The sequence below is a fragment of the Chelonoidis abingdonii genome, chromosome 9, assembly GCF_003597395.2.
Source record: "Chelonoidis abingdonii isolate Lonesome George chromosome 9, CheloAbing_2.0, whole genome shotgun sequence".
NCBI classification, from domain to species: Eukaryota; Metazoa; Chordata; order Testudines; family Testudinidae; genus Chelonoidis; species Chelonoidis abingdonii.
In genome coordinates, this window is record NC_133777.1 from 66,875,451 (window position 1) to 66,947,539 (window position 72,089).

The window sequence follows — 72,089 nt, forward strand, 5'->3', positions numbered from 1 at the left end:
CTCCCTGTCCTAGTCTCCTCCTCAGTCCAGGATGAGGTGTCTGTTCTCCAGTTCACCTCCTCAGAATAGTTGGCTTGTCAGTGATTCCCATCTGCTCCAAAGTCTTGTGGAAACTGAGACTTTCTCCTTAGGGGATGGCGATCCTAGGGCCACAAATCCCCAGCAAAGCTGTATAAGGAATCCTTGCTGATTCCTGAGGCTGCCACTCCATGTGTTCTTGTGGGCCAGACTGGAGATCCTCAAGGGTATGAAAGAAGACACTCCCGCTTAAGCCTCTGATTCCTCCTGCATCCTTCCTTCCGCGTTTTGTTGTAAGAAATCAGATCTCTGCACTGAGGAGCAATCTTTTCCCTTCCTTTAGTTCTCATCTCCCCATCCACACCCTTCAGGTTATTTTTAAATTTGCCTAGGTGAAGTAGGTTGGCCACAAACTAGATGTAAAGGACCTCATTCTTTTGCTCCTTTGTACCTTGTATGCTCACATCTATACAAAATTCTGACTTGATGGTATTTTATACTCATTTTTCACAAGTGTGAGGAATAACACAATGCATAAGGGAGAAGAGGATCAGGCCCTATGTATATAACAGTGCCACAGTCCTAATATTATAGATTTCTTCAAATGAATCAGAGGCAGGGGCGGCTCCAGGCCCCAGCACGCAAAGCGCGGGACCAGCGGACCCTCCGAAGGCAGCCTGTCTGCCATGCTTGGGGCGGCAAAATGCCTAGAGCCGCTCTTGATGAGAGGTAGCTGTTTTGAATAGTTTCTATGTTTTATACTATGAGTGTAAGAACTAGATATTGTGGGGAGTAAAGCACAAGTATCGTTGCATATAAAGTCTAATATGGCAGGTTATAAAATATCCAGACTCCAATACTATTTTCTTTTTCAAAGTATTATCAGATACCTCGTATAAGCATTTAATACCACTTGCATAGTGCTATACTGTGTTTTTAATGAGGTCAGCATATCCTATCGTAGGATAATCTCTAAAACAGGAACTGGCTTCCCTTTTATAGTAATTACTGTACTACTGCTGCAGGTCAATGACTGGACCTCGGAGAATATAGTAATTGGTTAAGTTTAGTGTCCATTCCATGGAAATGGAGACAAACTATTTTAGAAAACACTAGATATTCTTCATACTTAAATCAATGTTTTTGATTTATCGGTATAGTAAAAGTTCCTTGTCTATCGTTGCGAAGCCTGAGGGCAGGGATGACAGGGATTCTTAATTTAAGAAATATATTTTATACAAGTTATTAATTATAGTGATTCTGGAAAAGTAGATTTTTATTATTATTATTATTATTATTTATTATTTAACTGATTATAATACCTGACTGTTTTGGGTTGTCTTTGGACATTACTTTGATATCAGTCTTGTGGAATTATCATGAAAATTTAGCAGTCCAAGATCAAATATTAATTATCTGTGCTTCATAATGATTGCTGTTGGAGGTAAGATTCGGGTGTGGGGAGGAATAGAGGGAGGATATGGTGCTATTTTACTCTGCTGTCAAAGCTTTCTTTCCTTTGGGCTGTATTTTGCAAGGTTTCCAGGTATCCTGCACTGACAAAATTATTGTTTTATACAGCTGCACTAGATTATTGGCTCTTTGAAGGATTAAACATCAGAGTACTTGCTTTGAGAGGGGTTTCAGCTCCTGTACTTTGCGATGTCATCCTCTTTTTCAAAAGATCACATTGTTTAAAAGACTGATGGAACTCCCTTCTAACTCTTCAACATGTTCCACTAGTCCATAATTGTAGCCTATAATTTTTGAAAGTAGATTCCTTTAGCCCTAGACAGTATAGGAGAAAGGACTCCAGCATTAAAGAGTTAATGTCAGAGGAGTGGGGTCCTGACATAAAAGCTGGTTGGCTCATTAGATTGCAAATCAGCTTTAGGGCAGGAAACAGAGTAGCCATAAATGCAGTGGAATGTTTTTAGAGAACAGAGCTGTTTCCGATAATACTTTTTAAATTAATGCTGCAACTGTTGTTATTTAACCTTTTAGGTTACCTATGCTGTAGAAAGACTCATGCTATCTACCATCAGGGTGGGATTAATGTGTAGGCATTACAGACCTGCACCTAGCTTCATGAAATTGTCTGATTACATCAGAATCTTAGCTTTCATTATAGCAGCACGCCAGCACTGCTATAGTTAAAGCTATATCAAGATATCTGTTAAAAGGTTGACTATTCTAAATCCTCTGAAAATGGACATGCTCAGTTGAATCTGTTTGAAATGTAGTGGAAAAATCTGAGAGTGGGGTTCTGGAGATATGAACTGTGAAAAAATAACCATTTAAAAAAAAAAACTTCTATGTGGGTTGGTTGGTTTGGTTGTTTTTACCCAGTCATAGAGATCAAACTATTTGTTATTAGTGGATCAAAATGGTAATCCTAAGGTAGTGCATGAATCCCACTAAATTTTTGGGAGACCCAAAGTGAGAAGAATATTTAAGAAAAAGTACATTTTTACACTGTATGTGCCAATACAGAAAAGCAGCTAGAATGTTTCCATTCCCACCATTTAGTATGCTTTGAAACTCAACTCTTGGAAATGCTCTAAAACTCAAACCATTAATCAGATTGCTTTGAAGTTTGCCTCATAGGGTAACAGTGTAGCATTAGTAACCCAGATTTGGGGTTATTTAACCAAGGGGCTCCTTAGTTACAGACCCATCACCACAACTTGTATGCTTCTATTGCTCTGTATTGTTAAACTGATAGGTATTAATGACTGAATGAATCACAGACCTTGAGATGGCTATGAACTTACCTTGCCATAACATAGCTAGGGATAAATTAATCACCAGTCCTACCTATGACAAAGAGAGATTTGGACTGAATGGGTGGAGGTTGCTGTAATTTGTGAATTTTGAGTGGTAATTTCATTTTGGGGGGAATGTAATCAAAGTATTGTGGGGGGATTAGATGTGAATTTGTCCTGCAGGTGGAGAGGCATTAGGGGGCAGAGGAGTTGGGGGAGGGGGAAGGAAAAGAGCAGCTTGGGGATGCAGTGAAGGGAGAGGGGATGAATGGTAAGGGAGGTGAGAGAGGTTGAGGGCTCAGATGAAAGAGGCATAATGCTCCCAGCTTTGCCAGTGTACTACAACCCCCTTGCAGCCCCAGCTTTGCCAGAGCATCCTAAATATCCTGAAGCCCCAGCTCTGTCAGTATACCTCACCCCCTGCAGACCTAGCCCTGCCAGTGAATCTGTGACCCTGTATTCCAATCCCCTTGCACCCCACAGCTGTGCCAGTGCACTTCAACCTCCAGGCATGCCAACCCCACCCCCCGTGCCCTTCAGCTACGCTAGGTGAATTGTGGGTGGGCAGAGTACAGGTGTGTGTGTTAAAGGGGCATATTAGTGCATTGTTGAATGAGGGTACAGTTAAGGTTGCATGAGCAATCTTACCTCTCCATTTATGGGTTTTCAGAAGTTTGGGTTTTACTCAGTGCAATGTTCTGGAAGGGGACAATTTACCATAAAGCAACTTTACCCTCCATTAGCATAGTTTCCAGCTATTTAATTGATTTCAAAACAAACAAAATCTAATCCGAATGTAACTGATGCAGTGATATCTACCTAAGTCTGCAGAGAACCTGAAGTGATGCCTCTGTGAAGTATGAATTGCCCCACGCATCTCAATGTGGTATTAATTCCAAGTCCTATTGCACTTGGGGCCCTCTGCCAGTACTGGTCTAGCAAGGGACAAGGTGTGCAGTGGGCTAGACTGACTCATCCAAGAAGAGTTGGAAGTGTAAAATAGTGGGAGGTGTATCCATGTTACCTGGCCTCTCTGGGGGACAGAAAGTTCCCAGCTACTCTCAAGGTGGGGCGGGAGGGACACCTACTGCTTCCCAGGGATGTGTGGCCTAGACCGCAGCCCCTCACTCTCTGGGAAGCAATGGGGGGACCTATTGCTATTGCCACTCCCTTGTCAGGGTGGGACCACAGCTCAGAGACAGGGCTACATGGATAGAATCATGAGGGGCCTCATGTCATGGTGTGCCTTGTGTCCTGGATTACCTTAATCTATCCCTGAAGACATTAATGAATACTGTAACATCTGGCCCTGAATTATTAATACAGTAATTCCTCACTTAAAGTCGTCCTGATAAATGTTTTGTTGCTGATCAATTAGGGAACATGCTTGTTTAAGGTTGTGTAATGCTCCCTTCTAACATCATTTGGCAGCTGTCTGTCTACTGTTTGCAGGAAGAGCAGCTGATTGCAGCTAGCTGGTGACGGCTTGGAACCAGTGTGGACTGGCAGCCCCCTATCAACTCCCTGCTCCCCTAAGTTGCCTATGCAGCAGCTGCCTGCAGTTCAGCTGTGTCCCTCCCCGCATTGCCATGTGCTGCTCCTGCCCTCTGCCTTGGAGCTGCTCCCTGAGATTCCTGCTTGCTGTGAGGGGGGGAGGGAAGGAAGAGGGGGGATAATGTCAAGGTGTCTCCCTCCTCCCTGCTCCTACACCCCACTTACCCTATCTTCCATAGAGCAGGGGGGACAGACCAGGACTCGGGAGGAGGGAGCTTGCAGTAGCTGTGTCTCAGCAAGCTGATCTAATTAACAAAGCAGTGTACTTAAGGGAAATGCACATATCTCCCTCCATTCCTGCTGCCTTATGTAGAGAGAGAGTTAACCCTTGAGGGCTCAGCCAAGTGCTAGTTCATCATTTAGCAGTAAGGGAAATATCCCACCCTCTGACTCCTCCACCTCAACCAAGCTTCACAATCATCATCACTGTGTACCAGTATTAAATTGTTTGTTTAAAACTTACTGTGCATGTGTAATTCCTTTTGTGTGGTGAAAAAAATTTCCCTGGAACCTAACCCCTCCCTTTACATTAATTCTTATGGGGAAATTGGATTCGCTTAACATTGTTTTGCTTAAAGTCGCATTTTTCAGGAACATAACTACAAGGTTAAGTGAGACGTTACTGTATTATTTATTGGAATTACCACAGTACCTACGTCATGGCTGTTGTTCATGTTATACACCATGGCCACTGAAAACAAGTGACCAAATGGCTGTAAGTCTGCTCCAAAAGTGTTGGTCCTTTCTACTTCAGCTAAGGCAGAATCTCCTGTAGCTGTTAGTGTGACTAGCTCCAGTTCTGCAACCTTGGTTGCCCTCATAATGCTTTGCTGTTGTAACTTCCAACTTGGGTCACTCATAATCAGGCTGTCGGCATGCAGTTCGTACCCATGCAGGTGACACTCTGAGCCATAGTCTTGGTCCAGCAGCTCTGACCCCAGCAGCATGTCAGCAAATACCAGCCACACTCTGGCTTCCAGCAGCCTTTGTTACTATTTGAAGGGTGACCCCAACATATTCTCACTCCTGAATTTTCCCCAAAAAACATGTTTTGCACTGTCCAGCCTTCTCCTGAACAGTCCAGATATACTAAGTCTATTGTCTCTCTAAGGGGACCAATACTCAACAGCTTTCCACTTTAAATGAAGTTACCAAAACAATTCACAACACTGGATTACTTCTGATTAAAGAACAAAATAAGTTTATTTAATAACAAAGAGATTTTAAGTGAGGTATTGAAGTCAGAAATGGTTACAAGAAAAATAAAGAGAATGTTTTCTAAACTTAAACTGAACTTTGCCCAAATCTGTTCCACCTTGTATTTAGCTGTACCAGTCTGATTAAGTTTCCCAGACTTGAAAGAGTCAAAAGCTTCTCTCTCACCAACAGAAATTAGTCCAATAAAATATATTTGCCCACCTTGTAGCTCAACTTCTGTCTGGTAGAAGGAAGCAGGCTATGTACGGAGGGGCCAGCTCTGTGTTCCTAGTCACCTATCTGAAATGTCACAGTAAATGCAGGCTTCAAACCTGTATTCCAAATATTCTAATTACTAAAGGGTTTGGCTATTGTATTTTAAAATACTTTTCATGAAAATGTAAGCAAGAAGCTTTTCTAGATTTTTTTTTTACATTGACTAATATTAAATTCATCTATTATACTTCTATATAAAACTATACTGGACAGGCAAGAAGGTTATGTGGGTAGATAATTACTAAAGGCCCACTCATTATTCAAGCAAAGCTCCCATTGAAGTTATGCCCTGTAATGCTAATTTCCACATAAGATGTTAAAATAACATACTTTCCTCTAAGTGAAGTAATGCTGGAATGTCTTCATTTACATACATAATCAATAGTTTATTAAGAATATGTGTGCTCGACTTTAATTCTGGGATTGCTTTTCTGTATCTATCCAGGTGGCTGACCTAAAAAATATTAACCTACTGCCACTGCCAGCACAAAGGGGATCATCTTTCTACTTATCTAGAGAGAGGACAGAGATTCTGATCTGTTACAGTTGTGTGAATGGGAATAGCCATACGGATTTAAAATGAAATTAGTAGGGTGACTCTGGGTTTACACTGCTGTAGCTAAGGCCAGAACCTGATCTGAAATGTACTCATAATTATCAGGAGTGGGTTTTGGTACCTGAAAATATCTCCCTTGTTAAAGCTGACATTTGTAGGAAACTCAGCACTACACCACACCAGCAAAAATATGTGAATGGAAACCACCCAGATTCTTCAACAAAATAAATTCATAGATTCCAATGCCAGAAGGTTCCATTGTGATCAGCTAGTCTGACTTCCTGTATAAGACACGCCCTAGAACTTCCCCAAAATAATTCCTACAGTATACCTTTTAGAAACACATGATCTTTAGAAAACCCAGTTTGAACCATATTTTTCCAGAGGGAATGATTTCAAAGGCGGATAATGGAGGAAGTTCATTACCCTCTCTACTACAGAAGCTACATATAATGCCACACCACCACCTGCACAATTGAATTTTTAATACAAAGTACCCCAACAGTATTAACCTCAATTCAGTACAGTTTATTTTAATTCCATAAGGTTTGTTCAGGATATTGTCAGTCTGTCACAGTGTCTCATTACTTTTCACTGTTTAAGCATGCTAAAATGGGAGACTGGACTGCTTACAGTCTATCTGTTGCTGACACAGGAACAAAGTTCTGAATGTTACTGAGAAAAAATGCTTGTTTGGCATAGTCAAAATAAAAAGAACTTCTGCAGATCAAAATAGTAATTATTTACAGAATTACATTTCAAGATTATTCAAATTCCTAGGGCCAAAATGTGATTTACTGTAAACTTGCAACAATAGGGTGGGGAATTGCCTCTCGATGCTACATTTTTATTTCTATTTGGTTTTTAAATCCACCATATGCAATGAGGGGGAAACCACATGCACACAAGCCCTCTTCCCTCTCCCCTTACCCCCATAAAACAACATGACCATTGTTTGTTCCTGAATACAGTAGTTTTATAATTTTGTTAAGTTTGTTCCCCAGTTACTTCACCTTATTGAAACCAATATACAAGCTGATAATATCAGTGGTTTTCCCTGTTTTTTTTCAGTGTTGTTGCTATAAAAGAAATCTCTGCCTTCATCATTTCCATTACCATATGATGAATCACATTTGAAAAGGGTTTAATGAAGAGTTATATATGCTCAACAGGAATGGTTGCAGGGATCTTGGACCTGATGCTGAGAAGTGCTAAGTGTCCTTGACTCACACTTTGGCAGGTGCTGAGCATCCTGCAGGATTGGGCTTTTTGTTTTCAGTTTTGATTAGGTCCATACAACTATAGTGGTTTATAAAGAATAAATAAGAGTTTCACAGCAGTTCTATTAAAAATGAGTAACAGATAGGCTACTAGTTTATTATCCAGAAATTGTCAGGTGACACAAAGGAAAGGCAGCACACATTGAGCTATGCATCAGGGGCTTGATGGCTTGGAATATTGGTAATAGAGTGTGTCATTTTTAGGTCACTATTTCATATGCAGTTGGAGTTGGAAACTAGTGTTCCTCTGGAACCATCGCAACCCTGATCCAAAGCTCTGTGTAAACAGTTGGTGGGCTTGCTCCAGTGGCTAGTGTAAAAGCAATTTTCATCAAAGAGCCAAAGGACTGATTGATTTCATACCAAGTGCTCTACCCTTGCAACTCTAGCTATTCTCCCCCCCCCCCCAGCTGTTCTGAGTGTAATTTAATACCCTTTTTAATTTTTTGTCTGTTGTTTCACTATTTTCCCTCCCCTTTTTCCAAAGGTGCTGGAATTAGGGGTACTCCTGCACCCCTGGCTTGAAGTAGTTTCCATTATATATGGGATTTAGTTTGGTTCAATGGCTCTCAGCATCCCCACTATACAAATTGTTCGAGAACCCTGCCTCTTTCACAGCCCCTGTGAGTTTTGGTGGGATTCTACAGCAACACTTGCTGACCAAGCCTTTGAAAAGAGTTTCTCTTTCCCTTTCTGCTCTGTCCTTGGCAGGAAAAGGAGTAAACACAGAGATCAGTCTCCCACGAAGAAACCACTGGAGTATGCCATTGTCCTCGTAGGGATATAGAGTTACAAACTTTAAAAATTAAAGCTGAGAATGTCATGTTCTTACTTGAGTGCTGGGACTAAAGAAAAGCATCAAACAGGGAGAGACTGTGTGTGTGGAGTGCTGTTTCCCTAATTACAGGAGGAGAGTGTAGAGACAGCAGTAAAGGAAGGAGCCTCCAGAAGGGAGCAAAATGTGGAAAGTAGTACAGAAAGCCCAGCCTGAGCGTATATGTGTTTGAGGGGGCAGTGAAGGCCACCTGCAAGCTCAGCAAGAGGCAGGGGTCCTATGTCTGGCAACAGAAACTGAAGCCATCACACGAACCCTTTGCATGCGCCACAGGCTCTTTGTTTAATGTTGCAGCAGCAACACTCCAGAGAGATGCTGCAGTTGTCAGAAGGGAGTAGGGTGACCAAACAGCAAGTGTGAATAATTGGGACGGGAAGGTAATAGGAGCCTATATAAGAAAGCGACCCAAAAACTGGGACATTTGGTCACCTAGAAGGGGTAAACACTCAATTGGGGTAAGGGCCCATTTTGTGGCCGAGCTAAGGACCACCTTGGAAGCAGCATGCAGGATGGGGGGGACGGCTTGTCTTGTCCAGGGCCTTACGAATACAAAGCAGCAGCCAAACCCTTTGCTGGAGGTCAATAGGAATAACAGTCCTGCCCGTCTTCCCTGGTTCACCAAAGACCACCCCATCTCATTCCCCACCCTCGTCACCTAAAGGGTTATCCAGGGTTGGGGGAGCGGGGGACAGCAGCGCTAGGACTGTTTGGGGCCTTGCTCCCCTGCTGCGTAAGACATGGTCTAGCAGGACTGCCCGGGATGGGGGAAAGTGGGGCAATTTGCCCCAAGCCCTGCAGGGGCCCCCAGGAGGACATAGTACTCTACAGTATTGCAACTTTTTTTGTATGGAACAGGCCCCTGAAATTGCTTTGCCCCAGGCCCCCTGAATCCTCTGGGCCACCGGTGCTCAGGGGAGCCCGACGCTACTGGGATGGGCGCGCTGGACATGCAGAGAGGGGGGACAAAGGTTGGCTGCAGGACAGAACCTGCCCAGCAGCAGGAGGCGGAGGCGGCCGCCCAGTGCTCCCGGAGGCGGGGGAAGGGCTGTCACATGTCCGCGCTGGCAGCGGCAGCCCCCTCCTACCCGCCGGCTGAAGAGGAAGTGCCGCGCGCTCGGGGCGAGCTCAGCTGGCAGCGCTGTGCAGGCTCCGTGTGCGGGCGGCGGCGGGTACGGGAAGGCCGCTGGTGGAGGGCGAACCGGGGCCAGCTGCTGCCCCGGCGGGCGGAGGAGGATGAGCAGAATGAGGCGCGCCTGGCTGCTGTGGGCCGCTTTCTGGGCCCTGCTGCTCCCGTGGGTAAGCGGCTACCGTGCGGGCGACGCCGGGCCCGGTGATCGCGGGGAGGGCCGTCGGCGGGGCCAGCCGGGTCCTAGGAGGTGCGCCGGCCTGGAGGCTGTGGGGCGGGGGCCGCTGTGGGAGAGAGCTGGCGCTGCAGTGGGAGGCGAGGGCCGATGTAGTGGCAGGGAGGGCTGGGGCTGGGGGGGAAGGGCTGGCAGGGGATGTGGGAAAGGAGGGGCGAGAGTCGGCAGGGGGCTGTGGGGTGAGGACTCTGGGAGAGAGCTGGAGTTGTGGGCGGGTGAGGGCTGGCAGGGGGTTGTGGAGCGAAGCTGGCGGCGGGGGGGAGGGCTGACGGGGCTGTGGGAAGAGCGGAGGGGGGTGCGAGGGCTGTGGGGGAGAACTGGAGCTGTGGGGAGGTAGATACAGTGTGGGAGTGGAGGGGGTGATAGACCTGGGGGAGGGGTGTGGCATGATGTCATGTTGAGGAGAGGTTGGTTGGCATCATGTGGAGTGTGGTTGAGTTCAAGGTCCTGGACTGTGCAGTGTGAGCTGATGGTTGCAATTGCAAGACTGTGGAGTAGGGTGATGAGGTGGTAGTGGACATGGGTCCTAGTCACGTGGGCTGGTGTGAATGGGTTTGGGTGTAGGACTGCTTGTGTGAGCTAATGTGACTCTGTGTCAATTCTGCTGTGTGCAAAAGGTGTCTTTCTGTCCCAGCTGATGAACTGGTTGTGATGAGAACCAGTCACTTTCTCCCCTGTTGGGAACTCTGCTCACTTTCAGAACCAAACTAAGTCATAGCTGTTGAAGATCTGAAATGTCTGTCTGCTAAAGATGGATTGGCTCTTTTGGGTTTTCCAGTTTCTATCCAGGATCAGAAGTAAAACTGCTTCAAGCATTATGACAGGCCATCCTGGTAGTATTTCTAGCTGGGCCTGGATTGTCAGGGTATTTCCAGTCCAACTCTGCAGACTAAAGGTCAGAAAAATGTCAGATAAATATATAAACTTTCAGATGCTTCCTAACCTCACACCCGCTCTTTTGAGGTCCATTCTATTGATAGGTCAGTGCTGATTGGCCTCTGCCCACAGGAGGAAACTTTTTATAAACATACCTATTGTTACAACTTATCAGCTCCACAGCGACAGGTTAGTATAGCTGTTGTTTTAAGTACAGTGTTGTGTTGACATGCTCTTAGTAGGATTATGCAACATGCGTAAAACACTGGCTGTCATCTAGAGCCTGTATACATTAACAATGAAACTATGACTACTGCTAATGGAAGTTAAATGGTGATAGCAATGTTGGGACCGTTTTGCAAAACAATGTAGTAGTGTAGTGTTGAAGAAGAAGTGATCACTTGTTTAGAAAAAAGATTACTACTTATGAAAAATTAGCGCTGCGCTTTCATAACACCATATTTATTTATACCTCTCTCATTCATACACAAGAAAGTTCTGATAATGGAAGGGGCTAATGTGAACGCCTCTAGTTCTTGCTGCTCAGACTCGCTCCTGTCTCCATTTGAAGTAAGATGATGAATATCATGACTTTTAATTGCCAGCAGTTTGTATTTTTAGATGAATGGGCTTAGTTTAAGAGGTAAAGATTGGCATTTCTTTTGCTTATTATAAATCATTAAATAACTCTTCAAAATGTAACTTTATCTAGTAACTGAAGGACTGTACATTTAAAGTACTAACAAGCTCTGACTATTTTCACACTTTGCTTTGTGAGCAGATGTTCACTCTTGGAGCCTGATAAAATGAGTTGCTCTTAAGAATTTTTGCCATTCAAACCAGACAGACCTAGAACTCTGAAACAACTACACAGGAGCACCTCTTGATTTTTTCTCCTTTTATCTGAAGGTCTCATTTGCTATAGGAGATGGTTAATAACACAGAGAAGTACAAACTATTAGTGAACTTCCTATATATATGGCACGCATAAAATTCCAAGCCTCTTTTTTTTTTTCTACTTCTCTCTTGCTTATTAATATGGCTTAAGTCTATGCCTGTCAGATAACAAAAAGAAATCTACAACAGGGCTCACCGATTCCTTTTGTTCTATTAATTCATTCCTGATGTTAAGGTAAGTGCCTCTTTTAAGAAGAGTCAAGATGACCAGTTTGAAATTATGGCTTAATTTTCCATAGTTCCCAGTCAATTACTTTCTTCTGGCAACACCTAACAAGAAATGACACCTTTCATTAGTCACCTTCTAGATATAATTTTTTTAAATTATAGATCTTTATCTGGAACATGGAAAAGAAATGTTACATATTTCCTTTATTGTGGACAAATTCATATAGTGCCTGACTATTTGATGAGTCTGCATTTGTTTTATATTTAATCAAGTGTGTATTAAACTGGGAAATTAAGAATTTACCTTAAAAACAAAAAAAAGGCTTTTAAGTATTTATAATAAATATAGTTTCAGAATCCATCCTCTAATGTGCCCCTCCAACAATCTTGCCAAAAGACTGTTGGCAAGAATTGTGAATAATATATTAATTTTTAAAAAACATAATTATAGGAATTGCCATGCAATAACCTTGTCTCTGTCAGTTAGTGGCCAGCTTTGAGAAATACAGGTTGAAGAGTGCTATATCAGAAAATTATTATGAAATTTGTTTATTGAGCACTTTCAGAAATCAGTTTTCAGACTTTAGCATCTTCATTTTTCTTTAATTCTGTGCCTACACACACGCAAAAGGTATAAATTATAAAATCCTGTCTTAAAAATCCTTTAAAATCAGAGTGGATAAAAATCAATGATTTTGAAAAAATCTTGTTTTTTTCCTTTAAATCAGATTTTTTTGATAAAATGCTTTTTTCCTCAAAAAGTATATCTAAAGATAGTTTTAATTAAGATACAGTATAGCTCACAGATCTCTCATTATTGAATAGGGATTATAAGTTCTAATTTTATAGTATGAGACAATATATTCATGTAATGTTTAAGAAAAGTTTTGTAAATGAGTTCCAATAGTTCATGGATTAGGGACCCAATCTTATGGGGCTCCAGGGGCTTCTGTATAGATTATTTAGGTTAATGTTTCTGTTTACCCAATGGGACTCAGTGCTCAGTCTAGAAGAGGGGTGGGCAAACTTTTTTGGCCTGAGGGCCACATCTGGGAATAGAAATTGTATGGTGGACCATGAATGCTCAGAGAATTGGGGTTGGGGTGTGGGAGGGGGTGAGGGCGAGGGCTCTGGTTGGGGGTGTGGGCTCTGGGGTGGGGCTAGGAATGAGGAGTTCAGGGTGCAGGAGGGGGCTTCAGGCTGGGACAGGGGAGTGAGGTGCGGGAAGGGATGCAGGCTCTGGCTGGGGGTGCAGGCTCTGGGTTAGGGCTGGGGATCGAGTTTGGGGTTCAGAAGGGTTGTCTGGGCTGGGATCGAGGGGTTCAGAGGGTAGGAGGGGGATCAGGGCTAGGGCAGGGGGTTGGGGCATGGGGAGAGGTTCAGAGGTGCAGGCTCCAGGTGGTGCTTACCTCAAGAAGTTCTCAGAAGCAGCAGGATGTCCCTTCTCTGGCTCCTACATGGAGGCACAGCCAGGTGACTCTGCACGCTGCCCCGTCCGCAGGCACTGCCCCTGCAGCTCCCAGTGGCGTGTCGGAGGGGGAGCCATGCCATAGCTTTCAGGAGTCGCATGGAGCAGCCCCTGACCCTGCTCCCTGGCTAGAACATCGAAGAGGGGGGTCATGCTGCGGCTTTCGGGAGCTGCATAGAGAAGCCCCCAACCCTGTGTCCCAGCTGGAGTGCCTGAGTGGGGCCATGTGGCTGTTTCTGGGAGCTGTGTGGAGTGGCTGCCAACACTGCTCCCTGGCTGGAGTGCTGGAGCAGGGCAAGCCCCAGATCCCACTCCCCAGCGAGAGCTCAAGGGCCGGTTTAGCACCACTGACGGGCTGAATCCATCCCATGGGCCATAGTTTGCCTACCCTGGTCAAGAAGATACTGTCAAAGATACTTAGTTTTGCAGTTCTCAAACTGTGGATTTGTGTCTCCAGAGATAACATGCTTGTTATCAGCAAAATTGTTTTTAAATAAATAAATAAATAATATATAGCGGTGAGAAATAACAGACCTCAACCCTATGGTTCCTCTGCAAATTTGTGTACACAGAGTCAATCCCTTATCTCTCTCTAAAAGTGCAAAGTTTCAAAAAGTTTCAAAAGCTTGAATGTTTAACTAAATTCAAAAATTCATATGCTGGTTTTGTTAAAATATATGTTTGCTGTTGAAGGAGAAAATTCCAGAAATACGTAACATTGTTGTCTTAGTTAAATAAAACAATTTAAATGCCTGTCTAGTGGTGATCTCCTCCTAATACAGCATGGCAAGAAAATCCTCCAAATATTGATTAACCTGTTGAATTAGAGATAGTTTACCTTCCAATGACTTCATAAATATCTGCTTTAATTACCTTTGGTAAATGAAATAACCAAACAATCATTCATTTTCTGATACAGCTGTAAAACTCCTCTGAAAAGTTTTCAAAATAAATCAATCACTTAAAAAATGTATAGTGTGTACCTTCTAAAAATGAAACCTACATCTATCTCTGAGTTGTGAAGAATATATATTAAGGTTATAACAACCAACAAGAATGCACTTTTATGTAGAAATCCATGATTATATAGAGTCTTCCTGACTGTATAAAATATAGCTATTTTGATTTACAGGTGCCCAAAATAATCTGCAACCAAGTATTCCCACAATTTAGAATTAAGTCTAAAATTTAAATCAAATGTGGGGGTGCTGTTTATATCCTCCCTTTTCTCCCATCCCACAAAAAAACACTCCCAAACCAACTAGCAAACCAAAACTTCCAGGCCAAGACTGAATCTTTAGAATTGCTATAACTCTAGGAAAAACATAAGGCTTAATCATACATCTACTGCTCACAAAAGTAAATTTATATGAGCATTCCCAGTGAGGACTAAGCACGTGAGAGAAGGTATTTAAGATGGGGCCCATGACTTGTAATGTAGATTTGTACACCACATCCTCTATGCTGGCTATATCAGTTGTGTTTTTAATAACCTTTTTTCCAGTTTAAAGGGAATGTTAAATCTTATGTGTAGAATCTAAGAAAGCTTGCTTGAAGGTTTCTGTCACTTTAGGTTGGTCTTCACTGTGTGTGTGTGTGAGAGAGAGAGAGAGAGAGAGAGATGAATATGCTGCATTTGAAAGGTACTTGAGCATCACTGTTTCCTTGCTATGGTTAGCCATGCAAACTCTGATCAGTTTTCCACTTTTTTATCTGCATTACAGAATCAAAGCCAAGTTGTCAAGGTTAAGTTGTTACCTATTCCATTTCTTTTTTTGGATATTGAAAGTTTTAAGTTGTCCTATTCTTATTTAGAAGAATATTATTTTTCCACTGATAGTGTAAACTGTTTTGTCTAATGCAGAAACTTCATATTATAGGTAAATGCACAGGAGGGAATCCTGCATGCTTCTGGAAATGGGATACCCCCATTAACAAAGGATTACTGCATACGTTACAATCCTTCGTGGGTATCTCTTCCAAATACCCTGGATAACATTGTAAGTCATTATGTAGCTATACTGTCTAAGAATTATAAAACCAAGAACAGTTTTGGATCAAGTGGAATTTCTAGGAGAAAGTACTGAGTAAAATCAATGCTATGTTAAATGTATACCCCAAATTAAAAAACATAGAAGACCAAAAAAGTGCCACCATGGCTAAACTACTAAGAAGCAGTTAGAGGCAAAAACGCATCCTTTAAAAATTGGAAGTTGAATCCTATTGAGGAAAACATAAAGGAGCATAAACTTTGGCAAGTCAAGTTTAAAGGTATAATTAGGAAGGCCAAAAAAGGATTTGAAAAGCAACTAGCCAACGACTCAAAAACTAACATCAAAAAATTTAAGTACATCAGAAGCAGGAAGCTTGCTAAACATTCAGTGGGGTCACTGGACGATTGAGTTGTTAAAGGAGCACTCAAGGAAGACAGAATCATTGCAGAGAAACTAAATATGCTTTGCATCAGTCTTCACTGCAGAGGATGTGAGGAAGATTCCCACACCTGAGCCATTCTTTTTAGGTGACAAATCTGAGGAACTGTCCCAGACTAAGATGTCATTAGAGGAGGTTTTGGAACAAATTGATACAGTTAACAGTAATAAATCACCAGGACCAGATGATATTCACTCATAGTTCTGAAGGAACTCAAATATGAAATTGCAGAATTACTGTGGTATGTAACCTCTCATATAAATCAGTTTCTGTCCCAGATGCCTGGAGAATAGCTAACGTGACCACTAATTTTTGAAAAAGGTTCCAGAGGCGATCCCAGCAATTACAGGCTGGTGAGCCTAACTTCAGTACCAGGCAAACTGGTTGAAACTGTAGTAAAGAACAGAATTATCAGACACATAGATGAACACAATTTGCTGGGCAAAAGTCAATATGTCTTTTGTAAAGGGAAATCATGCCTCATCCATCTATTAGAATTCTTTGAGGGAGTCAACAAACGTGAACAAGGGTGATCCAGTGGGATATAGTGTACATAGACTTTCAGAAAGCCTTTGGCAGTGTCCCTCACCAAAGGCTATTAAGCAAATTAAGCAGTCCTGGGATAAGAGGGAAAGTCTTCTCATGGATCAGTAACTGATTAAAAGATAGGAAACCAAGGATAGGAATAAATGGTCAGTTTTCATAACAGAGAGCGGTAAATAGTGGTATCCCCCAGGGGTGTGTACTGGGACCAATGTTGTTCAACATATTCATAAATTATCTGAAAAGGGGGTAAACAATGAGATGGCAAAATTTGCAGATGATACAAAATTACTCAAGATAGTTAAGTCCAAAGTAGACTGCAAGGAGTTACAAAGGGATCTCAAAACTGGGTAACTAGGCAGCAAAATGGCAGATAAAATTCAATATTGATAAATGCAAAGTAATGCACCTTGGAAAACAATCTGAACTAGACGTACAAAATGATGGGGTCTAAATTAGCTGTTACCACTCAAGAAACAGATCTTGGAGTCATGGATTGTTCTCTGAAAACATCTGTTCAATGTGCAGTGGCAGTCAAAAAAGCTGATAGAATATTAGGAACCATTAGGAAAGGGACAGATAATACAGAAAATATCATAATGCCTCTATATAAATTAATGGTATACACACATCTTGAATACTGCATGCAAATCTGGTTGCCTCATCTCAAGAAAGATATATTAGAATTGGAAAAGGAACAGAGAAGGGCAACTAAAATGATTAGGGGTATGTAACAGCTTCTGTATGAGGAGAGATTAAAAAGACTAGGACTTCAGCTTGGAGAAGAAAAAAGAACTAGATAAGTTCCTGGAGGATAGATCCATCAATAGCTATTAGCCATTGGGCAGGGCTGCAATGCCATACTCAGAGTGTCCCTAACTTCTGTTCGCCAGGAGCTGGGAATGGGCGACGGAATAGATCACTTGATGATTACATGTTCTGTTCTTTCCCTCTGGGGCACCTGTCACTGGCAACTGTCGGAAGATAGGATACTGGGCTAGGTGGACCATTGGTCTGACCCAATATGGCCGTTCTTATGTTCTATGTTCTCATTAGGATAACTTTTTAATGGGTGCCACTGCTTATCTGCTGTCAAAAATAATCATAAAAAAGAATTTCTTAAATTTAGTGCTGTGAATGTATATTTAAGAGTAAGCCAAACATCCACAGTACCCCAAATGATACTGTCATGCTGTTTAGACACCAAATTTTTAAAAAACCTTTCAAAGCCTAATATTGAAATGCATTAATAAAAGTTGCTGATTTTTTATTTCTCTCAAAGTTTCATGCTTAGATTTAAATACTCAGCTACTCCTCAAGTGTTCGTAACTCTGATTTTTGAGTATCAAGTCAGTTCTTGGCAAAAAAAAAAAAAAAAAATGTTAAAATATTTATAAATTAAAGTGAAATTGACTTTTGTTGTTTTCCAGACTGAATGAATCTCAAAAGTCAAAATGGAGAAAAATGAACTAGATTTTAAAAATATTTCAGTTAAGTGTTCTCGGAGACACTTTGAGTTGAAGTGATTTTGTATGGAATACACCTTATTTTAGAACTTGATCTGTGTATAACAAGAATTGCCAATATTGATCAGTGTGTGCATTTGGGTAAAATACTAAAATGTGTATGTTAAAATATATTTAATTGCAAATGGGTTTTCAGGTGTTAGTATTTTAATGATTATTTGGAATTTATGTCACCATGCCTTAGTCTTGATCAAAACTTATCCTTGAGCCAAGATTAGAAAAATCCCACATATACATGTTAAAGCTGTTTTTTTTTCCCCTTTCCTTTTGCTACCCTTGATGTGGTTGGTAAATGCTGTAGGTTTGGAAATGAGAGAAATATTTTTTCCCTTGATACATAAACAAGGCTGACTCTGTACAAAACTAGAGGAAGTGTAACAGCCATCTTTCTGTCAAGGACCTACTGTGGCCAAACATAACTTGACTAGCCAAAGAAAACAGCTTGTTTTTTTACACAGGACTTAGTAAATGTTTTTAAAACTAAAATTAAATATACGGAAAGAATATTTAAACTACTACTACTTTGTTTTAGGGCTAGGCTACTGTCTTGGTGTGAGTGCTGCAAGAGAAACAGAGTTTGGATGTGTATCTGAGTCGCTGCTGCTTTGGCTGGTGAAACTCGTGTTATGACATAGTTGGATTCTCTAGAGCGTTGCTGTCTACTGCTCAGCATAAACATATTCTGAAGACTAGTTTACAGAGTAGCATTGGCCTTGGAATAGGCTTTAAAATGGTTAAGACTGGTTCAGAAATCTCAAATATACTTAGTTGCTTATTTCTATACTTTTAAATTGTTTTTGTGATCTTAGTATTGCAATGAACTCACATGAACATGTCCCAGAAAGTTTATTCCTCTCCCCCTGCTGATTTCCTATTTTGAATCCAACATGCTGAGTCAACTATTCCATTATATTTCTTAATAGGTCTATTTACTCCCTGTAAATAAATGTTATAAATAAATGGGAGAAACCATACTGGAAACTAATCTTTGATTTTTAATTTTAACTTTTATACAACTTTTGATTTTTGTAGGCTTCCAGTAGTTTGGAGAACTTGACCTCCAAAGTGTTCTGCAGTAATTCTGAAGTTCCTTCTACTCTTGTAATAAGGGACAAGGCAGTTGTAGTGATGAGGGGAAACTGCTCATTTGTGGATAAAGCCAGAACTGCTCAAAGTCATGGTGCTAAAATACTGCTGATTGCCAGTAAAAGTGGTCTAGTAAGTTCTAACATTCTATAGATTAATCTTTGTTAAAGTGACATTGTCTTAGTTGCATTTATTGTATTTTGACCTCTGTGGTTGTCTATTCTTTATACTCAAAACTACTAAATGAAAAGGCTTATCTTTGTTTTCCACTAATTTTAGTTGCATAATCCTTCAAGTGAAAATTTTATATTTTATTAAGCATTAATATAATCCAGTACCTGTACACAATCATTGCTACAGAAAAGAAAATCGCTAAAAATATCAACTAATACAGAAGAAAAGGAGAGAAATTGACAGTAACAACTGCAAGATAAGAACAGTCCTTTTAGGTCATGTTTTATCACTTTGCCAGACATGAATGTCCTTTTTTTCTTGCTCTTTTAAAATATTGGATATCTATTTATGTACATTATACTTGTATTTGCATTTGCGCAAATACATTTATATACAGCAAAATACAATATTGATAGTATAGCATCATTGATAATTGTCAGTTTAAAAAAACTGAGTTGAACTTGTTTTAAAAAGTGGGTTATCAGAGTCAGACTATTGAGTTTTGATTATCTACATAAAAGCATAAGACATTTACCAGAACATCTCTGGGTCTATAATGTCAGCCTTTTGGTGTCTGTAACATAGTTTTCCTTAAAATGTCTGAGAGTTTTTCTCTGTAGCTTTGAATCGTGTCTGCTGATTTTTGTTTGTGAACATAAATACTGGCATTCAGAGGATAATCTGCATATAGAGTTGTGTTCTGCAAATATGCTATCAAGTCCTCTCATATAGGGTTTTATGTTTTAGTCTTCTCCTTCAGGTAACAAGACTGATGTACAAAATGTAACCATTCCAGTTGCTCTTATAAGATATTATGATATAATGGATATGCAGCAGGTAAGTGACAGATAAAATACTGTAATCATTTATGATTTGTATAATTTTTTTCATAATTACATTTATGATCTATCATTATATGATGATCTGCCCCAATATTTTTATCAGGTAGTGGCCAGTTAGGCATGCATACTGTGTTTTTTCCTTGGTTCAAGTGTTTAGACAATATCTGTCTTCTTTCTTTTTCAGAGAAAGGGGATTGAGATTTCAGTCATGAAAGCATTAACTCGCTCTTTGACTCTTTCAGGCTAATCTGTAAGAGTGTTCCCTCAACTTATAGAGCAGACTTTATTTCAGTTGTCCACTTGTTCATGCACTGTAATCTGTTTTTACACTTTATTGAAATGTACAGATTAGAAAAAGACAAACGCTGAATTAGAAGAGAATACAGAACTGAAAATGTCATGACCAATAGCTAGCAACTCTTCCTTTTGACATATGGGATACTGTATAGGACAAAACAAAGATTACACGTGAATTACTTTTATTATAGTGTGACAATGCAATATATAATACTAATGTTCCAATAACAGATAGCAATTGAATTTTTTTTCATATTTTATACAACTTTGATTATCTGAAGCTCAGTAATTCAGAACAAGGTAATTTTTCCTAAGTTCTATTAACTGTATCAAAAGTTACTTCAAATTCCAAATGCATTCAATGCCCCTGTGATGTTCAGATAATTGAGATTATATTTTTCTGAAATTTGTGATATTTCTTGAATAGAAAGTAAAATAATCACTAGGTTGCTAGCACACTCCATTCGTTCACTATTGAATCCTCCCTTCCTCATCTCTGCTGGCAACTCCACTGTACAGTAACTCCTCACTTAGTCATCCTGGTTAATGTTGTTTCGTTGTTACGTTCCTGATCAATTAGAGAATATGCTCGTTTAAAGTTGCACAATGCTCCCTTACAATGTCTGGCAGCCACCTGCTTTGTCCACTGCTTGCAGGAAGAGCAGCCAGTTGGAGCTAGCTGGTGGGGGCTTGGAACCAGGGTGGACTGGCAGCCCCCCATCAGCTCCCTGTTTCCCTAAGTTCCCTGTGTGGCAACCACCCAGCAGGCTATCAATTGCTGGCTGTTCAGCTGTCCTTCCCCTCACTACCTTGTGCTGCTCCTACCCTCTGCCTTGGAGCTGCTCTCCGGAGCCGCCTGCTTTCTGGAGGGGGGTGGGGGCGGAGGGAGGAGGAAGAGGGGCTAGTGTCAGGGTGTTCCCCCTCCCCCCTGCTCCTGCACCCCGCTTACCCCAGTTCCAAAGAGCAGGGGGAAGCATGACAGGGCTCAGGACGGAGGGAGCTTGCTGGCAGGAGCTGCTGTCTCAACTTGTTGATCTGTTTAAAAAGGCAGTGTACTTGGAATGGGGTCAGTGTACTTAAAGGGGCAATGTGCATCTCTCTCTCTGACACACTGTGTGTGTTACTGTCTCCCCTCCCTCCATTCATGCTGCCTTGTAGAATGTGAGGCTGCATTAAAAACAATGTGTTAAGCCTTGAGGACTCAGCTGATTGCTAGTTCATCATTTAGCAGTAAGGCAGAATATCCCACCCTCTGACTTCACCACCTCAGCCAAGCTTCACAATCGTCATCGCTGTGTACCAGTATTAAATTGTTTGTTTAAAACTTTTTGTGTATAAATTTCCCTGGAACCTAACCCCTTCTGTTTACATTAATTCGTTTGGGGAAATTGGATTCGCTTAGCATTGTTTCACTTCAAGTTGCATTTTTCAGGAATGTAACTACAATGTTAAGTGAGGAGTTACTGTATCCTGTACTGTATTCCCTTGTCATGTTTGGTTCCTCTCTTGTTCTTCTCCCACATCCAGGCTATTCACAAATCTGTTAGCTCTTCCTCTGCATCATCTCTGATATCTGTCTTTCCTTCTGTGTTCCCACTGCAGAATTTCTTTTCCATGCCATGGTTATGTTTTACCTTGACTACTGCAGCTTCCTCCTTCTGTGTCTGCTTGTTTTTGTACAGTGTAGATTACTCTGACAGCACTAAATATATTATAGCGGACTAACAGGTACATGGGCCAGGTGCACAATTTCTCAAGTTGTTTTAGGAGTATCATTCCTCCTTGGAGTGCCTAGTGTACTCCCACAGCATGAATTATAAGGTTGCTTCCAGGTCTATGTCTCCAGCGTCGCAGTGGGAAATGCTGTTATCCTGCTATATCAATTCATTATAAGTATATAGCGTTACAGTTTCAGGGTAACAGCACCTCAGACCCATGCTGTGGTCTGCTCTGTGGTTGCCCCCTTAGGTCTCAGACTTCTGTCACCTCTCTGGGCAGGGACCTGTGCCCTATCCCCTCAGATCTGAAATTTAGGCTGCAGTTCCCCTGTAATTCACTGTATCCCAGCAGGTCTGACCTAGCTCAGCACCTGCAGTTCACCCTTTCTTTAGGAGCAGTGACAGTGGCCAGACAGTTTTCACAGAGCACAGTACACTTAAAGGACAAAACCATTACACAGAAAACCTATAACAAAACAATAAACAGTCTAAACGCATATTGCGTTTACCAGATGTTACCCAACTTCCATGTGGGGATGTAGTAGGTCAAAGTCCTTCAAACGCTTTGAGTAGAGTTTGCCCCCTTGGTTAAAGGTTTATGTCCATTTGTTGGATCAGAATCAGGGCTGCTTAGTCAGTTCAGGCTGATGCTTTACATCAGTATTTCCGAAACTTGGAAAGCCCCCGGTGGGCCGGGCCGGTTTGTGTATCTGCCGCGTCCGCAGGTCCGGCCGATCGCGGCTCCCACTGGTCGCAGTTCACTGCTCCAGGCCAGTGGGAGCTGCGGGAAGCGGCACGGGCTGAGGGACGTTCTGGCCGCTGCTTCCAGCAGCTCCCATTGGGCCGGAGCAGCGAACCGTAGCCTGTGGGAGCTGCGATCGGCCAGACCTGTGGATGCAGCAGGTACACAAACCGGCCCCGCCCGCCAGGGGCTTTCTCTACACAAGCGGAGTCCCAAACTTGGGAAACGCTGCGTTACATGATTTTGGGGCCTTTGTTTCCCAGGCCTCCTGAAACAGGTAAAACTAGTCAGCGCCCCTTTCCTTAGGTGGCAAAGCTTCAGGAACTGGGTATCTGCATAACAGCATTGGGATTTTGCATTAATCACCCCCTAGTAATTCCAGATTCCACAATGTGACACTTCCTGGGTTACCCAAGGTTGTGAGGCACCTTGCTACCACCTGCCCTTAGTGTGAGGAAACCGTGTACGTGTCTGCCAGGGATCAGCTGCGTGACCCTCACAGCTACAGCAACACAAGCGTTCTCAACCCATGTGGGTTCCGCCATCTGTCATGCACACCAACACGCTACAGGTACACTCCAACCCCTGAGTCCTTCAAGCATCTCCCTATGGTGTTCAGCCCTGTATCCTGGACACTCACAGAATTACCAGGCCTGCTGTTCCCAAGGGAACAGTACAGCTTACTAGTTGCACCTTAGAACAAAGCTCTGCTCAATATACGGCACTTAGACTTGTTTATAAATAAAGAAAATTACAAGTTTTTTTTAACAAAGAGCAGAGGTTCATATGGTAGCAAACACAAGAATATTTGGAGTATTTCTTTGGAAAGAGTTCCATATAAGATGCCTTCTTGTCTAATAAGATACTGCTTAACCTAAAGTCCTTCTCACAGTGTGACCAGGATGGCTGAGACCCTTCTTTCATGAGGCCAAGCACACTGGCAGCCTGCCTCCCCCAGTGAAGGATAATGGGCTTGATCTGCTCTCCCCACATGTAGTTCCAAAAAATCGTTGTCTTTAATCCTAAATGGGGTAACCCTTGCTGTTTTTGTTTTTTACTGCAGTGGCTGCAGTCTGTTGACTAGCATTTTGCTCAGTCTATAAATGGACGTCCATTGTGAACCATACAATACTCAGTTTGCACATGACTAGCTAGAGAGAGAGAGAGGCTTTCCTCTCTTTCCAGCTGCCTGATGGTGACCTGCATTAACTCACAGACTTAGAGTATAATTGTTAGTATATGTACATAACTCCTCACATATTTGCTGAACATAGATCTCACAATGATTATGATGACCAGTATTACACAGGCTTTCGCTGGAGACCTTACATGACGTTATATGGTGAACTAGTATGTAGATCTCAGACGCCATAACCTTTATGCTCTCCCATGTTCTCAGCCAATTGGCACAAAGCGGTCCCTGAGTCTTATATGGGAAGCTCAACCAGGAACATATCACACTTATTGATACAAAAGTTTTTAACGTATTCATAGACCTATGTCATTTGGAACATCTCAGTATAATAGTTTTTGAAATTTTAATGCTTCCAGGTCTGGCTCTCAAAAAATGTAGGTAATATTTTTAAAGTTGAAAAAATAGTCTCAAAGTTATGCCTATGCTGGGGGAGATGGGACAGATATGACCATAGAGAAGGATTGCTAGGGTGCCCGACCAACATCTTAGCGGGACACACAGGCGTATTTCCTGGATAGTATGTCTGCCATTACCTCTTACAATTTCATGTTTCACCTGCTTATATAATAAACATTCTCACAACAAGCAGGCATGCATGATTCACAGATCTGTTTGGCACCATTTGATGACCATCCCATGTATTTTCTCTCTTTAGAACCTATGGGATGGATCTGCAAGGGGAGCTTTCATGCACTCCTGCTTGCCCTGGTCACCCCAAAACCTTTGGGTGAGAACTTGAGACTTGGTCCTTGCACTTCCAGCTCCCATGAAGCTTTCAGGGAGTGAAGATGCTAACCCTTTGTTCCTCAAAGTGTCAGCTGCTCCCATGGTGGGTTGGGAATTCCCCACCCACACCTTCTTGGCATAGCCTAGGAAGCAATTCTTTGGAGGGAAGGGGGAACTAGTTTAATTCTGGCTCCCTGTGAGGTGGCTGTTAACCACATGCCGCTTTTGACAGCCAAGGGATCCCAAGTCGTGGGCAAGGGTATCTTCAATCCTCCCCGTAGCCAAATTCATTTATCTGCCTCACAACCTCAGGCATCAGGACAGGAGACTCCTGTAGTATAACCTCATTCTCTGGGGGTGGAGGAGGAAGGGTATTGAGCTTGATCCCTCACTCCACTGGGTTGGCCTTTTGTTCCTACACTGAGATGAGGTGAGCAGTGCTTTTCTCCTCCACCTTGCTCAGAGCACTTACATTTTCACAGATCATTGGGCTGTTACAGACTCTGGAAAGAAAATTCCCCTTCCTAGGTCCTGGCTGTATAACCTCTGCAATATCCCAGGCAGCTGTTTTACACTTTACTTGAGTGGGTGACATAGTTTTGGCAGTGCTCTTTAGCTGCCTCAGTGTCCCCACTTTCAGCTGAGCACTCTTCTGTCTCGGGGTCCCTGGTATGGATGGGAAGAGAATGATCCCCCTCGCCTGTGCTCCAGGTCTCAGAGAATTTACCTTTGCTGTCTCTTTTCCCCACCTCCTAGTATCAGGTATTTGGCTGTGCTAGGAAGGTGACTTGAGATTAACGTTACAGTTAATTGACACACCCCCCCCCTCAGCCCCTCCACTTGCATAGTCACTGACACCCTTACCTGCATGATTACGTATAGCTGTCAGCATCTGATACAGGCCTGTAGCTTTTACAAGGAGGAGTGGAGTGGGCTTTGTTTGAAAGTTAGTGTCATTTCCAAGAAGCAGACCAAAAATAGTATCCTTTCATACACCTACAGCAAGCACTCCTGACCCTTCCTGGGGCTGCACAGAAATCTGTGCTGCCGGTAGAGTGAAGGCTTTTATACCAGGAACTTTAAACCAGATTTCACAGCCTTTCAGCATTTCAGGGGGTTTTTCTACTGGGGTTTTAATTATGGTCCCGGTGGTCTCAGAATGTCTTTCCATTAATTTTCACCTTCCTTTCCCCCTGGGAACTGTATGGATCTGCACCAAGGAGGGTCAGCAGGACATGAGTGGCGTGATTTTGAGGTGTATCCACGTCAGCATGCACATCATATGGAACAAGTGAACTGTTCCACTTAACTCGCTTCCTCTGGAGATTGCTACCCAGTTAATTGTAAGGTTGGAGTGCAGGATGGCTCTGCAGGACTGCACTGGGTCTCAGTAGTTGATTAGGAAATCCCTTGCAGTTTATCACAGATGAAGTTGCTTTTCCGCATCTGCCCCAGGATTTCCTCTGAGGTGGCCTCTCTGCCTTGGAGCAGATCCTCCCCTTTGAGCATGGGTCTCTGCTTGGGCCCAGTCCAGCCTCTGGGATCCAGTTCCATCCCTAATAAGTTTTTTATCACTCTCAGGCTAACTATGGGCTAATGGTCTGCCATTTTCCCTGCTAAACACAATTTTCTAGGGCTTCTATCTACTAACCATGATTTTAGGCCAGGGAGGTCAGTTTAAACTTTCACAATTAGGCTTTTTTAGGTAGTTTATAATCTTTATAGTCCTCTCTGTCTGTATGGGTGAAAGCATCTAAGGAGGTAGTGGGCAACCTGCGGCCCATCAGGATAATCTGTTTATCCACTTTCTGGATTCTTCTAGGGATACTCCCTTAGGTCTTAAGCCTCTAGCCATTACTTCTCTCAGGACAGTTCCATCATCTGTCTCCCATCAGAACAGATGTAGGCTCCAGTCTTCCTGAAATTCACTGTGATTATCTCAGAAGGTCTGATGTAGCTCAGCACCTGCAGTTGACTCTCTCCAGGAACAATGACAGAGTTATCAGGTATCAGACAGGTTTCACAAAGAACGGTACACTTATTTTAGGACAGAAACGTTACACAGAAAATACATAGGGTGTGCAGCTGGGTATCTGTATAACAGCACTGCATTAACCACCTCAAGTGATTTTTGCATTAACCATTCTCTAGTGATTCCATATTTCACAGGAAATCCAATCACAGAGCCAGGAACACACACATACACGTAACTTACTGATTCAAAGGTCTATAAATATTCTATGGACCCCATATTTAGTGTGTCTTAATAAAAAGTCTTTGACGTTTTTGTGGTTCTGAGGTCTAACTCACAAAGATGCAGATAACGTTTATAAAGTTGCTACAATAGTCCCCAAGTTATATCTGTGTTTGTCATATCTGTCACTTATAAGTACATCTTCGTATATAGTAGGTAAAATTGACACATTCTGACCCAGTTTGCAGCAGAAGGTGAAGATAACATCTGATTTAAAAAACAGGATAAGCACTGCATATTCTGCCTGTCATAAAGAGCCTGTGCTGTTATATGTAACTGATACATTTATCATTTTTCAGGCCCTTGGAGCAAGGATTAATGTGACACTCTATTCACCATCTTTGCCAGAGTTTGACTACAGTATGGTTGTCATCTTTCTAATTGCTGTGCTCACTGTGACACTGGGAGGCTACTGGAGTGGAGTATCAGAGCTGTAAGTTCTATTAAACCATCTAATCTATTAAGCAATGTAAAATGCAGATCTAAATATCTAGCGGTAGTGGTAATGGATATGAGGGGGCATCTTTAAAAACAAGATTGGATGCTTTCCTAAAAGGATATGCTCTAGTTCAAATAGGAATTAGTTTAGGGAAGTTCTGTGGCGTGTGTTATGCAGGAGGTGAGAGTAGATGATCACGGTGGTCCCTTCTGGTTTTACAATCTATGAATGTGTGTTTACTTCATGCTGAAAATAAACATATTGTGCCCATCTATAAAAAGGGAAATAAAAACAACCAGGAAACTACACACCAGTTAGTTTAACTTCTGTTACAGGGAAGATAATGGAGCAAGTAATTAAAGAATTCATCTGCAAACACTTGGAAGGTGGTAAGGTGATAGGGAATAGCCAGCATGTGTCATTAGCTACTGGAGTGGTGCTCTGCTCTTGTTCGATGATAACAGTCGACTGCGTGCATGTTCCCTCTGTGTGCTGCCCTAGCTCTGCGCAGATAGCTGACACAGCAAACCCCGAGAGAACCCCCAAAGACCACAGACTCTAGTAAGGTACGAAGGAACCTGAGCCAGGTTTATTGTCAAATGAAGCACAGTAATAGTTTCCCGTACATTCTACAAGACATACTACGAATTTGTCCTCCCTGGCAATAGACCGACTCAGTCAGTGGTGGGACTTTCCACTGCCCCTTAGCTAGATAAAGATGTGCACTCTGGGACCTCATTTTATAGTTATAGGACAGATTACTTATCCCTACTGACATATTGAAGTACAGCCCCTTGGCTCATTAGGATGCTGTCTCCTCCTTTGATCATGTTCTTTCAAACAGATCTATCCATCATGCGGTCCTTTTGACCCTGTCTTTAAGATGCATCTACCTGTTCCTAGTTATCTCCGTGGAGTGTTCTGATGTTATCTTGGCACAAGTTCCTCTTATTAGCACTTATGTGTGGATGCACCTGCTTCTAGCAACCCTCTTCTTTCCAGCTTCTGTGAGTGGGGCATGCCGCTGGCTCAAAGCCCAGCTTTTGCTTAGCAATGCCTGGAAGTACTTTGGTTCAGGCTTCAGGCCTCTGATACAAGAGTTTGTTTCAGGGCCTCATCTTACTACACCAGCATGGATTTATAAAGAGCAAATCATGTCAAACCAATCTGATAGCTTTCTTTGATAGGATAACGAGTCTTATGGGTAAGGGAGAAGCAGTGGATGTGGTATACCTAGACTTTAGTAAGGCATTTTGATATGGTCTCACATGATATTCTTATCAATAAACTAGGCAAATGCAACTTAGATGGGGCTACTATATGCTGGGTTCATAACTGGCTGGATTATTGTACTCAGGGAGTAGTTATTAATTGTTCTCAATCCTGCTGGAAAGGCATAACAAGTGGGGTTCCACAGGGGTCTGTTTTGGGACTGGCTCTGTTCAATATTTTCATCAGTGACTTAGATATTGGCATAGAAAGTACGCTTCTTAAGTTTGCAGATGATACCAAACTGAGAGGGATTGCAACTGCTTTGGAGGATAGAGTCATAATTCAAAATGATCTGGACAAATTGGAGAAATGGTCTGAGGTAAACAGGATGAAGTTTAATAAAGACAAATGGAAAGTGCTCCACTTAGGAAGGAACAATCAGTTTCACACATACAGAATGGGAAGAGACTGTCTTGGAAGGAATATGGCAGAAAGGGATCTAGGGGTTATAGTGGACCACAAGCTAAATATGAGTCAACAGTGTGATGCTGTTGCAAAAAAAGCAAACAAGATTCTGGGATGCATTAACAGGTGTGTTGTGAGCAAGACACGAGAAGTCATTCTCCGCTTCCTGCCGCAGGTGAGTGTGGGACCTTTCCCCAACGCCCCCACAGCAACACGGCTGGGGCCGGGGCAAGGAAAGTGGAGCAGGCTGGGACCGCATCGCTCCACTTCCCACCCTAGGTGGCGGGGCGTCCTTGTAAGATTTGTAAGCCACTAACTTAAAACCAATCCTCACAGGAAGTCTGTAATACACTTAGGAAATTCTTTTTCCCGTTGATTTTGCAAGATAACTATTGTCTTTTCAGCATGTCAGCATTTGTAAATACATTGGCCTTGGGATTGTGGGGAGTGTGATGTCTGACAGGGAAGGTTTCACAAGCATCCCATACCGTGAGAGAGGTAATTTGCATGTATGGTTAAAGGGTTTTAGTTGTTTTGTTTCACTTCACACTTCAACAGTTTCAATGTGATTATTTCTTGTGGTAAGGTGTAAATATGGAGCACATTTGTATTATACCTTGAAGAAATGTTACTTTTAATGACACTGCTTTATTTCTCTTTCTCTCTCTATTTAATTATGGACTGTATAGGCAGAAAAACTGATGGTTGACTGACTGGATTTTGCTGACACTAATGTTGTTGCAGACACTTAATGAGATGGAACAAGTTCCAAAACACTTACCGGATCTTGTGCCTGTCAGTGACAGATATATTTTCAGTGGTTTTGAGTTCTTGGGCTAAATTCACTGCTGGCTTAATCAGGGAAACACCACTAAAATCAGTGAAATTGAGGCTACTTTACACTAGAAAATTAGATTGACCCAGCTATGTTGCTCAGGGGTATGAACTATTTGCTCAAGAGTGTGGATTTTTAAGCCAGTCCGAGTCCTTGTGTAGACAGTGGTATATTGATTGACTGAACCCTTCCTGTTGGCAAAGGTAGTGTCTACACTGAGCGCTACAGCGGCACAGCTGCAGCTGGGCTGTTGTAGTATTTCAAGTGTAAACTAGCTGTTACTCTGGTTTTATTCTAATGCAGATAGTAGCAGATTTTGGACCAGTGGCTCCTGAAAAAGAAGGCATGAGAGGTTCCTTCCATTTGAGACTGTTCTTTTAGATCTAACTTGGACTTTTTTGTTGGAATGTTTTCTTTAAAGTTCGACCCTCCCTCTCCTCAAAAACAGAGATTAATAGAAAGAATTAAATATTTCATCATGACCTATTGTGGAACAACAGCATGGACCTATAGAAAAGTAAAGTCTTGGGGAGAATTTCAAAGGATATGATGGGAATTTGGCATTCCATTTTCTTCCAACTTCATATTTTTCTGCAGTAATACTATTATGAAAGATCAGAATAAATCTTCAAGTTTTTTTCATTTAGGCTATCAAATCTTAATGTTCTGCCTGAATCTGCCCTTAGAGCTATGTGGGTTATTTTACAAATCAAAACCAGCTTCAGCAAGTTAGTTCAGCATATGCCTAGCTTTTGAAGTCAGTGGCTCTATGCACATGCTTAAAGTTAGGCATGTGGTTAATTACCTTGCTAAATTGAGCCACCAGTGACTACTTAAATCTTAATACAACAAAAATTGGGCGCAAGATAAGCACTTTGTTTTAAGTCCATGTTTAACGTCTATAACTGAAATATTTTTTGTCTATACAGTGAGGATTTAAAGGCAGTGACAAACCCTGAAGACAGAGAAACAAGAAGAAAGAAAGAGGAAAACGTTACTTTCACCCCTCTAACGGTTATCATATTTGTAGTAATCTGTTGTGCCATGCTACTCTTACTTTATTTCTTCTACAAATGGCTAGGTAAGAAGTAATATATAATCTCATTTGATTTCATATTTGAATATATTTTCTCCTTTAAATGCCATTGACTCTGAAATAAAACTAAATTCCATAAAACTGTTAACAAAGTTCAGCTACCTTTTTTTTCTTTTTAAATAACTCCCCCCTCAATTTATTGATGGAGCAGAGTAAGGTGAGTTATTTTTTTTTAAAAAGGGGGGGGAATGGAGAGGGGGCAACCTCTTTCTCTCTGTCTCCCCCCACCTGCCAATTTGTTTCTCCATTGAGGTTGCCAAGGCAATAGTTATTTTGGATAAAGTATATATGAGAGACAATCCCTTGCCTTGATGGTGTTAAAAAAAAAAAAAAAAAAAAAAAAAAAAGAGTAGTAGAGTATAGGATACCCCTTGTTCATCCTTGTAGAGGGAATATGGTAGCTGAATATTTAGAGCAACTGCTTACCTACGTTAATGAGTTGAAACTACAAATCCAAAGCAAGTTTAGATACATCAGACTCCTTGTGGTAGGTCCTAATGGCCTAAGTAAACCTGGTGTAATTAGACAGAGTTGGACATGCTGCTGATGACATAATTATCTTCCAGATGATGCAGTTCCAAGGAAACTTTTGCGTAATCACGTAGTACTTTTTTCCATGCCTCATTCAGTGGGTTGTGTAATGAATGAAGCTGGTGCTTGCAGGATCCCTGCCTCATTTGTTACAGAAGTTGGAAGGGGTGTGGTGATTAAGGCAGGGGATAGCAGGAAGAGAGAGGATGGTCTGGTGATTAAGGCAGTTGAATGCTGCCCTGGAGAACTTGATTTTATTCCTGGCTGTGCCATAGAGTTCTGTGTGAAGTTGAGTGTAACTGAGTGGTCTATCCCTTTTACAGCCAGGAACCTGAGGCCAGCCAGCTCTGTTCTTGGGGAGAGCCCCTTGAACAGCATCAGGACCTGGTAGAAAGACTTTATCAGACCCAGCTGGGAAGGGATTAGGTGATTGCCTGATGAGCACCTGATTGCTGTAAAGGCTGGAGGAGCTACAGGAAGGAGATTGGCTCCTATGTCAGGCTCTAGAGCAGGGGGACTACCCAGGCCTATGGGAAGAGTTGCCAGGAGCAGAGATGATCTGGCAAAAACCCCTTGTCAGGGGAGAATTAGCTGATGGATTTATGTTGAATTGGTTTATTTTGTGGTTTTCTGAAGATCATCAGTGCACCCAATAAATGGTGTCCTGAAGAAAGGGCCTGAACAGACTCTCTGGGTATGGGGTTAATCCTTCCTGGGCTGGGGAAATGTCTTCCCCAGAAATTCTGTAGGTGGCCACTGTGTCTTCCTCATGTTCTGGGTTGCCAGCTTGAGACTCCTGGGATCTGATTTGCAGAAGTACTAAGTATTCACAACTGCAACAGAAGTCCATGGGAGTTCTTTTCTGAACACACTAAGTACTATAAATGCAAAGAACTTGGAAAAATTAGGTCCTAGGTGTGATGAGATCCCTGGGGTTCAGCCTGGGACTGTGGGATGGCTGTGCTCCCTTAACTCTCCAGCACAGGGACAATGTTTTGCTAGTAATGAGCAGCAAACCCCTCCAGGCGCTATTATCACTCAGCACAACCACATGTGGATCCCAAACCCAGCTAGAATGCATGAATGCTCTCAGAGCCACTCATGAATCACACAGAGAGAGGCACCAGCCAAATCCTCCCAGCTTGGTACCTCAGGAATGTACCATCTTGCACTGCTCAGGACTAGCAGTGCAAATTTATTTATTGATTCACCACTTCATCGATTGAAAGTGGATATACACCAGCCTTTGTAAACCTGAGCAAACACTCTTACCAAACACTTCAGGCAAACTCACTGCTAAAGATAAACAGTTAAATTCATTGACAACAAAAGATAGATTATAAGTGATAGGGAAAAATTCAGAGTTTGATACCAAAAGGAGAAAAAATATAAGCAGGCAGTCTAAACTCTCAACTCTAGTAGACTGAGTAACATCTAGATTAATCAGTTTTTCTCACCCCACTGGATATTGCAGTTCACAGTACACAGGTCTCGCTCTTGAAACCTGGGCCAGTCCCCTCTGTTGGAATCTTCAGTTTCTGAGTGTCCTTGTTGCTTGCAAAGTAGGTGGGGGAAGGAGAAAGGCCAAGAAGTTGGCCCTTGTATTCTATTGTATATCCTTAGTCCATGTGCTTGGAGAACACAAGTCCAGGTATGTCTGGTGGGCATTACTGAATCTCCAAGCAAAGCTGAGCACTTCCCCTGGTGTGGCCTTATGCAGGTGAGTCATTGAATTGTAACTCCTCCCTTGCTGGACAATGGCTGTTGATGGTTGTGCCTCAGTTCCCTATGTGCAAATGGGGATGGTAGTACCACCTTACCTCACAGGGAGGTTAAAATTAAAGTGTGTAAAGAGCTAAGATGATATGAAAGTACCATAGAGAGACCCATGAAGGAACTAATAAGTCTGTATACGGTGTAGAGTTTGGATGGTGTGCAGTAAATAATACATGGTATCATATTAAATGGCAAGGATAAAAATAAATATTGAATAGCTATCCATTCAGAGAGCACTGTCCATCCTGTGTGCTGAATGAGGTGGGGTCCTGTAGAAAAAAAAAAATGGTATAATTGTGTTATTGAGGACTGCATCATAATGCATATCTACAAGGAGGCTGAATTAAGGTTGCTCATGCAACCATAATAATTCTGGCACTTCCTAACTTTTGGATGCATGTCTTTGCTACCTTAGTGTTTTTGTTATATAAAAATACTAATATAGGTTGCTTCTGGGTCTGTCTTTATTCTAGGCTGTTTGCTAAATTCCTTCAACATATCTGAATTTAGATGGCATTCTTGAGGGTTTTATTTGACATCCTTCCAATAGTTGGAGTGAACTCCTTCAGCAGGTTCATGTTGTGGCCTAAATGGTTTAAAAACCAGGAAATTCAAATCAGATGCTAATGCTCTAACTATCTGATGGGCATGGAGGAAAAAACAAACAAATAAGATAGTGTACTTAGGGAGTGTCCACCTTAACTTTATACTTCTTGAATTTTAATGGTTTCTATTACAACCAAGGAACCTATTGGCAAGCAGTTATTCACCCGGGTAACTTCACCCATGTGTAAAGTTGCACAGGTGCATTGATTTTTGTAGGTTAAGGCCCAGAGATGTCTAAATGGAAGAAGGGTTTTTTGGTATTTGATCTTTTTTATGGTACTATAAGAGGAAATTATTCTGAGGTACATAGAACACACATTTAAGCTTCAATAAATAATATTCATGTAACACTGTCTAAAATATATATTAAATTTTAATTAAATGATTAATGTGTGTTTTGAGAGAAATGATCTTTTGAGGAAAATCATATGCATATTAAGCCTGGTTATATGTAACTGACTCATGAGGAACCTAAATCCTTATTCTACACACTGATGTTTTTGTGATGCTCTGCTCAGGACACCCAGAAGTGGAAGCCACTGTGTTAACTCCCTGTCTCAGCAAGTGAGAGTTGTGCTAAACTCTTGTCAGCTCCCCAACACTCCAGGCTGTCTGCCTTGCCAGCAGATTCCTTGAGATTCTGCCAGGCTAAAGATTGCCTTGCAGGTAACAATCAGTGAACCCCAAGTTGCCCAGAGACATCTCCCTTTCGGAAATTATTAAATTTGCTGACTCCAAAGAGACAGGGCACAAATCCACCTGTTAGCTTACCTGAAAATTCACACTTTCTTCAGTACAACAGCACTGAGGTTTATAGTTTATGTAAAACTAAGAATAAGTTGAGTCTAAAGAACAGAGATTTAAGCGATACTAAGCAAGAGTAAAAGAGACAGGTATGGTTACAAACAAAACAAAAACCATGCTTTCTAGTGACTAAAATTAAATTTTTAGCAAGTTACAATCTTTGCCTATGCAGTTTTCTCACTTGCATCAGGTTACCAGCATCTCTAGCTCCCCAGGCTGAGGAGCCAATTTTCACAGAATCATAGGATGCTGTCCCCTTTGTTCCCTAAGTGATGGAAAACTAAAAGGTCTTTTTGCTCTCCTCGTATTTCCACAAAGTCCATTGTCTTTGTCCCACAGTGTGCTCACTTAGCTGTTTTCTGCTTAACTTGATGGCTTTGTTTGTGATATGTACATGTACTTTCAGTGTCCTCTGCCGATCAGACAGGTAAATCCTCATTCCTTAGTCCAGGGCAGGCTTATTTTATGCACTGCCTCTCAAATATGTTTTAAGAACATATTTCCAGTACGCATACATAATTCTTTATACACAACCCATACATACATCATGCAGTAAAATTCCTGACCACTGCATCACCAGTTTACATACAATATCTTACTAGATACCTTTTGGAAACATTAGGATGGCAGTATGTTGGGGATAGTGAGTGTGTCAGGCCTGTTATGAGTACAGTATAGTGGGCCCTCTATCAGTGGGCATGGAGGGGCTCTGAGGGGCACAGGCTTGGTAGAGCATAATAGGTCCTTTAGTGTTTAATCCAACTATTGGGCATGTCTGTGAAGTATCCATTTCTATCAAAGTCTAACCTTCTTAGCTGCTCCTATTGAAGTAAGTGGAAGTTTCACCACTAACTTCCATGGCAAAAGGCATGAATCCTTTATTTGATAGGATAAGACTGACTGGGAAACACAGTGTAACTACAAATAATTGTCTTATTTACTTTTTCTATTTTTCTGTTGCCTCTCCAAAACTCTAGGGACTTTGCAAAATTTGAAACGCAGAATTAATAACACACAATTTTTAGTACAATATTCTAGTTTGTCAGTTTTTTTTTTTCCAAGTGAGAGACATGTAGGAAATTAAAGATACTCTATTTAACTATCTCTTAAAAACCCACCTAAATAACTTTCAGTCCTCAGCTCCAGAGGCGCTGACTTTCTGATTTCCTGTGAGGTGCTCTAGCCCTGCTCTGTCCCTGGCTCCACCCACATTCTACCCCTTCCCCCAAGGCCCCACCCTGCCCTGCATCTTCCTGCCCTGCTTCTCCCCATTCCACCCCCTCCCCTGAGTGTGTCCCGCCCTCCCCTTCCACTGCCTGCTGCTGAACACCTGATCAGCAGCAGGTGGGAGGTGCGGTAGGTGAGGGGGAGGAGCTGATTGGAAGGACCCACTGGTGGTTGCTGAGCACCCACTGTGTTTTTTCTGTGGGTGCTCCAGCCCTGGAGCACATACAGAGTTTGTGCCTATGCTCAGCCCCTCCACCTGTGAAATCTCAGCTTTCCTAAATGCCTGCAAGAAAAGTTGAGTCCTGGAGTGTGCACACAAGGTTTACAGATCTAGGCTCTGGTGTTCCAAGATGGGATTGTTCTGTTTCTTAGTGGCATTGGTGGAAAAGAAAACCACATGTGAGCATGAACTTTCTTTCCTTTAAAAATGATGTTTAAAACATTACAATTCAAGTGTCTAGTTGATGGGGAATTTTTACAGCATGGTACAGACCTTTGAAGTTTCAGTATTTGTTTTATTGAAAACCTATTGATACAATCTCGATTTAAAGAGGCATGAGTAATGCCACTATTCTATTACAGTCTTCACAGATATTTCCTAGCTCTTGGCTCCTTCCTGCCAGAGCATCTTTGTGCTGCGTACATTTTGTCATTTATTTATTTTCATTTTTCTTCCTTCTAGTGTATGTAATAATATCAGTTTTCTGTTTGGCATCTGCAATGAGCCTGTACAACTGTCTTTCTGCACTAATTAAAAAAATATCATTTGGACAATGCAGGTATTGTACATCTCTTTACTTTGTTATGGTTTATTTGTTTTGGATATTTTTCTGTAGCTACTAAAACTGCAGGGAGGAAATGTGGTAATGGTTTGAGAAACTAATTTAAACTTGCAGCTGCTTATGTATTGTATTCAATATTTTAGATTTGTAACACAAAATAAGGGTGTCTGGGGGTGAGATGGGGCTCTTTAATAAAACTTTAAAAATGCAAAACTTTAAAGTAATGGTTCCTGAGTAGTCCTTACTTACTTCATTAGGACTATTGTATCAGCAAGGAATACTAGCATAAAGAAATCTGGGATCCTGAAAACCCATGGCTGAACAAACACACCTATGCTTTCTTGGCAGCAGTGGTGGGTTTAAATTGTAATATCTGAGATGTATTTTTCAAGCAGTGTGTTATGGTCATATGGACTCATCTGTTTTCAGACATGCTATGGAATTAGGGGTGAGCATGGAACTGCATGTGTGGCATGTAAATAAATCTGCCTGATTGCATACTCTTCCTATTCCACCAGTCTCATTTGCACTACATTTAATTATAACTTTCTCTCTCTAACCTCTTAAAAATGTTTCATGCACATTTCAAGCCATAACAGTCCTTCACTTGCACTGTTCTGTTAACTATTTTTTATTTCTCCAAGTTTCTATAAAATACCGAAAGTCATCCAAGCTGTGTTTTGGATGCCTGTCTCATAAATCTAAAATGCAAAACAAGCAAAGGATTGCCCATAGGTACCCATGCCTTTGCTTTTCTCTTGGGCTATTGAGAGCTTTGTAATCACACTGCAAAGTTAATAAATCTGGACTCTGGCGGAGCAAGCGGGCAGAATGAGCTTCAAAATGAAGGACTCCTCAGAGAGAGAGTGTGCCTTGTGAGCACCTCTGTTGAGTTTAACTGTGTATTTTATTTGTTGTGTTATATTGTAGGCCTTTTTTGTATTTAAGACAAATTAATTTAACCATTTCATTTTTTAGGATTTCATGTTGCAACAAAAGTATTGAAGTGAGACTTATTTTTCTTGCTGGATTCTGCATAGCAACAGCTGTTGTTTGGGCAGTGTTTCGAAATGAAGATAGGTATGTGATGATTTTGGAGAAAATTTTGAATGGTGTCATGACAATAACTCAAATGTTATCCATACAGAAAATCCTGCAGCCCAGTGTCCTTTCTAAGTATTTGTTGTTGTTAGTTTTTAAAAAGTGTATATAAAACTTTACTAAACTTAAACAGATGAATGAAAAGAACTGGTAACATTAAAACAAACCTATACAATTCATGTTTATATAGTTATTTGTAGTTACTAAATAAAGAAATTCATAGTGGTGAGGGAAATCATAATTCTTCTTACTACGGAAGAATAAATACTGAAAGAAGAAGAAAGAAGGATGCAGAAACAGGAACATGTTACTTTTTTGGAAAAGACTGACTAAACTGACAGGTCTTCTGCTACTATCCTTGACTAAAAACAAGTCTCTTGACCCTGATGACTTGAAGCCTTGTGCAGAACAACCTGTAAGGCTAATATTAGCATCAAAGAAGCGAAGCAAAGCTAAAGGAGCTGGTATACCACGAGTTGGCACAAAGTATAGCTTCACTAGTCTATGTGGCTGAGATTTTTTTTGAGAAAGAGTGTGCGTAGGTGAGGGGCGGTGGCAGCTATTTCATCAGTATCTTCCCACCCAGTTCATCTTTGCAGTTGATATACTCTACAGCATGCTAGTCATGGGAGTCTGACAATTCTATCAGAGGAGGTTGCTCATGTGTAAATGGGCCATCTTGAAATAAGTCTCTTCATGTTTTCATTAACGCTGCTTCCTAACAGCTAACTTACTGAAAATAATCCTCATGGTGAAGAGTGGATTGTTTACACACAAGCTCAGTGCTGCAGTTTATAAAGACAAATTCTACCTATTAGTGCTTTCTCAGTGGCTTAATTGAGGTAGGAAATGAGGAATCCCTGAGTTAATTTTAGTATGAGTAAGGAAATAGATCTTCACTTTCCTGGTATTGCAATGATGTAAGACCCTTAAATGGACACTGTGAACTTGAAATCTACTCTTAAAATAAGTTCAAAGCAGTTTCGGGTACTGCATTAGCACCCGTGTTCCCCTGGCCATTTTTGTGGGACTTACAATCATATTTTCCCATTTTTTAAAAACTTTCTTCTTCCCCACACAATTGGGGAAACTTACTAAGATTCCAATCCTGAAACTTCTTTTGAGTGAGTTGACTGCTGCAGCTGTGCAGATTTCGATTGAAGCTCAGCATGGGCACAGCAGCCTGCCCATTTCCAAGAAGTTGCAGGAATGAAGCCTAATTCCTTATACATGGCAAATAAGAAACTGACTATATACAAAATTGAAGATTTTTGCTCCTTTTTCCATTAGTCTTAAGTATTACTTGTTATAATAGCAGATAAAAGACTTACAGTTAGAAGTGTGACTTTTATAAGTTAAGACAGTGTTCCATTAATGAACATCAATAAGTAGGTATAAAAACTGGACTCCTGTCATTGTTATAATATCTTGCTGTAAGATTATAGAATTTGGTTTTTCTTCCAACAAGACCAAACAAACCTACTGTACTCTGAAAATATAGAAAAATAAAATGTAAAGAAAGTTCATTTTTTATTTGTAGGTGGGCTTGGATTTTACAAGATATCTTGGGAGTTGCTTTCTGCCTAAACTTTATTAAAACACTGAAAATGCCCAACTTTAAGGTACAGTAAAAAATTTACCTAAATAAAGCATGTTGCTATGCACATAGAAATACTAGTAACTGGAGGTAAATTAAAGAATGAAAAAATAATGTTTAATGTTTTTTGGAAAAAAGGAAAGTTAGCAAAAGGACTCAACAGAATGTTCTTCTTATAAATCATAAACTAAATAGACAATGTTCACATAAATGTTATGAGAGACTGTTCAGGGTAACCTAGAGGCATTTAGGAAGTATTGATGATGATTATCATGCAGTCTTTGAAAACTTGTGTTTAACGTTTCCTTCTCTGTTTGCCAGTCATGTGTGATACTTCTAGGTCTCCTTCTTTTGTACGATGTATTTTTCGTCTTCATAACACCATTTATCACCAAGGTAGGTCCACAGTTGTGATAAAGATTTGTGGTATGGAGGCCTGTTGGTGCATTTTATCTTTTGTGCATTGAATTTTATGCATTTAAATATTGTCCAGACATGGCTACCATTCTAGACACTCAAAAGTCTGTTACTCCCAAGAGTTTGTCTATGAAGTAATTTCTCCTACGTTTCTCAGTCTACCAACATCTTAATGAAGGGTTGCACAGGAATGTTTGTCTCATTCATTTAAACTTGGAAAGGAAGGGGAAAGGATGGAAACAATGTAGCAAAAATAAGGTGGATCTAAGTTAAATGCAGCCTAGGGGGTGGGGATTAGTAGTAGTTGTAATAGATACATCTAAAGGGATTATAGTAGAAATAGGAGGTAAGGAGCACTGATATAATGGCGGGGGAAAGGGGAGAGGGAAACTAGCCTCAGGATGGTCATTAATCCTTCAAAAATGGGATTGTATATCTGTTTTGTGCTACAGCCCCCAAAAGGCTGCACTGTTTTTACTTGCTATAGTTTACATTCTAATAAATGCTGTCAAAGTCATACAGCAACCTGCAGGTTTTGAAATTCTCAGTTTTTTATTACTGCACCCTGTCTAAATTTGACGTTTATTTCTGTATCCCATCTTTTGCTTTAAGACCTTTATGTATCAGTTGAGGTTTTGGTGCGTTGTAGAATGCTGATTTTTTTAACATGCCGTGGCACAAATTATTTGCAAGTGCCCACATTTCGAAGTAGAAAGAGAGTCTACAATGGCAGAGGAGTAGATTGCTGACATGTTCTTTAGCTAAAATAACAGCTTTAGCTGCTTTCATTAGAAAACAAACTATAGTAGCCAGTTTAGGTCTGACTGTTCTAATACAAAACAAAAGCATAAATCTTTACTTCATTAATCTGTGCACTTTGCTGGAATTTGAACAACTTCTGTTTTGGATCAGTACATTCCATTTTGAATGGGTTTGCTGGATGATGTCCTGGACAAAATAATCCTGCATACGATAGTACATTAAGAGGATTAGAGGATGTTGAGGTGCAAGCAGCAATTCTATGTGTAATATTGAACTGTTACACTGTATACTTAAATAAGTGTTAAATCACTAATTGAAAAATAACCTTAAATTTCAGAATGGGGAAAGTATAATGGTTGAAGTTGCAGCTGGTCCTTTTGGTAACAGTGAAAAGGTATGAATAATCTTTTTCTGTATTATGAATGCAATATGGATACATATGTGCAAGATATAACACTAACTGAATTAGCTATGGAAAGTCAGTAAATTCAAGTAGCTTTTAGGTATAATTTTCTCACAAAATATAGCCAGCTTTTGCTACTTTTGTTAAAGTATTAAATACCTGTTGACTTGGGTTTGATCCTAGAATGATGGAAACTTGGTGGAAGGCCCTGCTGAACGCTCAGCTCCCCATGAGAAAGTAAGGATTGTATTTCAGATATGTTCACTGGACTTTAAATTGCATCCTCTGAAAAGGCTATTCTTTTGGGGAAAACCTGACTGTCAAAATTTTCCTCTTCAGGGCCTGGATATCATTGTTGGTCAATAGTTTATAGTCAGGGTATCAATGTATATCTGATATTCCCATTGCTTGTGGTTACATTGTTCTTAATTTTTGTCATGTATATGATCTGTAAAATTGCAAATCCATTTTTTTCTACTCTAAATCTTAAAATCACATTTTAAACACTGTCTTTGTTGGTTCCTGTTTTCTTAATTCAGGTTCTTCCTAATTTGATGTTTTTCAGAAACTAGATGAATAGTTCTAATATTTTAACATTTCTTTCAAAAAATTATGTGATTTAGATTGAATTTATGTGGGATTTAAAAATATTGTTTTACAGTTACCAGTCGTTATTAGGGTACCTAGACTTGAATACTCTGCACTGACGATATGTGGAATGCCGTTTTCACTACTGGGTTTCGGAGACATCATTGTACCAGGTAAAGAAATGTTTTTGTCAACTATAAACAAAATTTTTCATAATAACCTGATTCTCAAAGTGGATTTTCTATATTTCAGGCCTACTCCAGAGTTAAATACTGATTTCTAGCTTTTGAGCTATAAAAATGCATTGTAAAACAATCTGTATTTTTATAATAGTCTGTAGTCTAAGTACAATTAGTATTTTAAGATTGTTTTACAAAATCTGCTTCTATATAAATTTATTTTCATGGCACTTGTATTTGTAGAATATAGTGCCATTAATATAATAATAATTAGGATCAGTGATTTTTAAATCAAGCTGGTTTTTACAGGAAATATAACATAGCAAAGGATTATCATCACTTAATTTCTAATTCTATGATGTATGGTACAATACAAAATCCTCATTTTAAAAGAGCAATGTATACTACATAACCAAATTATTTCTACAGTGTTCATAGAAGGAGAAAATATATTTGCCTTTTAAACAACATCATAATAATAATTAGCTTTCTTCATCAATAGATCTCACAGCACTTTACAAAAGATTAGAAGGCTTGTCTTGTGAAAACCTGAGTGCTGCACCTGGCTCCGCCATAGACTTTCTTTGAGACCTTGGGAAAATCACTTAACTTCTGTCTGACCTTCTCATCTGTAAAATATGAGTGTTAAATTTTGACTCAGTACAGTAGAGAAAAATTAATTGAAGTGTGTTGAGAATCTTTGATGGAAGGCACTGCATACGTGCAAAGTATTGGGTGTTTTTGTTACCACTGTGTAGTGCAGATCTGTCATTTACGTTTAATTAATTGCCAAGCACATTAACTCATTTAAATGGACATATTGACTTTAGAGACACTCTTATTCTAGACTCATGTCTACACTGCGGGTGCTATAGCAGCATATCTATAGTATCATAGCCATGCCACTGTGATTCTGTACAGTTGATGCAGAGTACAGTGAAGGAAGGGGGTTTTCTGAGCAACAGTAGCTAGGTCAACAGAAGCATTCTTCTGTGGAACTAACTGTGTCTGCTCTGGGGTTAGGTCGGCATAGCTATGGTGTGGATTTTTCACACCCCTGAGCACAGTAGCTATGTTGATGTAAGTTTTTAAGTATACACCTGGCCTAAGGTTTCTTAAATAAAACTAATTGTGTTCTAGCTGTCCACAATATTTAACTTACAATTTTATAGTTAACTGTGTTCTTCCATATTCTTGCTATAATGGGAAGTATGAATGTAAATTTGTGTTACGGCAACTTAAACTTCTTCCAATAAATACTTTCTCCGTATTCTCTCTTTAGGTCTCCTGGTTGCCTATTGTCGAAGATTTGATATTCAGACAACATCGTCTTCTGTATATTATGTTTCCTGCACTATAGGTAAATAATTTTAATACAGTATTTTGGCAAAGTGTATTTTTCTGTAAGCTGCTTTTGTGAGATTACTAGATCATTTTCTTTAATTTTACAAAAGTGAATACTGTCAATATTTTAATTTCTAGTTTTGTTTTACTTGTCTGTATCTGAGTTGCATTGTTATAGAAATCAGTACTCTTGAAAACGTGAATATTTAAAGCGCACTGAAATTACTATTTTTGCACATTTACATAATGAAATGGAAAATACTGTAATAGCTATAGAATTAGTCCTGTATGCAAAGGATATCTGTAATACATTGAGTGATGTAGTGCTGTATACTATTCAGTAGCTGTCCTGAATTTTTTTAATAGCTTATGCTGTTGGAATGGTGTTGACTTTTGTTGTTCTGGCACTGATGAAGATGGGACAGCCAGCCCTTCTCTATTTGGTACCATGTACACTCATTACCAGCTCACTTGTTGCCTGGAGACGCAAGGAGATGAAGAAGTTTTGGCAAGGTAGCAGCTATCAGGTAAATGTGAATGTGTTCTATAGTCAAAACAGTTTTGTAACTTTGTGTGTATTCTTCCTTAAATAAGTATGTGGTAGCCAGTCACTTTACATCTGGATTAGTAGTGCTTATTGCATTTCTTAAAAAAAATATATATATATTAGTCTGTTAGTCAACTTGATAGAACAAGATTTAAAGGAAAATACAGATATTTGGCTCAGTCCAGTAATATGAAAAATCAAAACAGATGACATTTTTCACATGAATACAATAGGAATTGTGCCAGAATGTGTATTATCTTCAGTATCTCTGAACCATCATCTTGATGCAAAGTGTTATCATTTGGAACATTGAATGTGGCACCTAAATGTTAAATTGGAAACCAGTTTCCAGGCTGCAATAGTTTCATATTAGAATACACTTGAAAAAAAAATTGGAAACACATTAGAGTTGACCAATAGTTTAGAAACTAATTTCTAACGTTTTTTGCATTGGTCTTATGCTGTCATGATCACAAATGCCATTCTGCAACAAAGTGACCATTTGTGACTGGGGGCTTAGAAATATCAATTACAGTCAAAAACTTCTGTCTTACTGTGTCAGCACAAAGCAGTTGTAAACTGGCACTTTTGAGGATTTCCTCTGCCTGAATTGATTCTTTCTTGGGTGGTGAGAATGTCTCTATGACCCAGCAATCTCTTGGGAGCTGTTGGCAGCTAGCATATATAAAAGGAGCCTTGATGTTACTCTGATTTATTCTGGGAACTGGCTCAGCAGTAGGACCATCCAAGAATACTGGGAGAACGTAAAGGTGTCTTAAAGCCATCTTTGTATGTCCCTCCACTGAGTTGTGTGATCGGTCTGGCCAGAATATGGACCACTGTTTTGAAGAACAATTGATTTACGGTGAGAGAAGTTGCTCTTAACTTTCAGATAGCTGTGCTAAGGAAAGCAGGAAGAAATTTTTTGTTTTTGTTGCTAATATAGAATGACACTCATCCAGATGTAGAGAGGTTACCTCCATGCCATGTAAGCTCTACATTGCCTGTCTGCAATATAGAGAGCAATAATTCTACACCAGCTTCATTTAACGTGATGTGTGTATTGCGGGCGCTGGGGGGAGGGAAGGAGTAACATCTCCTCACATAAATCCAGTGGGTAGAAGTGCCTCATGACGGTGTGGTGGGATTTTGCTCAGTACTCCAATGTATAGACTGAAATAGGCTATGGAGAAACTGCATGGCCAGCCTGAATAGATCCTTATGTATGTACTTGCTCTCCCCCTATGGTGGAGTTTCTTGTACAAAGCCCAATTGCACAGGTTGCTTCTGGGAGTAGAGAGAGTTATCGTTAACTTCATTCCGAGAGAACAATATAATGTTCCTCGCTTAAGTTGTTAGGATGTTTGGTCGAAAAACTTCTAGTTTTTTAGCTACCAAAATTTTTTCTCACACTTCCTCTAACAAAATTCATATTTGGAAGGTTTATGTTGCCATCATAGTTATTTTATGTGCTTTTTCAACTGTGGGGTTTGTTTTTGTTTGTTTTTAAGGATGAAAACTGCTCTGAACTTGGCCCTATTATTGGGTCAAAGTTTGGCACACACAAAAGTTTGATTTACTTATTGGAGATTTGGCTGAGATTCAAACATTCTGTGAGATCTTAATGAGACATTTACTCAATTTCTTCTGTACAGTTTTAGGATTTCTTTGCCTTTGTTTCACCCAATTTATTTTTTTCAGAGGATCTTATTCAATGCATCTTCAGATTCAGAGAATCCTGTATATCTCAGATCTTTATTGCATAGTTTAACTTCCTGCAGTATATGAATATTCTGTATTTTGAACTAGCAATGGTTTCTTTACATACTTTGTATTTTAAAAAATATATTGGGGCCAAATCTTCAGTCACTAATGCTCAGTGCAGCTGGAGGAAAGCTGTGTTTACAACCATCTTTCAGCTAACCTTCTCTTGAGGCCTCTAGTACTGGAATACATTAGCTGGAGTAGTCCTTACTGGGATGGAGGGGGACGCCTGATATACTTGCTGCACACGCTTTATGCCCATGAGGATTCTCCCACACTGAGAAAATTCTCAATATCCCTTTTATAGCTAGTTTAATGTTCCTTTGTACTGTTTCAACAGGGCAAAAGGACCTTAGAAGATGCCTAGTATCTTGTCATTAATGTATAATGTAAGCTATACTTAGTCATTTGACACAATAGCTCTGGTTTTCTAGATGCTGTTATCACTAAATAATTTTTTGTTGTTAATTTGTCTTGAAACATTCCTGTTGTATATGACTGTAGTAATAGAGTGAATTTCATTTAGGTGTTGGACTCCTCCAGGAAGCCTTTGCTACAAGGTGTGATATAGTCTTCTTTTAGTGCAATTTGTATTAATATGCTCATCCGTTCTTTTCTTTTGCTTTCTATTTTTCAATTCTTTTTTGCATCTGCATTCCTTCCATTTTTGGATATAATTCATTTAAAATGTAAGGTAGATGAGAACTTCTGATTACATACTTTAAGAAGTATGAGAATCATGAAGATTTCAGCCTTTAATGTGGAATTTGAATAATCAGGCAAACTAATAACTGCATTAAAAATGAGTGAAAGCAGCAGAGAATCCTGTGGCACCTTATAGACTAACAGAGGTTTTGGAGCGTGAGCTTTCGAAAGCTCACGCTCCAAAACCTCTGTTAGTCTATAAGGTGCCACAGGATTCTCTGCTGCTTTCACAGATCCAGACTAACACGGCTACCCCTCTGATACTTAAAAATGAGTATTACTCAAGACTTTTTTTGTTTTTGTTTTTCCCCAAAACAAATTGTACACATTTTCTTTAGGAACTTAGCTACCTTTTACTCAGGTGGGGTAATGGTGGTGGCAGCAGCAGCAGCCACTTTCCACTACTTTGCCAAAGCAATAAAAACATGTCATGGAACTAACTGAAGGATGCCCTTCTGTGATCTTTCCCCTAACAACCCCCATCCTTTGTTAAAATTAAAGTATTCCCTTTTTTGACAGAGGGTGAGAATGTTTTAAAAATTCTAATATGTAAAATGTTATCATTGAAGACATATTACAAGAGGAGTTATGCTTTCTAGGCATTACATTTTTCCTGAGAATATTGTTAGAACTTTGTCCAAATTCAGGGCACATGCAGGCTGAGAGCAAGTGGAAGCGTGTTTCATAAGAGTGGAGAGGCTGTGCGTATCTCACTACTACTCAGTACATCAGATCTCCATGGATGCCGTGAGAGTCACTGGATTGGTGTTTGATTACACTGCTTGCTCTCCTTACTGTGTGGTACCCCGTTGATATGTCCATCTGGCTCAGTGCCTCATATAATTCTTGTATACTGCTGTCTGTGTGTGACTATTATTTCATAGTCATTACTAGGTAACAGCTTCCATGTCCAGCCATGTATTGTGCTGCCTTTCTTGACTTTGTCTTAGATCTCCCTGTGACTACCATGGTTTAACACAGTACCCTCCTCTTCTTTGTTACACTTCTTTTCAAAGCTTACAGGGGGATGATTGAGCAGTTGTATTCCACAGCCTGAGATGAGTATCTTTGTGTACAGTATCTGGAATAACACGCTACTTCACACACATACAGCTCTTGGCTATTAACATTAATGGTAATCACTTTGGCTACAACTCCAAATGTAATGCTAAAAATGCATGCCTGACTACATAATGTAAATTAATTGCTTTTGCTCTGTTTACTTTTTTTGTTGTATCTTTTTGAAAAGGATTGCAGTGTGAGAAATATACCTCTTCCAATCAAATTTCATGGGGATTTTTAGAATGCAGATGTAGTGGTCTTGTACTGGAATACTATCCACAGTCTCCACTCATTATTATGCGTTGTAAAAAACATCCTAATTCTTATTTGCTAGTAGTCTGAACTAACTCTGAAGGGGGACTGCACACTATTGGGCAAATGCAGTGTTTTGAACTCTGATCTTTCTTCCTTCCCTCTGAAAAAAGAGACATGAAATTAAATACAGAACTTGCTTAAGCAACATTAATAATCAGATCAAATTTCACAGAAGTAAAGAATCAGCCAAGATTACTTATATTGTTAAACTGTGTGTGTGTTTGTTTAGTAAATAGGCAGAAGTCTTAAAATGCAAATTAAAATGGGACAGGCAGTCTGGATTTGTAACCTTTAAACTCACTTTCTTCATCCTCTTTTCTCCTCCCTCCACTCCACCACAAGAGTACATATTCTTATTCTTATTTTTTGGACAGTGTTATCAGCATGAATTTTCAGCTGCTCCTGTGGAATTCCTCCTTTGTTACATTGAGAGAGTTTTTGAGGCTCAAGTCTTTAGAAATGAGCATGACCGTATACATCTCACTGGGCACAATGACGCAACCCTACTTTCAGATTCTGACCTTTTAAGGTGTACTCTGCTGGGAATTTTAATGAATCATTGCACACAGGAAAAGCGTTCATGACTCACTATAATATATATGATTTACTTGGAAAAGTAAATTACTCATTTTTTAAGTGTACAGCAATTCTGTGTAAAGTTACACAGCTTTTTAAAAAATGAATTGGGTTTTTGGATTGCTTATGTTTCACAGGTGTAGCTCAATGGAAAATGTGTTCTTTTTTTGGTCTGATATTTATCACCAATTATTGTTCTAATCCAAATATTTTTCCATAACCTGTTTTACTGCGCTTTTATTAGCGGAGCCTATAAAATTGTTGTTGGTGTTTTTAAAATTACTTTTTAAAAAAATTTAAAGTCAAAGTTCTCCCACTGGAGCAAAAAATAATGCAATATTAAAACTATATAATGTTTGAGACACTTAGATCATTGTTTTTCTATCTTCAGATTTTTCCCAACCTCTAAACATAAGTCATTGGCTTGTGTAGAGAGCCTTTCCTCATTGATCTGTCTGTTATACTGGATATTGACAAACAAGGTTATGAATAACATGACATGTTCCACAATGTATGCGTTTTATTAGTTCTGTAACTTAAATCACACAAGGTGATAATTGCAAGCTAAGGATTTGATTAACTAGCAGTAGTTTCTTGTAATATCATCAGGCTTTAGCATTATGGTGCATATGTCTACATATAAAATGTACATGTGAGATGCAGTGCAAGATTGGGGTTTTTTTTTTGTTTTTTTTAATTGGTATGAGTTTGGGATGACTGACTTGTTCACAGGCGAGATAGCTGGTCATCTGAAACAGATGTCAGAAAAATCTTTATACCACACCATACTATTACATATTCTGTATATGCCACATCAGACAGAATTATTTCAGAGATTTTATCATACTTTTAGTTGGCACTTTAACTTTCCACTTATTAAAGCGAGGTTTCCTGAGTTACTACACAAACCCCAGAAACAGAAGAAAATTATAACACATTTTAAAAACTACCTAATTGAGTTTTTCCATGTACAAAAATGTCATTATCTTAAGGTTTGATATCTTAAGACCTCTCAGAGCAAGAAACAAGTGTTGTGACCAGGGTGGATTTGATTTAAATCACTAGTCAGGAAGAGTCATTTTAATCATGGATTTCTACATAAAAGTGCATTCTTGTTGGTTGTTATAACCTTAATACATATTGTTCACAACTGAGAGAGAGATGTAGGTTTCACTTTCAGAAGGTACACAGCATACATTTTTTAAGTGATTTATTTTGATAACTTTTCAGTTTTACAGCTGTATCAGAAAATAAATCATTGTTTGGTTATTTCATTTACCAAAGGTAATTGAAGCAGATATTTATGAAGTCATTGGGAGGTGAACAATCTTCAATTCAACAGGTTAATCATTAATATTTCGAGGATTTTCTTGCCATGTTGTATTAGGAGAAAATCACCAGACAGACATTTAATTGTTATGTATTCTGTTTTTTTCCTTCAACAGCAAACATATGCTTGTTTTGTTAAAATAGTATATCAATTTTTGAATTTAGTTAAACGTTCGATTTTTTTAAAATCAAGTTTGTTTTTGTTAACATTGTTAACTAAAATAGTTAAATGAAATATTTAAAAAAAAACACCAAAAATTAAATAGACTGTGTCAGCCAGGTCAACATGAGAAACTTAAAATATTGGCTTCTGCAGCTAACTCAGTCGCCTTCATTTTCCTGTTTGTTCATAACCTGGAAAAGAAAAAGAAGCTTTCCTGCTTTTTCAGGTCCCAAGCAATTTCTCAATTTGAAATGAATTAGTCTAAAGGAAGAAAATATTCTTTCTAGACCGGCAGAAGGTACTGCTGTTTAAAGTGAGCTTATCACTTCAACAGTGTCTGAATCCAAGTGCTTAAGTGACTTCCACCAGTTCACTGGTGTAATTTTCTTTAAAACATTATCAGCAAACATATTTCTTGAATGGTTCACCCTTATCTCTGAAGTGCATTATAGTTGGCATTATGGAGGGATGATTGTTGGATGTCCATGCCATAGCCACTTCCTCTTCTTCAGCAGTTAAGGTTTGACCCTGGTACCGAGTATTGAGAATATTTGCAAGAAAATAAACTAGAGATAGTGCTTGTTCCATTTAATTTTTTAATGCTTGTAATTTAACTCTGTCATTACATATTTCTCTTTTTTTTTTTTAAGATCTCACTCAGTTCCATCCAAATTTCAACAGCATCAGCAATAAAACAGCTGTTTCCCTGCATTCTGTTCAAGGCTACAGAAATAGACTTAAGGGTACTCAGCGTATGTTCAGCATTTCTCTTAAGCCCATTGTTGAGAACTTCGGCTGTGACAGTGCCATCTATTTTTTAACAATTTTGTTCACAAACTGTCTTGGTATTAGGCTCAAAACAGTCCACTACTGAGTTCCATTGCATGTCTTGTGGGACAGTTAGCTTGGTTCCTCCCACTTTTTTCAGAGCAGCTGCTGCAAAGTGGTTCTTGTGGAAGTGTTTTGCAATTTCAACATCATTAGCCTTTATTTCTGGAATACTGAAGTCTTTGACTAGGAGGTGCATCAAATGAGCACTGCAGCCGTATGTTTTTAGCTTGAGACTCTCTTCTAAATAATTTGTTCTCATCTTGGGTACATTTGCAGCATTGTCTGTGACCAAGCTGCGTACTAGACATTTGAATTTTTTCCCACAGTTTGTTATACCTTTTACTGCTACTTCTTGTAAGTATTCTGCTGTGTGTGCATTTCCTGATGTATCAATTGTTTCTATAAAGAAGACATTCCCTTCTTCTGTTGTCACACAAGCACATACAACAGGATCATTGTGGACATTGCTCCACCCATCAAGACTCAGGTTAACAGTTTCACCCTCTAGACCTTTTGCACACTGCTCAATTTCTCTTTCAAACACTTTATCCAGCATTTGCCTGTGTCATCTGCTCTGTTGGGTGGACCGTAAAGCTGTCACACTTACATATGGAAGAGCTATATTAGGTAGCTTATGTTTTCAGATATGTTTATCATTTGTCTGAGGTGGCAATTCGGTGACAAGTCCTTCAGTCCCTCACTTCCTCTTCGGTGGCACTTTGATGGCACCTCAATCGCTCCACTTGAGTCTTCGGCAGCAGGCTCTTCATTCTCTCTTTTCCTCTTTGACAGCACTTCGGTGGCAGCTCAGTTGGGTTTTTCATTTTTTTCTTCGCCGCTTGGGGTGACAAAAAAGCTGGAGCCAGCCCTGCGTTTGTCTCTTTCTCCAGTGTCTGCTCATTAGGGGACCCATGGTAACATCAGCACCCTTATTTACAGATTGGAGGGATTTGAAAAAGAACTGCAATAACCGTTGTTTAGCTAACCAAAACATTTCAAAAATAGTTTCTATAAAACATAACTTACAAAATACATGGTCATGAGTAGTGCAGCCATCCTGAAAACATGAGGCAAAATATTTATACCACATCATATGTATAGTATATAAGATATAATACAGGATCCTGAAATGGAGTTTATAGAACATTTTATTCTGAAGAAATTAATTGCCCTGTCATCTTAAGCAGTCTGCAATACTCCCATTCATTCTGTATCCTTCATTTGGCTCTTGGCAGATGTAAGGTTTGTATATATAGTAGCTGTGTCACTATTGTTAATATTTGCCTAATCCCAGACCTACTGATGTCATTGGAAAGGCTCCCATTGACTTCAGGGGATTTTGAATTGCTCCAATAATTTAATACTGGCCTGTTTAGTAGGATTTTTTAACAGTTAATAACAAGTTCTTTTCCAACTCGGTGTTGCATGTATAATCTTGGACTAACTGGGATAGAGGAGGATATGCACCGTTATCAGAGTGATGTGGTAGTGCTTCTGATAAGAGACTTGTAACACTTTTTTTCACCATTCTGAACATAGATTCCAATGCTTGATTTGTGTAGACACACCTGGGAGAGGTTTTGTTTTGGCTTTGGCTGATCTGTCAGAACATTGGATTTTCCAGCTGTAGAATCACAGAAAGCTCTTGATGTTTCTTTTCAGGTCAGATTGCAAAGATGAAATCCTGGCGCTGTTGAAGTTGGTGAGAAATTTTCCACTGATTTCAGTGAGTCAGGATTTCATCCCGAGTGTATGTATATGCATGTTACAGGTACAACTAAAAATGGAATTATACCTCTGTTATTCCTTGCTTATTATTTATCAATAGTAATTGGCACAAAAAATCCAGCTTTGTTTTTAACATCCCAATTTGAAAATTACTTCCCATCACAAAACAGAAATCTGTCGATTTTGAATTAAATCAGTTAATTTTTTTCCCCAGTACCTAAATACATAGGTGATCTTAATCAGTTACTCTAGGCTTGACAAATATGAACAATAGTTATGTTTATGTAATTGTTTTCTGTAGGTAAGAATTTTGTTTATTGTAAAGCTGAAGAATTGTACAAAGGATTCAAAAACAGGCAGGGGTTGGCTATGGAGGACAAGTAGTATGTAACTGGTATAATTAGAATGGTAGAACAATGTAAGAACATAAGAGAGAGTATACTAGGTCAGACCAGTGGTCCACCTAGCACAGTATCCTGTCTTCTGACAGAGGTCAGTGCCAGGTGCTTCAAAGGGAATGAACAGAACTGGCAGTCATCAAGTGATCCACCCTGCCTTCCATTCCCAGCTTCTGGCAAACACTAGGGATGCTTGGATTATGGTTTGCATCCCTGCCCATCCTGGCTAATAGCCATTAATGGATCTATCCTCCAGGAACTTAGCTAGTTCTTTTTTGAACCCAGTTACAGTTTTGGCATTCACAACATCCCCGGGCAAAGAGTTCCTCAAGTTGACTGTGTGTTGTGTGAAGAAATACTTCCTTCCGTTTGTTTTAAACCTGCTGCCTATTAATTTCATTGGGTGATCCCTAGTTCTTTTGTTATGTGAAGGAGTAAATAACATTTACTTATTGACTTTCTCCACACCAATCACAATTCTACAGACCTATGTCATATCCCCCCTTAGTTATCTCTATTCCAAGCTGAAAAGTCCCATTCTTTTTAATCTCTCCTCACAGGGAAGCTATTCCATACCCCTAATAATTTTGGTTGCCCTTCTCTGCACCTTTTTTCAATTCCAATATTATTTTTTTTGAGATGGGGTAACTAGATCTGCAGGCAGTATTCAAGATATTGGTGTACCCTGGATTTATATCGAGGCATTATGATATTTTCTGTCTCTCTGTCCCTTTCCTAATTGTTCCAAATATTCTATTAGCTTTTTTGACTGCCACTGCACATTGAGTGGATGTTTTCAGACAACTATTCAAATGACTCCAAGATCTCTTTCATAAGTGGTAACAGCTAATTTAGACACTATCATTTTGTGTGTATATTTCAGATTGTGCATTACTTTGCATTTATCAACACTGAATTTCATCTGCTATTTTGTTGCCCAGTCACCCAGTCTTGTGAGATCCCTTTGTAATTCTTTGCAGTCTACTTCGGACATAACTATCTTTAGTAATTTTGTATAGTCTGGAGCCTTGTTTAAAAATTGGCGTCACATTAGCTATGCTGCACTCATATGGTACAGAAGCTGATTTAAATGATAGGTTATATACCATAGTTGTAAATTGTATTTATTTGCAATGAAGCCAGAGTCCAACTTTCTCTTCAGAAAGGATTTTGCAAAGTTTAAATATTAAATAAGACACTTGAATTCTATTTCCAGTTCTTACAGTGACACTGTGACCTTGAACAATTTGCTTCGCCTCTCTGGTCTGCTTATACAACTGTTAATTTTTTTTAATGGCTGTTTCCCTACCTCATAGAGGTGTTCTGAGGCTTTTAATTAATTTCCTATAGAGTGCTTTGAGATCCTTAGATGAAAAGTATTGTCATAGTGCAAAGTGTTAATTAATTAAAATAAGCTTAGATATTTCCTTTCCAGTCTTGTGTAGAGAATTTTCTCACTATATGCTGCTTAACTCCATGCTAATCCTTACTTAATTGAATTTCTCTTAACTAGATGAAAAGTTTGGACCAACGAGAAGTTTAGTATTTTAAAAAGAATAATCTTGTTTCTGCCTAGATGATGGAACATCTAGATTATACAGCGAATGAAGAAAGCACTACGACCGCCAATGAACAGTCTGGAGAACAATAACACCGAAGAGTGATCTAAAATAGTGGTGTTCAGATTTTATACAAATAAACTTTAGAAAATTGACTGATTTAACATTTACACTAGAGTATTTCATGTTCCAAATGAACATTGTCTTTTTTACACTTGCACATATTTTTATGGAAAGGGTACTATAAATTACATTATATCGAAGTGATTAAAATAGATTTGCTTTTTTAACAGACAGTATATTTAGTAAAACTGTGCCTTATATCACTTTAAATAAAAGAATATTGTCTATGCAATTTTCTAAACGTGTTATATACAATATATTTTTATACAAGTATATCTTGCCCCCATCTCCATCGGGTATCAAATGACTTTCTGACTGATATTTGCTTAAAATCGGTTGGCTTGCACTACTAGGAATTAGAAATTCCCTTCACAGGACTTCTTTCAAACTTCTGAATGCAGAGATTATGTTCATTAGATTATAAAATAGTAGCGCAACTGTCTGATTTAGGTCTGTATATGTAAACTATATGGCATAAGCCATAAAGGTGGATATGGTGCAACTCAGCTTGCTTTTATTTTCTGCCCCACATTGGCCTGTGAGTCAGTCAGCAGTGAAAACAGAACTACAATATATAATTTAAACTAAACTTGATGCTTTGGTTTTGTTACCCAATTGCCTAGAAATCTATATACAGCCCCCTAGTAGTTAACCACGCAAACTTCTAGCTTCTTTTTTCATAGAATTTCTTTAATTAGGAAAAAAAAAATCTCTGGAATTTTTGACTGCTTTGAATCTCTGGCCTGGCAACTTGTCCTAGAACCCCAGGCCTTGATCCTGCAGCTGTGGACTTCAATGGGTATAGGATCAGCCTCCTATAAAGGGAGAAGAATCCTCTAGATTTGGACCCACCCAATCCTGAAGTTTGGAGAGGAAGTTTTAAGAGTTATTTGTAATTGATACTATACAAAATAAGTGAAAGTAGCTGTAATCCTTAGTTAAGGCCAAAGCATGTGTTTAATTTGTCACTTAATCTTAATTTCTGTCTTGTTTTATTGATATGTTCTGAAAAAAATTAAAAAGGAAAGTGAGCTAAATCATTATTTCACATTTAGGAGAGTTTGATTTTGTTAACACTTGATTTTCTTTTGGAAACTGCAAATGGAGGAGATACCAAGGGATTAGGCCCATAATACGATACAGCAGTTATGCTAACACTTTTTGACCAAAGAGGCTTGCAGAAGCCTACAACTGCAAGCCACTGAAGTTCACCCACTGCTAATTTCAGGTAGCCATTTAAATACAAAGCTTCTTCCTTTTTGTAAGTGAATTAAGTTCTTACAGTAAGTGCCAGAGTGAGATCCCTAGAAACTGCAATTCAACAGCAGACTCAACATGAGCAATGGCAATGCCGGCTTCCCAGGAACATCTCACTTAGTCTCCACAGCTCAGTCAATCATTGACCTTTCTGTAGAGACTGACAACAAGGATGCCAGCTGATGTGGGTGATTTAGCCACTTTATTTGGTTATAACTGCACTGAAACTATCATGGCCACAAAACTGCTTTCAGATGGTGATCGTAGTCACTTCCTACTATCCTGAGCTAAACATACCTAGGCTATATCAAGTTGAAATGCTGTCATATCCCATTATCGGTTTTTCTGAGCTATCCAATACCTCTTCAGTAGACTCTAGTTATTACAGTCAATTTCAGGCATTGGAAATACCTCAGTGCTTAATAGCATTACAGTAAACGGTGAGGTAATCTGAAATCAGATTACAAAATTCTGTACAGAAAAATAGGGTAAGACGTCTTTTTACTTCTTTAAATTACTTTCTAGTGCAAACTGCTAAGTTGCTGTAATGAATGGAGTGGTAAGGAGAGAGAAGTATCTGAAAATTTCATAAGAAACTAAGATCAGAACTTGGTGTTTTGTTGTACTTTCAAACTTTAAAGGCTTCATAAACCCATGTAGAATTACCCTGTGTTTTTCCCTCTGGAGGAATCTCTATCTAATTTTATGTTGTTTAACTTCCAAACTATTTGATAACCAATCTAGTGTAAATTAAGGAGCTGTTTGGCAGCTTGTTTAACAATGTGTTCGGCAGCTTGCTGCGAGAGGTTTGTATCGCTCAAGGCCTAATTATTATTCTGTGAGGTTTCACACACACGGGATGTAAACTAACAATTTTTTTCTTTGAACGCTTGTGCTTGATTTAGGGAAAAAATCAATAAGATTCAAGTTTGATGTACGTAAGTAGTTAGTGTCAACTACTGAAACATATTGTATGACTAGTTCAAGAGAACGTGTATTTCAATTTGTTTTAAGGCGTTTTGGTGGTTTAATACTTGGACTTTTTTTTGAGACTAAGAGCCTTACTAGCATTACTTAATATAAAATTGTGCTTAACTTTTTTCATTGTATGAATACTGACAGCAGCCCTCTCCCGTGCAATTTTAAATGATCACATTAAAAACGTTTTTAATAAACTGTCTTTTTAAAAAGTAATTTGAGTAATTGCTTTGTTCCTTGTGTCTTTTTAAAAGAAAACTAGTACTATTGACAATATTAATAGTGATGCATGGTAAAACTTTCCAAAGTGCACAAGTGACTTGTGAACCTAACTCCTCGCCTAAGTCTCATGGGTCTGCACTACAGAACTATATCTACGTAAAACTGTATCGGTCAAGGGTGTGAAAAATCCACCCCTCTGAGCAACATAGTTATACCAATCTATCCCTCCATGTAGACAGTGCTATGTTGGCAGAAGAACTCCCGTTGACATAGCTACTGCATTTTGGGGAGGTGGATTAACTATGCCAACGGGCAAAGGTCTCCTGTCAGCATAGAAGCATCTTCACTTAAGTGCTACAACAGCACAACTGCAGCCCTAGACTTCTACATCAGTTAGACACATCTGCAAACTTTATCCACTGCCTAAAGTACAATTCTATTTTGAAAAGGAACTGTCTTGTTTTAAAATAGCATCATCTTATTTGGGGAGACACTCAGCAGGTCTGGTGGTCTTTGTGTGAATTTTGGGTCACATCCATTTACTTTAGTGGCAATACTAAAAGTCCAGCAAACACTTGCTGTGTAGCTTTTAGTGGCATGATTCAGTGGGACTACTCATGACAAATACTGTGCCTGGTAGCATTTGCAGAATCAAACCCTATATTTTAACTTCTGTACTTTTCTGTAGATCCAACCTAGCTATAGAATACCTCTGTATTCTAGTGTAGTCCACTACAGTAATTTACTAACTTCTAATCCATTACACCTCTGCAACTCTTCAGATGGTAATGGCTTTACATGTGTCACAGAGAGCTTCATTTGATGAGCGTGGTTTGCACAGTTCTAAGAATATAGTTCACCCTGAAAAGTTTATTACCAGAGAAGAAAGAAGAACATAAGAATGGCCATACTGGGCCAGACCAAAGGTCCATCTAGCCCAGTATCCTGTCTTCCAACAGTGACCAATGCCATGTCCCCTAGAGGGAATGAAAAAGTAATCATCAAGTGATCCATTCCCTGTTGCTCGTTCCCAGCTTCTGGAAAACAGAGACTAGGGACACCATTCCTGCCCATCCTTGCTAATAGCCATTGATGGACCTATCCTCCATGAATTTATCTAAGTTCTTTTTTGAATCCTGTTAGTCTTGACCTTCACAACATCCTCTGGCAAGGAGTTCCACAAGTTGACTGTGCATGTGTGAAGAAATACTTCCTTTTATTTGTTTTAAACCTGCTGCCTATTAATCTTATTTGGTGACCCATAGTTCCTGTGTTATGAGAAGGAGTAAATAACACTTCTTTATTTTTTTCTACACCAGTCATGATTTTATAGACCTCCACTTACTCCTGGGGGCAATCTGCACCACTGCACATGTGCAGAATTTAGATCCCCCTCAAATTTCTTTGCTTCTCCATAGAAAAATGACTTCTGATGGGGAAGTGAAGGGAAGTAGCAAGAGCAATCATGCCGCTCCCCCGCAATGTGGTGCATTGTTTCGGGCACCCAGTGCAGCCATGGCAGAGGTAAATGACCATGGTGGGGTTGTCCTCTGGCATCTGGATCTCTCCCCCCACTGATCCTCACCCCTAGACTCCTTCCCCCCACCAAACAGCCAAATCCCCCTGCTGAGCCCTAATCACCTTTACCTAGACCCCCCACAGAATCCTATTTCCCCCTGCATCTGGAACCCCCCGATGAGCCCCTGTGCATCCAGATCCCCCCTGTACCTGGACCACCACCCCCAAGCCCCTTGTACCCAGATTGCCCCACACAGAACCCTCTTGCCCCACACTTGGATCCCCCACTCTATGCCCGTCCACACTTGGATCTTGCTGGGCTGAGGCTGGCTGCTTCACAGCTGGAGCGAGGGCTAGGACTGGTCATAAGTAGCAGACTCTGTCCCTCTTGCTATCTTAGTGGGCCTGGGGTGTTTCTGTGGCAGCCTGGCCCATGTGTCAGGATCGGGTGCAGCATCACCGCCGAGTCTCAGTTGCTTTATTCTCACTCAGGCCTCTACAGATTCCAACCTTAACCACAGTGTGGAATATTCAGAACTAAAGATCAAATGTGTTTTCCCATTATTGCCCTACATGACCTTGCTGTTGCTGTGTTGAAAATGTATACAACTGTTACAAGAATGCACTTTGTACTGTATGCATGCACTGACTCAGAACACTATTATAGTCAACAGCTATGGAAATTCAGGTCAAATGGGAAGCAGAATTTAACAATATTTCATACGCAGAATAACTTTTTAACTTGAATAACTAATACTGTCTCATTCACAGATTTCTACAAAATTGTGAAATCTTCTGTGTTGGGGTGTAATTCATGTATTCAGATTAGGTCTGATCATTAACTAATGCTGCACCTGACCTGAAACCCCAGAGGCAAACCTCCCAAACTTTGGGGCAGTTTGGATTCGCGGCAAAACTTTGCAGTTGGCCTTTATCTCTAGCATAAGCTGTATCAGAACATGGCTGAACTTAGGGGAAATGTATATTCCAGCTTTGTTGCTCAGGCCTGCTTCTTCCAGAAATGTCTGTCCTACCCATGTAATATGGAGATGGGAACAAATAACTCATTTTTTGGAGCTTATTATGTGGAAACCTAATGTCAGCACTAAAACTACCCTTGAAAATATTACTTATGTAACCTACTCAAATAGCTTGTGTCACGGTAAGGAGTGCAGTATAAAAATGTAGATAACTTCCCATAATCAGACATTTGCACTTATTTTTCAAATGATAATTAAACAGATAATATCAAAATAATTGGTTGGGCAGCTGAGGAGAAGCCTAAACCCACTGAATATGGGATATTCAAATTTGTCAAGGTATAGAATAAGAGGTTAGAGTGCAGTAGTCCAAGGGCAATAACATTTCAGGAAAGCAAACGGAGGAATTTAAATTTTGAATAACTTCTGTGGGAAGGAAATATTTAATTGTGCTGTTGTAAGATTTCACACCCACCACCTCTTCTGATGATTTTAAGTGCAACAGTTTGCAATTCTTTTGTGCAGAAGATAAGAGGGGAAAAAACAGGGTACAGTTAACTCAAAATTGGCTGAGATGCTGTGATGACTTGCTCAGGTCACCCAGAATTGAGAGCCACTGTGATACTACTTTGTCTCAGCAAGAGTGAGCTTGGCTGCTCTAAGTTGTATGTCAGATTCCTGAACCACCAGTTTGGCTGCCTTCCCAGCAAACTCTTCAGAATTCTGCCAGGTAAAACTGAGTGAATCCCACTTCCCAAGTTCCTCAGAGACATCTTTCTGCAGTGTCCAGTCCTTCTTACTGGACACTCAGAAGTTAAGTTTGCTCCCTCCAAAGAGACAAAGCACACAACAGCCTTTTAAGTTATCTGAAGACTTACACTTCACTTTTTAGGAGCAGTGAGATGGCTTTGTAATAAAACAGTAAGTTTTTATTAACAAAGAATATAGGGTTAAGTGATTTCAAATAAGAGTGTAAAAAAAACTTTTGCAGTGATAATCGCGATGACCCATAGAATGTGTGAGGATACTTAACACAGGGAAATAGATTCAATTGGTATAATGGCCCAACCATTCCCAGTCTCTGTTCAAACCTAAAAGTTTTTTTTCTCCTGCAGATGATAGCGTATCTCAATTCATCGGCCTCTTACAGTTGGTATGGCTACTTTCCCCTTTTCATGTTCTCTGTATGTATAAATATCTTCTTGCTGTATGTTTCAGTCTATGCATCCTTAGTCTTAGTTTCAGTCTATGCATCCTTAGTCTCTAAGGTGCCACAAGTACTCCTGTTCTTTTTACAGATACAGACTAACACGCTGCTACTCTGAAATCTGTCAAATAAGAGTGAAAGAGATGAAAAGTTACAGATTAAAACAAAACACGGGCTGTTTTTTTGTGACTAAAACTTAACTTCAGCAAGTTACAATCTTTGTCATAGCAGGTTTCTCATCTGTTGTCAGTTCCCAGAGACTTCAGTGCCCTTAGTTGAAGGATTCAGCTTTCTCAGATTTCAAAAACTCTGGCCTCCTTTGTCCCTCAGCTGATAGATGCCTCAATGGCCTTCTGTTTCCGCTTATATTTCCCAAAGTCCATTGTCTGTTTCAAGTGTCAGGAAGGCTTCCTGGTGGGGTAAAGCCTCCGTCCACTATCATAATTGTTAAATGGTCACCTTCCCCACTTCCTAGTTTGATGGCTTTGTTTACCTTATGTAAATATACTTCCATTTTTTCTGACCTCTCCTTGCTAAGTTTACATTGGAGACACAGTCAAGCAGGTGCAACAATGTTTCTTTGTTTAGGACATGCTGAGTTTATGCATTGCTCGCTGAACGTATTTCCAGCTCTCATCTAATTCTTTATACACCAGACATACTTGCATTATGCAATAATACCAATGACCAGTGTGTTATCAGTTTGCGTGTGATACCTTACGTGACACCTGTTAGATACAGATTATGCCAAGAGTGAGTTTGGGCAATGAGTTTGTCAGGTCTGATGTGAGTTATGTTATGGTGTGCCCTCTGCTGGTTGGCATTTAGGAGCTCTGGGTCACAGGTACTGAACTCCTTTTTAAAAAAAGAAAACCTATCTTCAGCAAGAACAAGAAAGAAAAAACTTGGACAATGAAGGGTAGAGTACGTCCTGTATTAAAGACCATCCCTCCATTTTCAAGCAGAAGGCTCCACTGACAATTTTAGGCAGCATGCCTCATGATGTCATAGTATGGTCCCAAAATAGCTTTCAATTAGATATTTGAAAACTTACAACATAACGTAGATTGTCTAGTTCAGGTTATAGGTATACTAGAGTATAAAGATTTAGCAGATAAGTTTACTACTAACTATAATTTGAAAAATCAAGGGAAAACTGGAATATTACCAGAAGATAGGAGAAAAGCAAGTCACGCCAATCTTCACTGAAAATAAACAAAAATGGTCCTGGCAGTTTCCCTCCTGAAAATCAGGGAACAAATATAGAGTGAGAAATCACTAAACCTTTGAAGAATAAACTCGTGATAAGGTAGCTAGTGTTTCACTGTTATTTTTTTACTCAGAGCTCTGTCCAGGAGGAAGATGGTCAACAGATAATATAAAATGCATAAATCATGCCCATCAATCTAATCTGACCCAGGTAAGGATATATTACCCTCAAATCCTCTTGAATAGTTGCCATATCTTCTTTGAAGGTTATAAATCATCTTCCTTAAGATGCTGTCATTCTAACAACAGGGAAAAAAACTAAACAACGCTCTGCTCTGCTGCCTAAAAAGCCTGTTACTCTTAATTTTTAACACAAAGAGCTTTAAATAGGTGCCCCTGAAATGTACAGTTGCTTGATTCAAATCCATCTTGTCCTGGAAACCTGATCTTTCTGGGTTATAAGCTTGAAGTTTGACCTCTAAGATTTTTGTGACTGGGGTAAACTAGTCCTCTGCAATATTAAATACTTATAGAGATGATGTAAATAACTTAAGTGGATTTTTTAAATTATTACTGTCATCCAGCAATCGAAGAAAATTTACTAACCAGTGTTATGCATGTGTGGAGGCCTTCTGCAGATGTTGTGTTTTGCACTAGACCAGTCTTCATTAGGGAACTGAGCTTAAGCCTGAAGCATAGTTGTTATTGATTTTCAACCCTCTGTTCCTTTAAGTGTTCGAAAGTCTGTGCTAACTGCATGGATTTTAATCTCCTTTCTCCTTATTGAGGTGTTAATGGCTTCTAACTTGAGTTCCATTCTGCTGCTGGCCATATATAACTTTAGTGATATTTCTCCAGAATGAATTTCCAAAGCTTGTCTACACTTACCGGGGAATCGATGCATGGTGATTGATGCATTGGCGGTCGATTTAGCGGGTCTAGTGAAGACCCGCTAAATCAACCGCAGCTCACTCTCCCACCAACTCCTGTACTCTACTTGAATGAGAAGTGCAAGGGGTAGGGTGACCATCCATTCCATTTTTAATGGGACGGTCCCATATTTAAGCCCTATTGCAGGTGTCCCACCTTTTTTTAAAAACGGGTAAGTTGTCCCATATTTTCCGCTCTTCCTGCTGGTCAGTCAATGGTCAGTCAGCGCCGCCTCCGCCATGTGTTGCTTGTGGCTGGCAAGTGAGTGCAGGCAGGTGGTGGCTCGTCAGTGAGAGCACGTGGTGGCTTCAGGCCAGGTGGAGGGACAGGAAGATGACACGTCAGGTAGGATGAGACCCATGTGTGAGGGGCTAGGGGTGTGTGTCACCCTTTGCCATGTGAAACCTTAAGCAGGGGTTCTCAGTTGGGGTCTGCAAGTGCCTTCAGGGGGGTCACTGGGCGCTGATGCTGAAACCCAGAGCCTGAGCCCCAGCACCACCCGTGGAGCTGCAACCCCTGATCCCTGGCACCTTCCACGGGGCTGAAGTTGGAGCCGCAGGAGAGGGAGATTAAAACCCTGATTCCCAGTGCTCACCACAGGGCTGGAGCCAGAGCCAGAGGGTGGACTGAAGCCCTGATTCATACCGCCTGCCGCGAGTCGGAATGCCTGAACCCTAGCAACCTCTGTGAGGCTGAATGCAGGAACTGTGGGGCTGAATCTTGGATCTCTGGTGCTCTCCATGGGGCAGAAGCCCTCTGAGCCCATGGGCAGCGTTGGGAGGCACCGGGACTGTTGCCACCCCAAACTGCAGTGCACATGAAGGGGTATCGCAGGGCAGCTCCACACCCCGCACTCCTTTCTCTGTCCTCGGGCCAGTTCGGAGGTGGGAAGCTGCAGCCGGGCAGTGCGGGGCAACTGCTTCTCTGGCTAGTAACATGGAGCAGGCAGCCATGGTGTTCCCTCCTCTCCTGGTGGCTGCTCCTCAGCTCCCAGCCCCGTTTTTCTCATGCAGCCGGTAAGAGCTGTAGGGATGGGGCTGGCAGAGCCCTCAGGGAACAGGGACTGCTCCCTGCACCCTGAGCTACCCCCTGCCCGCATACAGCCCCTAACTACCCCCTCACTTCACCCTGAGCTACCCCCTTGCCTGTCCTCAGTCCCTAGCTATCCCCGTCCCTGTACCTTGAGCTACCCCTTGCCCACACACAGCACCCAGCTGCCCTCTCCCTGCACCCTGAGCTGTTATCAAACTTTGAGCTGAACTGTCCCGTTCCCCCCCCACCCCCAGCTGAGTTATAACTTTTGGTTCTTCTTCGGGTGCTTGTTCATGTCCATTCCAATTAGGTGTATGCACATTGCATGCATGGACATTGGAAACTTTTATCCCTTAACAGCTCCTGTCAGGATGACAGGGGAGCCTCCTAGATTGGTGCCCTAAAGGTGGTGTATATAATATCCTGCTGGCCCGACCCCCGCACCCTTCAGTTTCTTCTTACTGCTCTCCTGCTTGCGAGTGATCCCTTGGCAATTTAGTCTTTCTAGTTAGAGTTGTTCTTAGATAGTTTTTAGTTACAGGTGTCTGGGAGTTAGTTCCAGCACCAGCCTTGGGCTGCGGGGAATGCTGCAAGCCCAAGCATTTAAAGCTTGCGCCACTTGCCACAAGCCTATGTCCACCAACGACGCCCATGACTTGTTGTCTGGGGGAAGCGCATCAAGCTGAGCACTGCAAAAGCTGCAAGGCTTTCAAGCCACGAAGAAAGAAAGAGACTTTTGTCTTAAGCAGCTGCTCATGGAGGCCGCGTTGCAACCAGCTGCCCCAGACCGCCCAGTGCCGGGCCTGAGCTCCTCGGTGTTCCAGACTGAGGCTCAGGCCCATACAAACGTGGCTTGCAGCATGTTACCACCTATCCTGAGTGTGCAACTCGGCACTTCAGGCACTGGAAATCACAGGCACCAAAACAGGCCGACCAGCTGGCTTGAGCCCTGCTGACCCCTGCTCCCCAAACTAGAAGTCATACTACGCATATGCCTGAGTCCGTCCCTCCCTCCCCCTCAGAACCCTGAGGTCCCCCTTTCCCTGCTGGGCTCTGGAGATTTTATAGCGTGTGTGTGTGTGGGGCCTACTGCATCATTCTTATTGATTGCTGTTGAATACGAGCAACTTTACAAGGTGTCCTGTATTCCGCACAGGGAAATGTGGTCACCCTAGCATAGTGTGGACCCCATGGTAAGATAATCTAAGTACATCAACTTCAGCTACGTTATTCACGTAGCTGAAGTTGTGTAACTTAGATTGATCTCCCCCCAAAGTATAGACAAGGCCATTATTATTATAGTCTCTCACGTTCTCAGTAGGTGACACATCCCCTCTGTGGTAACTCAGCTGTAAAGCTCAGAGGCTTCTGCTGCAAGCCTGCAGGCATAGGAGCTTTCTAGTCAGGTCATGAGCCATAAAAGTTAGTCAGCACCTGCTAGATGTACTGTATAAATAACTTCACTTTTCCTTTTTGCTCCTTGTCAACACAAAATGTCCCAAGGTAACCAATTACATTTAGAAATAGTTTTATCCTTGTTTTGTTCCAATGAAGCACCACCAGCAGGTCAAGCCCAAATCCCAACAGTAAATACACAGCTGCCCAACTTGGAATGGGGAAGGGTGTGTGAGAGAGAGGAGTTTCCAGTTGCCTGAAAGCAATGAATTATATCAAACAATTCTTCAACCTCCACCACCACTGATCAGTGCACAAAGAATTTACATTCCATAGCAGCACAGAATAATTAATCCTGACACATCCAGAGATGAGCAAGAAACGTAATATAAAACAGCCACAACTCCTAAGGCACAGTCTTCTTCTTTTCTAGCTTAAATCACCGCTGGAGCTCCTTTGCACTCACCTTACTCCAAAACAACTTATTTTGTAATAGTTCATCCTTTCTTTGGACTTAATCCTCAATGAGGACAAATACTTCTGATAAATTAAAAGAGACAAGTTATACTGTGTGAAGAAAGCTTTCTGCTAATTTTTAATGACGTACTGAGGCACTGAACACCATGTTTAACTTCAAATAAACTCATGTAGCACATTTATTTTACTACGCAAACAACCGCTCTATTTTTTCATTAAACTTTTTTTTTAAACACAGAAATAATACTTTAATATGCTATAACAGATCTTCTACAAACCTTTACTCGTGTGTAGGCCTTCTGGCTTCAAGGGCGAATTGAATGGCTAAGAATTTTCAAATCAGGCCCTATGTTAGTGCAGTGCGATGATGAAATGTTTAAAGGCACAAAAGACTGGGAATTCAAAGTTACAGTTCTCTCAGCTGCTGAAATGCAGCCACATTAGACATACATGTATTTTTGGCATAAAAGTTAATGTCATATAAAGTAACACAATAAACATGTTATAACTACAAGAGAGGCCTGAGTTACTCTTCCAGTAGGAACTGTAACCGACTTTCCTGATTTTGGTACACTTAAAACCTCACCAATAATACATTTTTCACTTTATTTATGTTATATTTCGAAGCTCTGTTATGGTTTATTCTGATTAGTGTGAGAGACAAGGTAAGATTCTTTCCCTTGAGAGTGCTATCAGAAGGTGGTGATTCGACATATTGCAAAACCAACTCATCCTTATGGATTTATGGCTATCAGCTGCAGAAAACCAGCAAACAGGTATTTCTCCTTTGTGCTGCCTTTTTTTTTTTCTTTTAAAGTTATACACAATCGCACAGGAGAGTAAAAAATATTTTCTTACCTGAGCTGCAAAGAGATGCATAATAAGAGAAGAAGCTTCAGCACTGACAAAGAAACTAGCTTCCTTTGTCTTTCCTCCCTCCCTCCCACTCTTAGGCTACGTCTTCACTACCCACCGTATCGGCGGGTAGCAATCGATTGCTCGGGGATCGATATATCGCGTCTCATCTAGACGTGATATATCAATCCCCGAACACGCTTATATCAATTCCGGAACTCCACCAAGCCGAGCAGAGTTGCGGAATCAACAGGGGGAGTTGCGGACGTCGATCCCGCGCCATGAGGACGGTGAGTAATTCGATCTTAGATACTTCGACTTCAGCTACGTTATTCACGTAGCTGAAGTTGTGTATCTAAGATCGATTTTCCCCTGTAGTGTAGACCAGCCCTTAGTTATACTCATGTTGTGTCTTGACTTATATGAAATAGTGAGCAGTTCAGGACAGGGACTGTCCTACTCTGTGTTTATCCAGTGCCTAGAATGTGGGGCCCCATAGCTATCACTGTAATGCAAATAAATAATAAGGAACTAACTGAGGAATAAAAGCAAAACACAAAGGTGTTTTCCCTTTTTCACTGATTCACATAAATGGAATATAGACTGAAGAAGAAATCCTTGTGGTACTCCTATGAGACAAAAGTATGAAAGTTACTTTTGTCACAGAGATTTGACCCAAGTAAAAGCCATTTAATTAATGTATATTGTACATTTAAAACCATGTCAAGGTGTTAAATTTTTAGTGTCCTTTAATATATGCCTGGGGTGTTTTTGTTTGAAAGTATTAGGATATAACTGAGAAATGTTGAACTCGCCCATGTATGTCATGAAGACTTCTGACAGGATATCTCATGGCTCTTTCTACTGCAGTAAGCTGAGCTGATCTAATCTATAATTCTTTCCTAGTGGATTGTGGGAGAACTTGTCTGTGCTTCTGAGTACTGGAGGACAATCAGTGCTCAAGTGGTTAAACTGAGTCCACATTACAAAGTGCGTGGATTAACAGCCAGAGTGAATACAGCACTTGGGGGGCTGAGTCAGCTAGCCTGAGTAGAACGCACCACTAAATGTGGATGAGAGGGTTTTGTGAGTGGGCAGAAAGGGGAATAGGGGCAACACTTGAGTTAATTCTGCTGTGAAGAAATAGCTTTATAATTCTTTTAATAGCAATTTACATTTTTGTTCAAATGTAATGTTTTCTGCATCTCAAATTGAAGGCAAACATTTCCACATATGCTTAACCTTATGTATGTAAGTCAGGGGTGGGCAAACTTTTGGGACTGAGGGTGACATCTGGGTATGGAAATTGTATGGCGGGCCATGAATGCTCATGAAATTGGGGGTTGGGATACGGATGGGGGTGAGGGCTCTGGCTCGGGGTGCAGGCTCTGGGGTGGGGCTGGGGATGAGGAGTTGGGGGAGTAGGAGGGTGCTCTGGGCTGGGACCGAGGGGTTTGAGGGCAACAGGGGGATTAGAGCTGGGGTAGGGGGTTAGGGTATGGGGGAGGGTCAGGGCTTCAGGCTCCGGGCGGTGCTTACCTCAAGCAGCTCCCAGAAGCAGTGGCATGTCTCCCATCTGGCTTCAACGCGGAGGTGCAGCCAGCTGCCCCTGCAGCTCCCATTGTCCTCAGTTCCTGGCCAATGGGAGCTGCAGGGGTGGCACCTGGGGTGCGGGCAGCCTGTGGAGCCCCTTGGCTGCCCCATGTGAAGGAGCCAGAGAGCGGACATGCCGCTGCTTCCAGGAGCTGTGCGGAGTGGGGCAAGCCCCCGACCCCGCTCCCTGGCTGAAGCGCCTGAGCGGGACAAGCCCTAGACCCCTCTCCCCAGCAGGAGCTTGAGGGTTGGATTAAAATATATGGAGGGCCAGATGCTGACCCCAGGCCATAGTCTGCCCACCCCTGATGTAAATAGTCCCATTGCTTAGACTTAAACGCGTGTTAAGTGTTTCAAAGATTGGTGTCTAAATCAGTAGTATGTGACTTTTTTAAATAGATATTTAGACATGCTAGTTAACTTTAAATATTCATAATTTCCTCTACACTGTCATTAACAATCTCATAGCTATTATAATCTGTTTCTCAAATATACATCTCTGAAACACTGGATTTTCAAAACCAACCCTTTGCTCGTACACTAATTATGTTTGCTGTCTTAAAGCATGTTTGTTAGTGCAAGATAGAGATTGCTGAATCCTTGAGACCTCCTGAAAACAAGGTGTGTATCTCTCGAGTCAATTGGTATCAATATGAATGAAATAGTTAATTAGGAGTTTTAAAACTGTGTAACAGCCAATATACTTTGAGGGTGAAACCTGGCTCCATTGAAGTCAACTTGCCATATACTAACTTGCTGAAATATTCTATGTTTGATCCATAAGGACATGTGTGTTTTGTGGAAAATATGAGAAAAATCTCTTTTAAAACCCTGCCTCAATTCCAGGAATAGGAGGAAACCCTAGGAATGGAAAAAAGTCCTGGGTCATGCGATTTTTGCTGCATTCTGTAATATTCTACACATTCTAAATTTTCACTTTGAAAAATCAAGCTTGTCTTTTTTCTGTTGTGAAGCTGCAACTGTCATGATGTGAAAAGATGTGTTGCTACCTTGTTAATGAACCAACCTTGTGCAAAAAAAACAACAACAAAAGAAACCTGTAGCTGGGCAAACAACACTGGCAACAAATCTGAGAATTCCCAAGTCCCACCCACTAACCAATATGGCAAGCACTTTAAGGTATAATTAAACTATAATGTGGCAGATTCTTACCTAGTGTAAATCAGTGTAACTTCACTAACTTCAATGGAGCTATGCTGACTTACACCAGTTAAGGTTCTGGCCCAATGTACCTACCTAATAAAGTTATAGGTATAGAATAACTCTAGCAACTGTTCCTCTTCTTGGCCCCCGGAGTAGGGCCTTTTCCTGAAAAAGGGATATGGTCGGAGTGTCTTACTGTAATATCCCCAATCCCCAGCCACTGTAATAGCTCTTTGGGGACAGTGAATAGTTATGTGTAAGTTCTATTCTATGAATAGCAGGGTTGGAAGGGATTTCAGGAGGTCATCTAGTCCAACCCCCTGCACAAAGCTGGACCAATCCTCAGCTAAATCATCCCAACCAGGGCTTTGTCAAGCTTGAACTTAAAAACCTCTAAGGAAGGAGATTCCTCTCACCTCTCTAGGTAACCTATTCCAGGGCTTCACCACCCTCCTAGTGAAAAAGTGTTTCCTAATATCCAATCTAAACCTCCCCCACTGCAACTTGAGACCATGACTCCTTGTTCTGTCATCTGCTACCACTGAAAACAGTCTAGATCCATCCTCCTTGGAACCCCCTTTCAGGTAGTTGAAAGCAGCTATCAAATCCTCCTTCATTCTTCTCTTCTGCAGACTAAATAATCCCACTTCCCTCAGCCTCACCTCATAAATCATGTGCTCCAGCCTCCTAATCATTTTTGTTGCCCTCCGCTGGACTCTTTCCAATTTTTCCACATCCTTCTTGTAATGTGGGGCCCAAAACTGGACGCAGTATGCCAGAGGCCTCACCAATGTCAAACAGAGGGGAATGATTACGTCTCTCGATCTGCTGGTAATGCTCCTACTTTTACAGCTCAAAATGCCGTTAGCCTTCTTGGCAACAAGGGCACACTGTTGACTCATATTCAGCTTCTCATCCGCTGTAACCCCTAGGTCCTTTTCTGCAGAACTGCTGCCTAACCACTTGGTCCCTCGTCTGTAGCAGTGCATGGTATTCTTCCGTCCTAAGTGCAGGACTCTTTAGAGGAATCTTTCCAATATATCACTATTGGAAGATAAAATGTTGTTCACAGACACTTCTTTGAAAAAGGTTCAAAGTAACTGAAGTGAATTACAGTGGAAATAGTCGGACTCTGAATTAGCTGAAGATCACAGAATGATCCTTCTATGTGTGTATCTATCTAGAAACTAAGCCATGTGCCCTATAAAAACCATATTGTAAAGTGACTAACCTATAAAATGAGAGAGACAAATATGTGCTTGGGGGAGAAGGCTTGGAAACTCCACCTTGTTAACTAAATGAGGTTTGTTAATTACCCTTTTCTGCCATCAATGACTCTAATATGGGGAAAAAATGTTTCTACACAGAATCTATTTGACCTTGGTTGGTGTATTAACCTGATTTCCTTATCAGTCAGCAATTGTATTTGGCTTAACTGCTTGCATACCAGCACATACTTTCAACAACTTGAAATGTACATCCATTGGATCACTAAGTATAACTGGTCATGCATCCAAAACCAGACTTCCCCATGAATTGCCCACTTCTTTTATTGTAAGAAGGAATTTCCATTTGTCTTCCAATGGGAAACTCAGTATTTCTTCTGCATGCTAATGAGAGCAGTTAAGCAACTTTTTCCAAATATTGTATGCTTGCTCTGTTACTGATTATATTGCATTACTGGGACAAGGAGCATTCTTAAAGAGCCTCCTTATTATCTCTTAGCACTTGTTATTGCAATGAGATCAAGTTACAACTGGTTTAGTGAGATGTAAATCCTAGTAGGTGTGAGATTCCTAAATCTATGGCAAGTATTAGATCACTGTGATACTATATTTCAGCTTTGCTAGTAGCTGTGGTAAATTCCAAAATAAACAATTGCCCAGAATAAACAGTCAGTGAGAGGTTGTTCGTTTGCTTTTCAAATGTAAGAATGAGATAAAAAAGACCTTAATTTAAAGGAATAAAGCATCTCTTTTAATTTAATGATAAGAGTAGACTGCATCAGCTAAAGGATGTGGAATTTAGTGGAATATAAAATGACGTTTAGTTAGTTTCCCTTTATTCACAGGTGACAGCTGACGATGGACATCTCATGTGGAAGAAGAAATGATGTCTAAAATTAACGAGCATTGTGGTTGGAAAGCCATTAACCCTTAATTAGAACTAGTAAATGTGTAACCTTCTAAGGCATTCTGAAGTTTACTTTAATGCCTGAAAATGTATTTCTCCTCACCACCTGCATCTAAAAAAGAAGTCTGAGTATCAGGGATAAAAATAAAAGATTTCATATATGATCTATGAACAATTGACTCTTTCTAGGTGACTAACTCTACTGATTTCTGAGCTATCCTGCTTGTAAACTCAAAGGATTAAAGGGAGCAAGGTACTTCCTTGCGCCTCATACCATCTGTTCCATGGCATGGGGAGTAGCAGGCTCTGCGGAGACACTATTCCCCTACCTCCCACAAACAGATGACCCTGCTTCCCTGGAGCAATGGTGAAACAGAAAGGGGGACTGGCTCCTTTAGTTACAATCTCCCTCCCAGGCTGCTCCAGCAGTGGCTGCCCTGTCTTGCTCTCGGCTAATCACAAACTGTTTAACTAGCAAAGGGCTAGATTGTCAATCTAATTGCAGCTTTTCAGAATCAGTAGAAAAAAGATGTGGTTTATTCCTGGCCTCAAGATATGTTCTCCTAAAATGATAGCTTGTAAAGGAATGTCTCAATCAATGTTCTAGTTTGGCCTCCAGCTACATACCTCTTCCTTCTTTTGGCTTTACAGCACATTGAAATACCTGTACCTTCTGCAGAGAGAGAAGACTGTATTGTCTTCAAGTCAGGATGAGATGCCAGTCTCCTGGGCTAAAGCTGTTTAGATTTGTTAGGCTGACTTTAAAGTGGGAGGACAAAGGCAGTGCATTCGTTTATATTAAATACTCTCTGGCTAATGAAGTGATAATGTGGAAAAGAGCAAGGAGTAAATAAACGGATGTGCATAGATTAAGGGCCTGATTTTCAGAGGTGCTGAACTCCCTGAGCCTCTTTTGCATTTAGATGGAGTTGAGGATTTCAGCATTTTAAATCAAGCACCAAGAGTCTATGTTCCACTGCGATAAGCATGGGAAATAAGCCAGACTAGCCCCAAATGATACTTTATGA

At 40.5% G+C, this 72,089-nt stretch overlaps 1 protein-coding gene and 1 long non-coding RNA gene across 7 annotated transcripts in view; both read left to right on the top strand.

Moving 5' to 3' along the window:
- The first annotated feature begins 9,580 nt into the window (after positions 1 to 9,580).
- On the top strand, positions 9,581 to 56,562 carry SPPL2A (signal peptide peptidase like 2A). Of its 5 annotated transcripts, XM_032790604.2 has the most exons (17): positions 9,581 to 9,777; positions 15,192 to 15,311; positions 18,846 to 19,031; positions 19,821 to 19,910; positions 27,147 to 27,280; positions 30,728 to 30,879; positions 36,521 to 36,617; positions 37,599 to 37,700; positions 39,262 to 39,343; positions 39,640 to 39,714; positions 40,835 to 40,891; positions 41,084 to 41,137; positions 41,562 to 41,661; positions 42,950 to 43,027; positions 43,378 to 43,538; positions 45,849 to 45,882; positions 54,006 to 56,562. In XM_032790604.2, the coding sequence occupies exons 1-17, from the start codon at positions 9,715 to 9,717 to the stop codon at positions 54,035 to 54,037; spliced, it is 1,617 nt and encodes a 538-aa protein (XP_032646495.1). In that variant the 5' UTR covers positions 9,581 to 9,714; the 3' UTR covers positions 54,038 to 56,562. The 5 variants fall into 5 exon arrangements, with proteins under 5 accessions (XP_032646495.1, XP_032646494.1, XP_074925769.1 ...); XM_032790603.2 differs by lacking the exon at positions 45,849 to 45,882; XM_075069668.1 differs by lacking the exon at positions 41,084 to 41,137.
- Positions 56,563 to 59,923: 3,361 nt separating this feature from the next.
- The window catches only part of LOC142047328 (uncharacterized), a 12,464-nt gene continuing 298 nt past the window's right edge, over positions 59,924 to 72,089 (top strand). Inside the window, exons 1-3 of one of the 2 annotated variants that reach the window (XR_012656563.1) lie at positions 59,924 to 59,987; positions 68,611 to 68,904; positions 71,000 to 72,089. The exon at positions 71,000 to 72,089 is cut by the window's right edge and continues 298 nt beyond it. This is a non-coding gene — a long non-coding RNA (uncharacterized LOC142047328). Of the gene's footprint in view, positions 59,988 to 68,321; positions 68,386 to 68,610; positions 68,905 to 70,999 lie in introns of those variants that run through there. The other variant, XR_012656562.1, reaches the window with a different exon arrangement.

Excerpts from the sequence above, each read along its gene's own strand:
- SPPL2A (XM_032790603.2), top strand. The coding sequence starts at position 9,715 with ATGAGCAGAATGAGGCGCGCCTGGCTGCTGTGGGCCGCTTTCTGGGCC. Across the intron at positions 41,138-41,561 it reads GCTCAGCTCCCCATGAGAAA|TTACCAGTCGTTATTAGGGT; the intron begins GTAAGGATTGTA and ends ATTGTTTTACAG. Across the intron at positions 43,539-54,005 it reads GGCAAGGTAGCAGCTATCAG|ATGATGGAACATCTAGATTA; the intron begins GTAAATGTGAAT and ends GTTTCTGCCTAG.